The following is a 71,821-nucleotide window of genomic DNA, read 5'->3' as shown; positions in this document are numbered from 1 at the left end:
TGGAAAGGTAAATAGCAAATATAGAAAAAGAATTAGCAATGAAGGAAGACAACTAAAAGAAGAGAATTGGCAGATAAAAAAATAAAATATGAAACACTACAAACATATAAGGTGGAGAAGAACATGATGAAGACAAAACAGAAATATTATGAACTAGGAGAAAAAAACGCACAAAATTCTAGCATGGCAGCTTAAGACAGAACAAACTAAGAGAATGGTATTGGCATTAAGGAAAAAAGACAAGCAAATCACATATAATCCAACGGAGATTAATGAAAACTTCAGAGAATTCTACGAGCAACTATATCAAACTGAAAACGAAGGGAAAGAAGACAAAATAGATGAATTTTTAACTAAAATTGAACTATCGAAATTACAAACAGAGTGTGAGAGATGAGTAAACTTGACATGAAAATATGAAAGATGGGGAAACTAGTACAGACACATGGAGTGATGGATTAAACCAGTATGAACAGGCTAAGCATGGAAATTAGGATGCAGGAAGGAGAGTCAGCCTATGTAAGATAAGAACCTTCTAGTCCTTTCAACAGGATCAATGAGCCCACCGTATGAATAAGATAAGGAGAGGCAAGGAATAATAGAATGTAGGAAGTAGAGGTAGTCTGGGTGAGATAAGGGTCTCCTAGCCTAGCCCTAGACAGAAGTACCAAGTTCTACATATATAATTAGTAAGCCTTACACAGATTTATCAAGTTATGCATATTAAATTAGTAAACCCTAGACAGGATTAGTGAACTCTGCATATGAAGAGACTGTAGCTCTGAGAGTCAGAAAGGTGTGAATGGGGACAAGGGCAAAAAGTTGTGAATAAGGACAATGATGATAATGACATGAGAAGACACCGACAGGATACCCCCTGGTCCTCCAAGTCACAGAAACAGCACGTAGGAAGGAAGGATTGCCTATGCCAAACCCATCCAGGGGGCAGAAGAATGTAAGGGGGAGGGTATTCCTATACTGAAATTCACTGTATAAAAGTTGGGTGAGCCCCAGTGTATGTGTGTATTCCCAGGGTAAGGGGAAGAATCCAACTTTGGATTGTTGTAAAATAAATGTTCTTTGTTCTCAATTTTTGTCTCAAGCAATTTCTTTTAAGGTACTTCTATTTCTAACAAATGGGGGCTCGTCTGGGATCCCACTCCCTCCACTGACAGAGTGCCCGATGACGAGAGTAGCTGCACCCCAACTGATTCAGCTGGAGTCATGGACGATGGGTGGCTGGTCAGTGGAAGAAGCGAGTGATATCCGAGAAGAGGCATTGAGAACAAACGACGGGAGAACGTTAAGGAAGCGCGATAAGAGTAGCTACTGGATCTGGTAAGAGAAATTTTTATACCTGTCAGTATGGGAGGTATGGGCAGTAAGAAAGAGAATCCTAGTGAAGGATTGGATGATCAGATAACCAAAAGAGTCCGTTAGGAGTAATGTTATCTGACTGGGGTTCGGGGAGAACCCGGGGAAAAGACAAACTTATCATGATTAAGTACTGTTGTCTGGAATGGGTTAAAGGCCCTATTAAAGGGAACTCGGTATATTGGCTGAGGCTCGGATCCAAGGATGACTGGATGTGTCAGGAACTGAACATCTGGCTGTATAAGAATCAAAGGGATAACATTGAAAGCAGGGAATATGCAGCCTGCTGGCTCAGAGGATCGGTTGACGAACTGGTCCTGAAAGAAAAGAGAAGTGAGGACAAGAGAGATGAGGAACCTCTTGTACCTGGAACACAAGGATGGGATGTGTTACATTCCCTTCCTCAAGAGAATAGGGGTGGTATGATGACCCGTTCGCAAAGTATTAGATTGCCTCTACGGTCGATGAGAGACAGAGGCAATGGTAGTTTTGAGCAGAGTGAGAACCTCCAGGAAGAAAGGGCAGGACAATGTGAGTCAGTTTCTGAAGAGCAGGATTTCAGAAATAATAAGCTAGAAGTTAGCTGGATGAGACCCCTACGGGGAGGTTCCCGTGGGAGGGAGTCTCGGTTTTGTAAATGTGCCCTTGACCAGTACGGAGGTGCGTAATTTTAAGGGGGAAATGATTTCCCTGATAGAGGATCCCCAGGGATGCGCTGAACAATTGAATCAATTGTTGGGGCCGAATACATATACATGGGATGAATTAACGGCTATATTTAGGACTCTGTTTATCCTGGATGAGCGTGGAATGATTCGCCAGGCAGGGATTAGAGTCTGGCATCGGGATCACCAAGGGGGACCAGATGCGGTACCTGGAGAAGCTAAATTCCCCTTGGCTAGACCTAATTGGGATAAAAATACCAATGATGGTCGGGTATTAATGGAAGAGTATAGGGTTAATCTGATTAAAGGAATCAGGGAATCTGTTCCGAAGGGACAGAACTTTAAAAAGGCATTCGAAGTTCCTCAGGGACCCGAGGAGACCCCCTCGGCATTTTTGAATAGATTGCGTACGGCTATACAGCAATATGGGGGTCTGGATATAGAATCCCCAGCAGGGGAACAATTAGTATTAACGAGTTTCGTTACAAATTCAGCCCCAGACATAAGGAGGAAATTACAGAAAACTGAGAATTGGCATGAGCAGCTTCTACAACTTGCGCAAAAAGCCTTTGTACAGAGATCTGAGGATAAGCAGAAGGGAAAGGCTAAGATTTTAATGCAGGCATTTAAGGGAGCTGTGGAGGGGCAGCAAGGAAAAGGTAGGGACTGTGTGCCAGCTCCTGGACGTTGGGAGAAGTGCCAGGAGTGGGAGAGTAGAGACCAGAGATAATTTCATAAATCACGACTTCTCACTTCAATCATTGACCAATATTGATTAAAATTCATGCTAAAATTTAAATGTCATAAATGATCGTTTCTCAATACTGTAGAATGAGCGAATTTAACTGCCAGTTAATTCCAATTTATGAAATAAATTGTATTCAAATGTGATTTTGCACAGGGAGTACCTGAGAGTTGAGTGATATAACATTTGCAGGGAGAAATGTTTGCTCAAATAGGGTGAGTTCTATACGTCTTAATTTTAAGTGTATGTGAGATAAAGAAAGGATCTGATGTGTAAAGTGGCTGGATCAGCTAGTTGAAGGGGGAGTGTGCATGTCCCTTTAAGCATGTTGTGGCACTAATGAATTGTATGCTGTTCACTTGAAACTGAGGCTCCAGGCTCATCTCTTGCAGTTAGAGGTATGGAGCCCTCTCAATAGATTTAGTACACATTCAGCAGTCAATGTCTGTGAACTTAAAGATTGCCCACCTCTGGAGAATAAAGAAACCTCTGGGGAATCCAATAAGTTAATGATTGATTTCTCTGGTGCATTTTCCTCTGGAGTGAAACTCATGCCTCAGCACAATTTCTCTGTATTGTCGCTGTAATTTAGTTCTGGAATATGATTTAATTAGTGGCATAGTTCAGAACAATTGGGTGCATAGGCATAACAATATCATTAATAGCTCACAGATCTTGTACCAGATGCTATTCAGTACATCTTGACTTAAGGACTGGAGAAATTGGCATGTTAGAATGAGATTGGCACGGCACCAATATTTCTTGATTCAATAATGACCCCACAAGCTCCAGGATTCATGTAGTAGAACTCTAAGTGGAATATAATAGAAACTAGACTGTACTTAAATGATTGTGTGTGCAATCCTCATAAGTACATATTTTGAATGTTTTCGGTGCCGGTTTTTACAGATTGTTTTAAATAAGGTCAGCTCCTGTGGGCTGTGGCGCAATGTTTAAACTACAATAGCGACGTTAAATAATCGTTAAATTTGTTGCCGTCTGCAGTGACAAAGACATGTCTTATTCCCACTTGGCTATTTTTAAAATAAATTCATTTCAGAATACAGTTAATATCGTTATGGCTAATGGTGTAATTTTCAAATACGAAGCGATCTTGATGGATAGGGAGGATCTGACTCTGACTACAAGTAGAGAACATAATCCAGCAGCCTTTTTAGTCTCTCCAAGCTCTGCCAACACCATCAATGAGTTAGAGCATATATGTTTGGAGGTGATAGACCTGCAGACTAAGATTAGAGAGGATTTAAGTGATGAGCCTTTACAGGAGAGAGAACGATGGTTTATTGATGGCTCTTCCCGCTGTATTGATGGCACCCACTATAGCGGATATAGTATAGTGGATGGGAAAGAGGGGGTAGTTATTGAAGCCAGTCGCCTTCCCGGTCACTGGTCAGCCCAGTCTTGCGAATTATATGCCCTCTGTCGAGCTCTCCAAGGTCTGGAAAATAAGGTGGGCACAATCTACACAGATTCAAAATACGCTTTTGGGGTAGTGCACACCTTTGGGAAAATCTGGAAGGAGCGGGGAATGATAACGGGAAAAGGACAGAAATTGATGCATGAGAACCTAATTGTCCAATCCTTGGAGGCTCTGATGTTACCTGAAGAAATAGCAGTGGTTCATGTGCAGGGCCATCAAACTGGTGACAGCCCTGAAGCACAGGGCAACAGACAGGCAGATGCAGCTGCTAAACAGGCTGTGCTCACTGCGAAAGTGGACATGCAGCTGTTACTCCCCATCCCACAGGAGCTTAAAAAGACTCCCATCTTTTCACGAGAAGAGGAGGTTTATATGAGGGATCAGGGGATGCTTCAAACTAGTGATGGGTTGTGGTGGATAGCCGAAGGACGCCAAGTGCTGAACAAAGCACTGGCACAGCAAATTTTTGATCAGCTTCACCAACAGACACACTGGGGAGCCCAGGCACTTGTCGACACTTTTGTATGCTCCTTTCATTGTTCGGGTGTATACACTGTAGCCAAGCAGAGTGCTCAGGGGTATCCAATTTGTCATAAAATTAATGAGAAAGTCATGCACCAGGTAATGCCTAGCGGTCGCGATATCGCTGTACGCCCTTTCCAATGGATACAAGTGGATTTCACAGAGTTACCAAAGATAGGTGTTCACAAGTACCTGTTGGTGATGGTAGATCATTTTACGCGATGGGTTGAGGCTTTCCCGACCCCGAATGATTGTGCTAGCACCATTATCAGAGTACTGCTGGATTCTGTGATTCCACGGTATGGGATGATCCAGACCATTGACTCGGATCGGGGTACACACTTTACTTCTCGGGTATTTCAGGGGGTTTGTAAAAGACTGGGCATAGACTGGCAGCTCAGAAGGGTTTACTAGCTCAAACTCACCCCCTGGAGTATCCTATTCATTCTATTAAATCTGGTGATTGGGTATTTGTTAAAGCTTGGCAAGATAAACAACTAAAAACTGTCTGGGATGGCCCCTACTGTGTACTTTTGATTACAGACACCGCTGTATGAACAAAAGAAAAGGGTTGGAGCCACATCCAATGAATCAAACGAGCTGCTGAACTACAGACTAGAGATCTTGAAAATCCACCCTCCACCTGGCGTGCAGTCCTTCATCCTGACTTGAAAGTTACACTATGCCGGGAAAAAGTCTTGTAATGTTGTTTTTATTATTTATTGTACTGTTTAATTGTTGCCTCCCAAATTCTGGGACATCACTGAAGTATTCAAAATGTATTAAGTCCTCCTGGAATAGGGGCAGCATAGATGGCCAGTATTTTACTTTAGAATGTAGACGGGGCATAGATATAGGGTACGATCATAGTAAGGTAGGGGTTAATATAGATTTCAAATGTGGACCAGGGGAACAGAACACCTCTCAATATGATGATTTTAATGGTATTTTGGACTCTGCAGATATTAACAAGATCAGTTTTAAACATTTAGCACAAAGCAGAAGTGGGCACAAAGGCAGACAGGATAATTGTCAGGATTGTACATGTGGCAGAGAGAGAGTTGATACATATGCTAATGTTCGCAGGCAAGCTACAACTCACAGATTAAGTTACAAGAAACACCCCTCCCCAACCTGTGCTATTGTAGAGCATCCTTTGGGTTACACAGCCATTTCAATTCTTAAATACCACTACTTTAAGGGGAGTCCCAATGGTAAACGAAATAAACAGCTCCAGAATACTAAAGCTGCTGGGCATTTAAATCGTTTGTTCAGACTCCAGGAGGCTTTGGAGATCGTCGCCGAACGGACGGCGATGGCCCTCAATGTAGGGGCTGAAGAAAGACGGCAGCTACTAGCAACGATTCAACAAAACCGCCTGGCTCCCTATTGCTCGTTGGCTGCTGGAGGCAGCGTCTGTGCGAGACTCAGTACTGACAATGCTTACAACAGTCAGGTGGTTAAAGACACTGCTTCAGGACTTCGACAAGAATCTGCCCATGCCCATGTTCAGACTTGGCAACCTTGGATTGATGTGGGATGGACTAGACTTTTTACTGAGAACTGGAGCCTGATACTCACAGCCCTTATAGGAGCACTATTCTGGTCAGTGTGGTGCTCCCTTACCTAAAGGCTGGTATTCATTTCATGATTTTGAGGACCCCTATTTCTATAACCCAAGGGGTGTGTGTTTCACGAATGGATGCTTATGACACTGCAATTCGTTTATTGACCCGCTGGGAGAAAGATCAACTTTGCCAATAGCACAGTTAATTTGACAGATCAGTGACACTGATCTAAAAGAGAAGTGAGGATTGTGAGAGATCATTGACACTGATCTTTTTGAGAGATCAGTATCACTGATCTAAAAGAGAAGTGAGGATTGTGAGAGATGAGTAAACTTGACATGAAAATATGAAAGATGGGGAAACTAGTACAGACACATGGAGTGATGGATTAAACCAGTATGAACAGGTTAAGCATGGAAATTAGGATGCAGGAAGGAGAGTCAGCCTATGTAAGATAAGAACCTTCTAGTCCTTTCGACAGGATCGATGAGCCCACCGTATGAATAAGATAAGGAGAGGCAAGGAATAATAGAGGTAGTCTGGGTGAGATATGTGTCTCCTAGCCCTAGACAGAAGTACCAAGTTCTACATGTATAATTAGTAAGCCTTACACAGATTTATCAAGTTATGCATATTAAATTAGTAAACCCTAGACAGGATTAGCGAACTCTGCATATGAAGGGACTGTAGCTCTGAGAGTTGGAAAGGTGTGAATGGGGACAAGGGCAGGGTTGTGAATAAGGACAATGAGGATAATGACATGAGAAGACACCGACAGGATACCCCCTGGTCCTCCAAGTTCACAGAAACTGCACCTAGGCAGGAAGGATTGCCTATGCCAAACCCATCCAGGGGGCAGAAGAATGTAAGGGGGAGGGTATTCCTATACTGAAATTCACTGTATAAAAGTTGGGTGAGCCCCAGTGTATGTGTGTATTCCCAGGGTAAGGGGAAGCACCCAACTTTGCATTGTTGTAAAATAAATGTTCTTTGTTCTCAATTTTTGTCTCGAGCAATTTCTGTTAAGGTACTTCTATTTCTAACAAGAGGAACAAAATAAATTAACAAAACCATTTGAAATAGAAGAAATACAGGAGATAATAAAAAAACTACCGAACAATAAAACACCAGGAGAGGATGGATTCCCAATAGAATTCTATAAAGCATTTAAAGATTTATTAATTCCTCCCCTTCTGGAAGTAATCAACCAGACTGATAAAACACAAAGCTGACCAGATTCATGCAAAACAGCAATAATTACAGTAATACCAAAGACAGGGGTCTTTGGTCAATCCACTTGCACCAGCGTCATATAAACCAATATCTTTACTTAACACAGATTATAAGATAATAGCTAAACTATTAGCAAACAGATTAGCCGACTATTTACCAAAAATAGTAAATCTAGACCAAACTGGATTTATTAAAAAAAGACGAACAACAGACAATATCTGTAAATTTATTAACTTAATTCATGCAGTAGAAGGAAATAAAACTCCAACAGTAGCGGTTGCTTTAGACACAGAGAAGGCCTTTGACAGAGTAGAATGGAATTATTTATTCAAAGTACTACAAAAATTCAGCTTACCAGCGAAATATATTAATTGGATTAAAGCATTATATAAGGGGCATTGGCGAAAATGACAGTAAATGGATATATATCAAAACAATTTAACTTAAGCAGATCAACAAGGCAGGGATGCCCACTATCTCCCTTATTGTTCGTGTTAGCCATAGAACCACTAGCAGAACTGATAAGAGCAGAAAATAAAATAAAAGGGATAAAAATAAAAGACAAGGAATATAAAATCAGTCTATTTGCAGATGACGTTATAATATACTTAGCAGAACCAGAAATATCAATAAAAGAATTACATAGGAAATTGAAGGAATATGGAGAAGTGTCGGGGTACAAGATTAACGCAAATAAAAGTGAAGCAATGCCAATGAATAATGCGAATTTCTCCAAAATTTAAGAAAGAATCACCATTCAGATGGCAAACCCAAGCAATGCGATATCTAGGTATACAAATAAATAAAAACCTTGGCCATCTATATAAACTCAATTATTATCCACTAATGAAAAAATTACAGGGCGATTTAGAGCATTGTAAAGATTTACCACTAACACTGATAGGAAGGATAAACTGTATTAAAATGAACATTTTCCCAAGGATACAATATCTATTTCAGGCATTGCCAATACACTTGACGGAGAAATTCTTCAAGGAGTTAAAGAAAATAATAAGGAAATTTTTATGGAAAGGGGAGGAAACCAAGGATAGCACTAGATAAATTAACAGAATGGTATAAACAAGGAGGCTTACAACTGCCAAACTTTAAAAATTATTATAGAGCCGCACAATTAAGATACCTATCAGATTTTTATCAAACAAGGGAAAAGCCAGATTGGACTAGACTAGAACTAGATAAAATAGGGGAGAAGATACCTGAACACATATTATATAAATGGGATGAAAAATTGGTACAATGTAGGAATTCTCCAGTATTGCATCATCTGCCCAACATATGGAAGAAGATTCATGTAGAAAGGAATAAAACAAATTGCCAACTACCAAAACTAATACTGACGCAAAATCTTTTACAATAGATAACCTTTCCTTTAGAGAATGGGAGAAAAAAGGGATCAAAAGAATAGAAAATTGTTTTTCAGGAAATAAATTATTATCCTTTGAACAAATGAAGGATAAATATAATATAACTCATGATACAATGTTGGCATACTACCAACTGAAATTCTACTTGAAGGACAAATTGGGAAACAGTCTGAGGTTACCAGAAGGAAGTAATTTTGAATATGTGATTACAGACACAATGATAATCAAAAAATTTGTAACAAAAATGTATATTAAACTACAAGAAAAGGAGAACGAGGAAACAAATGGTAAAACTAAACAAAAATGGGAACAAGATCTAAACATAAAGATAAAGAATGAAACATGGGAGAAGTTATGCTCCGGAACTATGAGAAATACAATAAACACAAGGTTACGCATGATACAATATAACTGGATACACAGGCTATACATTACACCTCAAAAGTTAAATAAATGGGTCCCAACAGTATCTGACAGATGTTTTCGCTGTAAAAAGGAAATGGGAACAACAATTCATGCAATCTGGACATGTGAGAAAGTGAAAAAATGTTGGGAAGATCTAAAGCAGATATTAAATAAAATCACAAAAAGCAATATACCAAAAAACCCAGAGATCTTCCTCCTAACTAACATAAAAAACAAAGAATTTGGGCTCGATTTGGATGGAGCACAAAAAAGATTTGTTATGATAGCCCTAGCTGTAGCTAAAAAATGTATTATGTCAACCTGGAAATTAGAAGATAACTTGAGAATACAACAATGGTATATAGAAATGAATGTATTCCATTGGAAAAAATAACATATAATTTAAGAAATAACATTACAATATTTGAACAAATATGGGAGCCATACATGAAACACAATAGAGAAAACTTACCGCGGGCATCTACCACCTAAAATGACAGAAGGAGAAGATAATGAAAAGAATTGGCGCAGTGGAATTTCTTGTTTATTTTTATTGAGTGACAACATTGTTTGACGGGTTTAATGTATCTCATATTCTGAACTTTAAATAAATGGGAGGGGAGGTGAGGGAGGGAGAGAGGGGGAGGAGGGAAGGGGGGGAGAAAATGACACTGTATATATTTAAGAAGGAAAATGTATGTATCTTGATCAATATGGCTTATAGTGTGAAAAATTAAAAAATTTTAAAAAATTTTTTAGACCCTGTTTGTCGTGGTTGGCCAGAATGTGTGCAAGCCATCACAGCCACTGCTATTTTAGTTGAGGAAGGACGAAAGATTACGTTTGGTGCCCTGATAATAGTTCACACCCCTCACACAGTCCGCAATATTCTCTTACAACATTCTGGAAGGTGGCTTACAGACTCTAGAATTTTAAAATATGAAGCGATCCTAATGAATAGGGATGATTTGACCCTGATTATGAATAAAGAACACAATCCAGCAGCTTTCTTGGTTTCTCCAAATTCTGACAATACCATAAATGATTTAGAGCATGTATGTTTAGAAGTAATAGATTTACAGACCAAAATTAGAGAGGATTTAAGAGATGAGCCTTTACAGGAGGGTGAAAGGTGGTTTATTGATGGATCTTTCCGTTGCACTGATGGCACTCACTATAGCGGGTATAGTGTAGTGGATGGGAAGGAAGGAGTGGTGATTGAAGTCGGTCGCCTCCCCGGTCATTGGTCAGCACAATCTTGTGAATTGTAGGCCCTCTGTAGAGCTCTCCAGGGTCGAGAGAACAAGGTGGGCACTATCTCCACGGACTCAAAGTACGCTTTTGGTGTAGTGCACACCGAAGATCTGGAAAGAGCGGGGAATGATAACTGGAAAAGGACAAAAGTTGATACATGAAAACTTAATTGTCCAATCTCTAGATGCTCTTACATGACCTGAGGAAATAGCTGTAGTTCATGTACGAAGCCATCAAAGTGGTGACAGTCCTGGAGCACAGGGGAACAGACAGGCAGATGTAGCTGCCAAACAGGCTGCGCTCACGGAGAAAATAGACATGCAAAGCTGTTACTGCCCACCCGCACTTGAGGTTAAAAAGACTCCCATCTTTTCACGGGAAGAGGAGGTTTACATGAAAGACCAGGGAATGCGTCAAACCGTTGATGGGCTGTGGTGGACGGCAAAAGGACGTCAAGTGCTGAACAAAGCCTTGGCTCGGCAAATTATTGATCAGCTACACCAGCAGACACACTGGGGAACACAGGCCCTTTTGGATACTTTTGTACGGTCTTTTCATTGCTCGGGCATATACACTATAGCCAAACAAAGTACTTGGGGTTGTCCAATCTGTCAGAGAGTAAATGAGAAAGTTATGCGCCAGGTAATGCCTGGCGGTCGCGATATAGCTGTACGCCCGTTTCAACAGATACAAATTGACTTTACGGAATTACCTAAGATAGGGGTTTACAAATACCTCCTGGTGATGGTAGATCATTTCACACGATGGGTTGAGGCTTTCCCGACCCCAAATGATCGTGCCAGCACTGTTATCAGGATACTACTGGAGTCTGTGATTCCACGATATGGTATGATTCAAACCACTGACTCAGATCGAGGTACACATTTAACCTCTCAGGTACTCCAGGGTGTGTGCAAAATACTGGGAATAGATTGGCAGCTACATACCCCTTGGCACCCCCAGAGCTCAGGCCGTGTTGAACGAATGAATCAAACCTTGAAAAATCATGAGGAAACTGGCATCTCCTGGATTAAATGCTTACCCTTAGCTTTAATTAGGACTCGCACAGCTCCTCGTAAAGACCTTGCTGTCTCACCATATGAAATGATGTTTGGTCTTCCTTACATGGGATTCCACACTGATACCCCTATCCCTGAGGCTAATGACCAGTACATATCTAAATATTTACAGGGACTTTCTACTTCTCTCCATGACTTACAACAGAAGGGTTTATTAGCTCAAACCCCACCCCTAGAGTATCCTATTTATTCTATTAAACCTGGTGATTGGGTATATGTAAAAGCATGGCAAGATCACCAACTAAAACCTGTCTGGGATAGCCCCTATTGTGTACTTTTGATTACAGACACTGCCGTGCGAATGAAAGAAAAGGGATGGAGCCACATCCAACGAATTAAACGAGCTGCTGAACCACAGACTAACGACATTGATAATCTACCCTCCACCTGGCATGCAGTCCTTCATCCTTCTGATCTGAAAGTTACACTACGCCGGGAAAAAGTGCTGTAATGTTGTTTTTACCATTTGCTGTTTTATTTACTTGTTGGTTCCCAATTTTTGGGAAATCACCAAATTCCTCACAATGTATTTAGAATGTAGACAGGGCGCAGGTATAAAGTATAATCATAGTGGGGTATGGGTTAATATATGATCCCAACATGGACCAGGGGAACAGAACGGCTCTAGGGGAGTAGATTTGATTTGTATTTTGGCCTCTACAGGTATTAAAAAGAGGAGTTTTAAATGGATAGCACAAAGAAGATGGTGGGACAATGACAGACAGAATGTTAGTCAGGATTGTACATGTAGCAGAGATAGAGTGAATACATATGCTAATGTTCACAGACAGGCTGCAAGTCACAGGTTCAGTGATAAGAAACACACCTTCCCAACTTGGTCTCCTGTAAAGCATCCTTTGGGTCACACAGACATTCGGAATGTTAAGCACCACCTCGGTAAGGGGAGTTCCAGCTGTAAACGACGTAAGCTGCTCCAGAACACCACAGCTGCTTGGCATTCAAATCGTTTAATCAAACTCCAGGCAGCCTTGGAGATCATCACCAAACAGACAGCAATGGCCCTGAATTTATGGGCTGAAGAAAGACGACAGATACGAGCCACAGTTCAACAAAACCGCCTGGCTCTCGATTACTCGTTGGCTGCTGAAGGCAGCGTTTATGAAAGACTGGTTAATGACAATGCTCACAACGGTCAGGCGGTTAAAGACACTTCGAAAATCTTCCCATGCCCAGGTTCAGACTTGGCAATCTCGATCCGGTGTGGGATGGACTAGACTTTTTATTGGTAACTGGAGTCTGATATCCACAGCTCTTACAGCAGCTGGACTTACTATTCTGGCCATTATGATGCTCCCCTGCCTAAAGACTTGTGTGCAGTATTTAATTCAACAGACCCCTCATTAGATCACTAGAACCCAAAGGATGTATGTTTCCCTAATTCTGTCTGATAATGCTGAGACTGCAGTTCGTTTATTGACCAGCTGGGAAAAAGACCAAGTTTGCAAGTAATACATTACAGTTGAGAAGTCACGAAGTGTAGCTAAAAGAAAAGTGAGGATTGTGAGAGATAAGTAAAACTGATATAAAAATATAAAAGATGAGGAAACTAGTATGGATATATGTGTAATAAATAAAGCCAGTATGAATAGGATAAGGATAGATATTAGAATGTAGGAAGTAGAGTTAGTCTGAATAAGGTAAGGGTCTTCTAGCCTTTTAGACAGAATCAGCAAGTTTGCCAGAATGAATAAGATAAGGATAGATAATAGATAGAATGTCGGATAGGAAGCAAATTAGTTTGAATAAGATAAGGGTCTTCTAGCCTTAGACAGAATTTAGCAAGTTCTGCATATAAGAAGGTTGTAGCCCCTGAGAGTCGGGAAGGTGTGAATTAGAACAAAGGCAGGTTTGTGAATAAGGAAATAAGGACAATGACATGATGGGAACACCAACAGGATACCCCCTGGTCCTCCAAGTTCACAGAAACAGCACATAGGCAGACAGGATTGCCTAATGCCAAACTCATCCAGGAGGCAGAAGAATGTAAGGGGGAGGGTATTTCTATACTGAAATCAACTATATAAAAGTTGGGTGAGCCCCAGTGTATGTGCGTATTCCCAGGGTAAGGGGAAGCACCCAACTTTGCATTGTTGTATAATAAATGTTCTTTGTTCTCAATTTTTGTCTCGAGCAATTTCTGTGAAGGTACTTCTGTTTCTCACAGGGTTTTGTTTTTTTCTTCTTTTTCTTACAATCTGTATTCCTCATATAATCATACTGCTTAATTTCTGTATTGTTGTAAACCTCAATTTAAAAAAAAATCTTTCCAGATCAGTGTGAGGTGATGCATTTGGTTAATGGCAGGATTTTGAACAGTGCGGAAGAACAGAGGGACCTTGGGGTCCAAATCCATACATCACTCAAGGTTTCTGCGCAGTTAAGAAGGATTATGGTGTGTTGGTCTTCATTAGTTGGGAGATTGAGTTCAAGAATCGTGAGGTAATGTTGCAGCTCTATAAAACTCTGGTTAGGCCACAATTGGAATATTGCGTTCAGTTCTCGTCATCTCATAACAAGAAAGATGTGGAAACTCTGGAGAGGGTACAGAGTAGATTTTTCAGGATGTTGCCTGTGTGAGAGATGGGAAAACTGATCTAAAATTATGAACATGGAAGAAACTAAAGTTCATCAGTTAATGGCTGTAACCAGTACAAACAGGATAAGCTTGGGGGTTAGGATGCAGGAAAGCAGAGTCAGCACGATTAACATAAGAATCTTCTAGTCTTTGTGACAAGACCATAAGACTAAGAAAAGGAATGGTAAGGTACAATAGAATGTAGGAAGTTGAGGTAGTCTGGATCAGATAAAGGTCTCCTAGCCCTGGACAGAAGTACCAAGTCCTACATATCTAATTAGCTAACCATACACAGATTTATACATATGAAATTAGCCAACCCTAGATAGAATGAGTCAACTCCGCATACCAAGAGATTGTAGCCCCGAGAATCAGGAAGGTGTGAATAAGGACAATGACATGATGGGGCACCCGCAGGATACCCCCTGGTCCTCCAAGTGTACTGAAACTGCACGTAGGCAGGAAGGATTGCCTATGCCAAACCCATCCAGGGGGCAGAAGAATGTAAGGGGGAGGGCACTCTGATACTGAAATTGACTGTATAAAAGTTGGGTGAGCCCCAGTATGTGTGTGTATTCCCAGGGTAAGGGGAAGCACCCAACTTTGCATTGTTGTAAAATAAATGTTCTTTGTTCTCAATTTTTGTCTCGAGCAATTTCTTTAAAGGTACTTCTATTTCTAACACCTGGATTGGAGAACATGTCTTTAGAGGCAAGGTTGCTAGAGCCAGGGCTTTTGTTTATGGAGCAGAGAGGGATGAGAGGTGACTTAATAGAGGTCTACAAGAATATAAGAGGCAGAGCTGGGGTGGACAGCCAGCACCTTTTCTAGTAAACACCAAAGGACATCTGTACACTGGGGGAGGGGAGGAATATTCAGGGGAGATGTCAGGGGTAAGTTTTTTAAAAAAACAGAGTGGTGGGGGTCTGGAATTCATTGCAAAGGGACAGACAGATGCATGCCAGGAAAATAGAAGGATATTGGTGTGAGGTAGGGAAGGTTTAGTTTGTTCAGTAGGTTTCTATAGGTCAGCACAATATCGAGTGCTGAAGGGCCTGCGGTGGGCTGTGATGTTCTAAGGTGCTGCTTTTTGGTGTCAATCAGGGCACGATTGACACAGTGAATGGTACAGCCCTGTAGAGTGACCCAGGGGACAGGGACTTCCTTGAAAGTGACCACACAGGTGGACAGGTCCGGTATTTTCTCATACTCTGATGAAGCATTCAAGCCTGAAATGTCGCTTATATATTCCCTGTTTGATCTGCTGAGCTTCTCCAGTATTTTGTATTTCTTACTTTAACCCCAGTATCAACAGAATTGTTTGGTTTACTGGTGAACAGGGTGGTGAAGCGGGCTTTTGGAAATGTGGGCCTTCATTGGGCAGGGTGTAGAGTTCAAAAATGGGGCTCCTGATACAGCCACTGGCATGACCACACTTAGGATGTTGTCCACAGTTCCAGTTCCCCAACTTTAGAGAGGACATCAATAAGTTGAAGGTGGTGGGGGGGGGGGGGTGGCAGAGGAGATTCTGGATCTGGAGGGCTCAGGTTGCAGGGATATGTGGGATAGTCTAGACCCCATCTCAGCCTGTGATACTCAATCCAGCAAAGGCCCTGGATGATTTACCCCCCCACACTATGTTCACCACATTCAAAAGTGCACCCATTACACCTGGTGACTGAACAACTTCATGCACTAGTGTAGCTATTTCCATTCACCGACACGGTTCAAGATTAAACTTATTGTCATTGTAAGGCAGACAGATTCGCCCGTCAGCAGAAATTACCTGAAGTGCCTCTTACAGTCAGAGAAGCAAAAAAGAGTGTGACCCCCCCCCCCCACCCCCCAGAGTCACTGAGTGTTCATAGATTTGTCTCTGGCGTTTCCGCAGCCTCTGCAGCCACATGGAGTCCAGTCCAAACCATTGTCAACCCGAGATCCAGATCCAAACATTCAACACAGTCAGAAACCTTTCAGCGCCCTCGTCACCTCTGCACATCCTATTCTGATACTCAGTACCCCCTTCAGACAGCTTTGAGCCAGTCTCCAGCAGTCCGCAGGCTGGCGCGAGTCACCCAGCAGCAGTCTCCAACAGCTCACAGGCCTATAGGTAACTCACCTTGAATCGTCAGCAGCCCACCACGTGTGGGTCTTTCAGCCGCAGAGACTCCTCACTGGTCCGTCACCGTGGTCACCATCCTGTGGGCTGTCAGTTTCTCCGCAGATGGGATGGCCTCCCCGGTTTCTGGTGCCCTGCGCCCTGGAGTCAGAAACCCCTTGTGGTTGCTGCTAACCATAGGTACTGCCATCTTGGGTGCAGACACTGTGGTCGTGGGATTTTAAAACTGCCTTTGGCTCCTTTAACGGGTCGTTCAAAGCCTATGCAGAGATGATGGTAGTTGACTGGGTGGTTAGACCCTGCAGGAGCACTGTATCTCTGATCCTCACTCTCCATGGTCTGCAGTAGCTCTAATGTAACAGTGGCTCTGGCAGCACTACCATTTTCCCCTGTCTTAGCGCAATGCCTCAACAGTGCCAGCAATCAGGACTAGGGTTCCAATCTTGCACTGTCTGTCAGGAGTTCTCCCCGTGTCTGGGTGGATTTCCCTGGGGTCTCCATTCAAAATGTACCAAGGGTGTAAATTAATTGGGTTTAAATTGGGTGGCATGGACTTGGGTGTTACCATCCTGTATGTCTAAAGTTAAATTTAAAACATGTAATAGTCTGCTTAAATTTTGCGATCAGCAGAAATTTCCCAGTTGCCTTTTAGTCAGAGAAAGAGATGCCAAAAGGAATTCCTTCAGAGTCACTATCCGTGGATTCGCCTCCAGCGCTCCCTTAGCCTCTGCATCTGCACAGAGCTCAGTGCAAACCACCAGCAACTTGAGCTCTAGATCCAAACGTATCACATAATTAGGAACCATTCAGCCCCCAAGGTCCCTCAGGAGCCCCTCCTGTTCTCTGTTCTCTCAGAGACTCTGTTAGCTCAAGTTTGTTCCTTGCTGGGGCCTCATTTCTGTGAGGGGTGCTTGTCTTATTTACGGTAAACAAAGTTAAAGAATTTCATGTATGTTATATTTTGAATGTAGTAGTATGTGACAATAATGGAATCTTTACTTTCCCGGTTCCGATACCTGGTACCTCTTCAGCCAGTCTTGAGCATCCCACAGTGTTCATGGGGTTCTTCACTTTGAGTGGCCAACAGCCACACTGCCTATACACTTTTCAGCTTCAGAGCCCTGGCTGGTCTGCTGCTGTGCTCACCATCTCATGGATCCCCTCAAATGGAGGAGGTTCTGCTCATTTTATGGTGCCCTGCACCAGTCCACTGCTTTCCAGAGTCTGCAACCCCTCAAAGCCTCTGCCAGCACAGACACCACCATCTTGGGCCTAGACCCCACGGTCGCAGGATTTTAAAATAAAACGTCGCCGTGTGAGCAAGTTGTGAGCAAGCACAGTGAAGAGACTGAGCCAACAGACTGTGAGCTCTGGTATCACAACTTCTTTAATTTGAATCTCCTGATGATGCAAGTGCGTACGCGACCTTCTGGCCTAGTAAGTAGGTAGTGGGATCCCCGAGAGATAAGCAGAGCTCCAATTATCCCTAGATAGACATGTTGAAACCTTTGGGTTGGGCCGTCGATGTGTTGGAGCTGGTGCTTGGTGGGTCACTGGACAATGGACGTCTGGCAGTCTGTGCAGTTCTTCGCAAACTCAGTGACCTGTTTGCACAGGCCATGCCAAACTAATTTTGTGGATACCAGCTGCACTGCTGTGCAGATGGATGGGTGCAATAAGCCATGGATTGAGTCGAAAGCTGTCTTCCTCCACTGTGTGTGGATGAAAGGGTGGGGCCGGCCAGTAGAAACGTCGCATCAGTGTCCAATGGGAGGTCTTGGAGCTGTATCCCTATGATTGCTGGAGCTGAGTGTCTCAAGGTCATTCTGCTGTGCCTGAGCCAGATCATCATAGTTGATGCCTTGTTACAGGGCGTTGACTGTTGGCCTGGAAAGTGCATCAGCAACATTGTGCTTTTTCAGAGAGGTGTCGGTTAGCAGTGGTGAATTCGGAGATGTAGGACAAGTGTCTCTATTGTTGGGCAGACCACTGGTCAGAGGATTTTGTGAAGGCAAAAGTAAGCGGCTTGTGGTTGGTGTAGATGGTGAATGGGTGCCCTTCCAGGAAATAATGGAAGTGGTGGACAGCCAGGTAGTGGGCGAGTAGTTCCCTGTCAAATGCGCTGTACTTCAATTCAGGTGATTGCAGGTGTCAATTGAAGAATGCGAGGGGTTGTCATGAGTCATCAACGAACTGATCCAGGACAGCGCCCATGGCCGTGTTGGACACATTGACGGTGAGGGCTGTTGGAACATCCATCCGTGGGTGTACCAGCATCATAGTGTGGGCCAGAGCTACTTTAGTACGTTCGAACACACTGTGTTCCTTCTCTGTCCATTGTAGCTCCTTCGACAAGCCCAACATTAAAATGAAGAGAGGGTGCATAATCTTGGTTGTTGCAGGGATTCGCCATGCCCATGAATTCCTGAAGGCCCTTCAGTGTTGTTGCTCTGGTAAACCACCCGATAGCATCAACTTTGGTAATGGGGTGGCACCAGCTGGGGTGATCTCATGGCCCAGAAAGTCTATTTCCATGAGGCCGAACTTGCACTTCTCTGGGTTAATGGTGAGGCGAGTGAACAGCTGATGGAGGTGCATCATGTGTTCTAAAGGCAAACTCTGGGTACCAGGATGTCGTCGAGGTAGATGAAAAGGAAAGGCAAGTCTCTCCTGACTGTGTCCATGAGACGCTGAAAAGTCTGGGCCACATTTTCCAAATGGAACGGCATACATAGGAACTCGAAGAGGCCGAACAGGGTGATGATGGCAGTCTTTTGGATGTTATCAGGGTGTACAGGGATCTGATGGTATCCCCGGATTAAGTTGACTTTGGAGAAAAGCTCTGCTTCGCGAAGATTTGCTGTGAAATCCTTGATGTGAGGAATTGAATAGTGTTCTGGTGTTGTTGTGTCATTTAGATGTCTAATCTTCACAGGGCCTCCAGCTGTCATTGGACTAAGGCACCAAGTGGAGGGGTGAGGCCCATGAAGTTTCGGGATGATGCCCAGCTCCTCCATGTGCCTAAACTCTTCCTTGGTGAGGTTGCAGCGGGCACGTGAATGCAATGGTGGACCAGTGGTAGCAATATGGTGTTGGACGCCATGAACTGGGCACAGAATGGAGGGAAATCTGTAAGGAGTTGGACGTACTGGCCATGTTTGGTCTCCACTGAAGTGAGCTGGGTGGATGGTTTGTTTAATCTGCCAAGGGGTACTGTGTGGAAAGTCTGAGCATGGACTAGTCATTTGCTCTGGAGGTCAACAAGTAGGGAGTGGGAAGGGGTTTGTCCACCAAAGGAAGGGTGAAGGACCATTGGAATGTGTTGTCACCGAAACATACAAGAATCTGTCTTTATCCAAAGATTTGGATGGTGGCGTATTGGCAGCCTGAAGGGAAGGATCGTTGGGCCTCATGCACATCTCAAGTGCCATAGGGGGCATGATGCTCATCTCTTCCCCCGTGTTCACCAGTAACTTGTGGCCTGAGATGCTGTCCCAGACATGGAGAAGGCTATTTGGTCAGCCAGCCGCCGCAGCCACTTATGGTGGTTGGGCACCTTGTTTCCTAGGAATGAACATGGCTGATGGCATCTGCAGGCAGACACCCCCCAAAGTTGGTGATAATAACACCATTCGGGATCAGGCCTCTCCGTTCTCTGACAGGGTGGGGCCTGCTCACATGGGGGACTGGACTTGGGCATCGTCCTCGGAGGTGGCCACGAGACAGTTGACGGAATCTATGGCTTCATATTTTGAACGGTGGAGAACATGCGCCTGCCCTGCAGCATTTCGGGGATCGCTGAAATTGGCATCGGCCAGGAGTAGCCCAATGTCCTCAGCCACCTGCTCGAGGAATACTTACTCAAACATGTGGCAGGCCTTATGCCCTTCTGCCAACATGAGAGCCTGGCTGCTCGCTCACGCCGTGAGAGGCCGTATCTCCTAATGAGGAGGATTTTTAGAGCCATGTATTTACCTTTCTCTGGTGGCAGTTGAATGAGATCATCAACTCATGAGGCGCCTTCCTGATTGAGGGTGCTGGCGACAGAGAAGTTTCTCGTTGAATCGGAGGTTATCTGTTTGATCTGGAACTGGGCCTCCGTTTGGTCTGTTCATCCAGAAAGTCGGCAGCTTTAATGCAACGGCACCTACAGCTGCAGGGTCCATTATTTCGAGTCTTCAGGATATGGTGACTCATTGGGGTCACCAATGTAGCGTGTTATGAGCGAGTGCAATGAAGAGACTGAGCCAATGGGGTGTGAGCTCTGGTATCACAACTGCTTTAATTTGAATCTCACGCTGCAGCCTTTAAGCCTTACTCTGATCCGCCCACAACATCCTTGTGTCCTGATGATACAAGCACATAAGCGACCTTTCAGGCTGGACCGGAAAAGATGGTCCCACAAAGCTATCCTTGCCGTGGCTGCCCCACCGATCACGCATGACAAGCGGGGCCGGTTCGCCGCTACAAGAACATGCGTCGCCATAGCCAGCATCTTTAACTGGCTGTTGAAAGCCTGTACAGTGCTGCCAGTAGTTTGACTGGGCAGTTGGACCCTGCAGAGCAGTGCTGGGTTTCTGCTCCCCACTCCCCATTTTCCCTGATACCACACCAACAGTAGCAGACATTGTGGCAGTGTAGCTTTTTAAAAAAATATTTGCAATTCAGCTCGTCCAAGCGTGAGGAAATGCACTTTGGTCAGTCAAACCATGGTAAATGGTAGAGTATTGTAGAACAGAGACCGAGGGGGGCAGCTACATAGTTTCTTGACAGTGGCAATTCAGGTGGACAAGATGGTGAAGAGGGTCATTTGGCATTTGGGCGTTCATTGAGTGGGGTACAGAATATAAATATTGGGACCTACTAATCAGAATTTATTGTCATGAACAAGTCATGAAATTTGTTATTTTGTGGCAGTCTCACAGGGCAAACATTCATATAAATCACCCGACAACAGTAAATAAAAATAACTAAAGTTCAAAATAAGGCAATGTTTTTGGTTCATTGATCATTCAGGAATCTGATGGCAGCGGGGAAGAAGCTGTCCATGTGCCGTTGAGTGCTCGTCTTTAGGCTCCTGCACCTTATTCCAGTGGTAGCAGAATGAAGAGGGCAGGGTCTGGGTGGTGGTGATCCTTGAGGATAGAAGCTGCTTGCTTAAGACATCGCCTCATGTAGTTGGAGTGGTCTAGTGCCTTGATATCGCAGGCTAAGTTTGGCACCTCTGTACCAGACAGTGATGCAACCAGCCAGAATGTTCTCTTTTTTTTTGCCACTTGTTTTTATTCTGAATGTCCATTGATACATAGGACTGTAACTAATTGAGATGTCCCTGGTGCAAGTTCAAACTCTTTTTTTAAAACTTCATATGACCTTAATTGTTAAATTCAATGCGGTCATGACATTCAGCATCAAATGTTACCACAATTATAGTAAACAGTAACGCAAGACAGTGCTCATAAATACTTGGATAATAAACAGTAATACAAATCAGTGTAAGCTGGTCAAAAAACACTTTTGAACTTCATATGACCTTAAAGGTTAAATTCAATATGGTCATGACATTCAGCATCAAATGTTACCCCTACTGAACCTCCTTAGACATTTCTAGAGTGCTCCATATTGATTTGCATGGAGAACAGACAAACAAACTGATATATATGCACAAATATATATTAGATGATAGCTACTCCTTGTGATTTAGAGTTGAATTTGGAATGGAAAACCTGACTTACCCATGGACCTCATCACCTTAAGTGGCATTTTTTTTATTTTTTTATTTTTTATTTTTCACACCATAAATCACATTAACCATGGTACACACTTTTTCCTTTTCACACATATGCAGTGCCATTTTCTCCCCCACCCCTCCCTCCTCCCATCCCACCCTCCCTACCTCCACCTCCCGTCCATTTAAGGTATACAATCTAGGATACATTAAACCAGTCAGACAATGTTGTCATTCAATAAAAATACACCAGAAATTCTACTGAGTCCATTCTTTTCATTTCCTTTTCCTTCTGTTAACTTAGGTAATGATTGTCCCCGGTAGGTTTTCGCTATTGTATTTAATGTAAGGCTCCCATATTTGTTCGAATATTTCAATATTATTTCTTAAACTATATGTTATTTTTTCTAATGGAATACATTTATTCATTTCTATATACCATTGTTATATTTTCAAATTATCTTCCAATTTCCAGGTTGACATAATACATTTTTTTGCTACGGCTAGAGCTATCTTAACAAATCTTTTTTGTGCATCCTCCAAATCAATTCCAAATTCTTTGTTTTTTATGTTACTTAGGAGGAAGATCTCTGGATTCTTTGGTATATTGTTTTCTGTTATTTTATTTAATATCTGATTTAGATCTTCCCAAAATTTTTTTACTTTCTCACATGTCCAGATTGCATGAATTGTTGTTCCCATTTCTTTTTTACATCGAAAACATCTATCAGATACTGTTGGGTCCCATTTATTTAACTTTTGAGGTGTAATGATTAGCCTGTGTATCCAGTTATATTGTATCATACGTAACCTCGTATTTATTGTATTTCTCATCGTTCCAGAGCATAACTTCTCCGATGTTTCCTTCTTTATCTTTATATTTAAATCTTGTTCCCATTTTTGTTTAGTTTTACCATTTGTTTCCTCAATCTCCTTTTCTTGCAGTTTAATATACATATTTGTTATAAATCTTTTGATTGTCATTGTATCTGTAATCACATATTCAAAGTTACTTCCCTCTGGTAACCTCAGACTACTTCCTAATTTGTCCTTCAAGTAGGATCTCAATTGGTAATATGCCAACACTGTATCTTGAGTTATATTATATTTATCCTTCATTTGTTCAAAGGATAATAATGTATTTCCTGGAAAACAATTTTCTATTACTTTGATCCCTTTTTTCTCCCATTCTCTAAAGGAAAGGTTATCTATTGTAAAAGGGAGTAACTGATTTTGCGTCATTATTAATTTTGGTAATTGGTAATTTGTTTTATTCCTTTCTACATGAATCTTCTTCCAAATATTGAGCAGATGATGTAATACTGGAGAACTCCTACGTTGTACCAATTTTTCATCCCATTTATATAATATGTGTTCAGGTATCTTTTCCTCTATTTTATCTAGTTCTAATCTAATCCAATCTGGCTTTTCCCTTGTTTGATAAAAATCTGATAGGTATCTTAATTGTGCGGCTCTATAATAATTTTTAAAGTTTGGCAGTTGTAAGCCTCCTTGTTTATACCATTCTGTTAATTTATCTAGTGCTATCCTCGGTTTCACCCCTCTCCATAAAAATTTCCTTATTATTTTCTTTAACTCCTAGAAGAATTTCTCTGTCAGTTGTATTGGCAATGCCTGAAATAAGTATAATAGCCTTGGAAAAATGTTCATTTTAATACAGTTTATCCTTCCTATTAGTTAGTGGTAAATCTTTCCAATGCTCTAAATCGTCCTGTAATTTTTTCATTAGTGGATAATAATTGAGTTTATATAGTTGGCCAAGATTTTTGTTTATTTGTACACCTAGGTATCTTATTGCTTGCATTTGCCATCTAAATGGTGATTCCTTCTTAAATTTTGAGAAATCCGCATTATTCATAGGGATTGCTTCACTTTTATTTACGTTTATCTTGTAACCCGACACTTCTCCATATTCCTTCAATTTCTTATATAATTCTTTTATTGATAGTTCTGGTTCTGTTAAGTACACTATAACATCATCCGCAAATAAACTGATTTTATATTCCTTGTCTTTTATTTTTATTCCTTTTATATTATTATCTCTTCTTATCAATTCTGCTAGTGGTTCTATAGCTAACGCAAACAATAAAGGTGATAGTGGGCATCCCTGCCGTGTTGACCTGCTTAAGTTAAATTGCTTTGATACATGTCCATTTACTGTCACTTTCGCTAACGGTCCCTTATATAATGCTTTAATCCAATTAATATACTTCTCCGGTAAACTGAATTCTTGCAATACTTTGAACAAATAATTCCATTCTACTCTGTCAAAGGCTTTCTCTGCGTCTAAAGCAACTGCTACTGGAGGTGCTTTATTCCCTTCTACTGCATGAATTAAGTTAATAAATTTACAAATATTGTCTGTTGTGCATCTTTTTTTGATAAATCCAGTTTGGTCTAAATTTACCATTTTCAGTACATACTCTGCTAATCTGTTTGCTAATAGTTTAGCTATCATCTTATAATCTGTGTTAAGTAAAGATATTGGTCTATATGACGCTGGTGAAAGTGGATCTTTCCCTTGCTTTAGTATTACTGTAATTATGTGCTCCACACCAGGGTCATGCCTAGCGCGGAATGCCACACTGACCACCGGCTGGTTTGCTGCAAGCTCAACCTTCACTTCAAACCAAAGCCCAGGAACAATAAAGCCCCCAGAAAGAGGTTCAATGTTGGAAACCTGCAGTCAGACGAAGCGAGAGGAAACTTCCAGGCAAACCTCAAAGCAAAGCTCGACGATGCAACCCGCCTCACGGATCCGTCCCCTGAAACCCTCTGGGATCAGTTGAAGACTACCATACTGCAATCCACTGAAGAGGTACTGGGCTTCTCCTCCAGGAAAAACAAGGACTGGTTTGACGAAAACAGCCAGGAAATCCAGGAGCTGCTGGCAAAGAAGCGAGCTGCCCACCAGGCTCACCTTACAAAGCCGTCCTGTCCAGAGAAAAAACAAGCCTTCCGTCGCGCATGCAGCCATCTTCAGCGCAAACTCCGGGGGATCCAAAATGAGTGGTGGACTAGCCTCGCCAAACGAACACAGCTCAGCGCGGACATTGGCGACTTCAGGGGTTTCTACGAGGGTCTAAAGGCTGTGTACGGACCCTCACCCCAAGTCCAAAGCCCGCTGCGCAGCTCAGACGGCAAAGTCCTCCTCAGCGACAAGATCTCCATCCTCAACCGATGGTCAGAACACTTCCAATCTCTTTTCAGTGCCAACCGCTCAGTCCAAGATTCCGCCCTGCTCCAGCTCCCTCAACAGCCCCTAAGGCTAGAGCTGGATGAGGTTCCCACCCTGGATGAGACATATAAGGCAATCGAACAACTGAAAAGTGGCAAAGCAGCAGGTATGGATGGAATCCCCCCAGAAGTCTGGAAGGCTGGCGGCAAAGCTCTGCATGCCAAACTGCATGAGTTTTTCAAGCTTTGTTGGGACCAAGGTAAACTGCCTCAGGATCTTCGTGATGCCACCATCATCACCCTGTACAAAAACAAAGGCGAGAAATCAGACTGCTCAAACTACAGGGGAATCACGTTGCTCTCCATTGCAGGCAAAATCTTCGTTAGGATTCTACTAAATAGAATAATACCTAGTGTCGCCGAGAATATTCTCCCAGAATCACAGTGCGGCTTTCGCGCAAACAGAGGAACCACTAACATGGTCTTTGCCCTCAGACAGCTCCAAGAAAAGTGCAGAGAACAAAACAAAGGACTCTACATCACCTTTGTTGACCTCACCAAAGCCTTCGACACCGTGAGCAGGAAAGGGCTTTGGCAAATACTAGAGCGCATCGGATGTCCCCCAAAGTTCCTCAACATGATTATCCAACTGCACGAAAACCAACAAGGTCGGGTCAGATACAGCAATGAGCTCTCTGAACCCTTCTCCATTAACAATGGAGTGAAGCAAGGCTGTGTTCTCGCACCAACCCTCTTTTCAATCTTCTTCAGCATGATGCTGAACCAAGACCCCAACAATGAAGACGCTGTTTACATCCGGTACCGCACGGATGGCAGTCTCTTCAATCTGAGGTGCCTGCAAGCTCACACCAAGACACAAGAGAAACTTGTCCGTGAACTACACTTTGCAGATGATGCCGCTTTAGTTGCCCATTCAGAGCCAGCTCTTCAGCGCTTGACGTCCTGCTTTGCGGAAACTGCCAAAATGTTTGGCCTGGAAGTCAGCCTGAAGAAAACTGAGGTCCTCCATCAGCCAGCTCCCCACCATGACTACCAGCCCCCCCACATCTCCATCGGGCACACAAAACTCAAAACGGTCAACCAGTTTACCTATCTCGGCTGCACCATTTCATCAGATGCAAGGATCGACAATGAGATAGACAACAGACTCGCCAAGGCAAATAGCGCCTTTGGAAGACTACACAAAAGAGTCTGGAAAAACAACCAACTGAAAAACCTCACAAAGATAAGCGTATACAGAGCCGTTGTCATACCCACACTCCTGTTCAGCTCCGAATCATGGGTCCTCTACCGGCACCACCTACGGCTCCTAGAACGCTTCCACCAGCGTTGTCTCCGCTCCATCCTCAACATCCATTGGAGCGCTTACACCCCTAACGTCGAAGTACTCGAGATGGCAGAGGTCGACAGCATCGAGTCCACGCTGCTGAAGATCCAGCTGCGCTGGATGGGTCACGACTCCAGAATGGAGGACCATCGCCTTCCCAAGATCGTGTTATATGGCGAGCTCTCCACTGGCCACCGTGACAGAGGTGCACCAAAGAAAAGGTACAAGGACTGCCTAAAGAAATCTCTTGGTGCCTGCCACATTGACCACCGGCAGTGGGCTGATAACGCCTCAAACCGTGCATCTTGGCGCCTCACAGTTTGGCGGGCAGCAACCTCCTTTGAAGAAGACCGCAGAGCCCACCTCACTGACAAAAGGCAAAGGAGGAAAAACCCAACACCCAACCCCAACCAACAAATTTTCCCTTGCAACCGCTGCAATCGTGTCTGCCTGTCCCACATCGGACTTGTCAGCCACAAACGAGCCTGCAGCTGACGTGGACTTTTTACCCCCTCCATAAATCTTCGTCCGCGAAGCCAAGCCAAAGAATTATTGCTGTTTTACATGAATCTGGTAAGCTTTGTGTTTTATCAATCTGGTTGATTACTTCCAGGAGGGGCGGAATTAATAAGTCTTTAAATGTTTTGTAGAATTCTATTGGGAATCAATCCTCTCCTGGTGTCTTATTATTTGGTAATTTTTTTATTATCTCTTGTATTTCTACTATTCCAAATGGTTTTGTTAATTTATTTTGTTCCTCTATTTGTAGTTTTGGTAGTTCAATTTTAGTCAGAAATTCATCTATTTTCCCTTCTTTCCCTTCGTTTTCAGTTCGGTATAATTGTTCATAGAATTCTCTAAAGTTTTCCTTAATTTCATTTGGATTATATGTAATTTGTTTGTCTTTTTTCCTTGATGCCAATACCATTTTCTTAGCTTGTTCTGTCTTAAGCTGCCATGCTAGGATTTTGTGCGTTTTTTCACCTAGTTCATAATATTTCTGTTTTGTCTTCATTATATTCTTCTCCACCTTATATGTTTGTAGTGTTTCATATTTTATTTTTTTTATCCGCCAATTCTCTTCTTTTAGTTGTATCTTCCTTCATTGCTAATTCTTTTTCTATATTTACTATTTCCCTATCCAACTGCTCATTCAGAGCCAGCTCTTCAGCGCTTGACGTCCTGCTTTGCGGAAAGTGCCAAAATGTTTGGCCTGGAAGTCAGCCTGAAGAAAACTGAGGTCCTCCATCAGCCAGCTCCCCACCATGACTACCAGCCCCCCCACATCTCCATCGGGCACACAAAACTCAAAACGGTCAACCAGTTTACCTATCTCGGCTGCACCATTTCATCAGATGCAAGGATCGACAATGAGATAGACAACAGACTCGCCAAGGCAAATAGCGCCTTTGGAAGACTACACAAAAGAGTCTGGAAAAACAACCAACTGAAAAACCTCACAAAGATAAGCGTATACAGAGCCGTTGTCATACCCACACTCCTGTTCGGCTCCGAATCATGGGTCCTCTACCGGCACCACCTACAGCTCTTAGAACGCTTCCACCAGCGTTGTCTCCGCTCCATCCTCAACATCCATTGGAGCGCTTTCATCCCTAACGTCGAAGTACTCGAGATGGCAGAGGTCGACAGCATCGAGTCCACGCTGCTGAAGATCCAGCTGCGCTGGATGGGTCACGTCTCCAGTATGGAGGACCATCGCCTTCCCAAGATCGTGTTATATGGCGAGCTCTCCACTGGCCACCGTGACAAAGGTGCACCAAAGAAAAGGTACAAGGACTGCCTAAAGAAATCTCTTGGTGCCTGCCACATTGACCACCGCCAGTGGGCTGATAACGCCTCAAACCGTGCATCTTGGCGCCTCACAGTTTGGCGGGCAGCAACCTCCTTTGAAGAAGACGGCAGAGCCCACCTCACTGACAAAAGGCAAAGGAGGAAAAACCCAACACCCAACCCCAACCAACCAATTTTCCCCTGCAACCGCTGCAACCGTGTCTGCCTGTCCCGCATCGGACTTGTCAGCCACAAACGAGCCTGCAGCTGACGTGGACTTTTTACCCCCTCCATAAATCTTCGTCCGCGAAGCCAAGCCAAAGAAGATCCAACTGCTCTGTTTCCTGATTATAGTCCTTCTTCATCTTGGTTACATAACTTATTATTTGCCCTCTAATGAATGCTTTCATTGCATCCCATAGTATAAACTTATCTTCCACTGATTCCATATTTATTTCAAAATACATTTTTATTTGTTTTTCAATAAATTCTCTAAAATCCTGCCTTTTAAGTAACATGGGGTTTAATCTCCATCTATACATTCTTGGAGGGATGTCCTCTAACTTTACTGTCAATATTAAGGGTGAATGGTCCGATAGTATTCTAGCTTTATATTCTGTTTTTCTTACTCTATCTTGCATACGAGCTGATAACAAAAATAGGTCTATTCTTGAGTATGTTTTATGTCTAGCCGAGTAATATGAATATTCCTTTTCCTTTGGGTGTTGTTTCCTCCATATATCCAAAAGTTGCATTTCTTGCATCGATTTAATTATAAATTTGGTTACTTTGTTCTTTCTGTTAATTTTTTTCCCAGTTTTGTCCATATTTGAATCCAAATTCAGGTTGAAATCCCCTCCTATTAATATGTTCCCTTGCGTATCTGCTACCTTCAAAAAGATATCTTGCATAAACTTTTGATCTTCTTCGTTAGGTGAATATACATTGAGTAGATTCCAAAACTCCGAATATATCTGACATTTTATCATTACATATCTCCCTGCTGGATCTATTATTTCCTCTTCTATTTTAAATGGCACATTTTTACTAATTAATATAGCTACTCCTCTTGCTTTTGAATTATATGATGCTGCTGTTATGTGTCCTACCCAATCTCTCTTTAATTTCTTGTGCTCCAATTCAATTAAATGTGTTTCTTGCACAAATGCTATATCAATTTTTTCTTTTTTCAGTAAATTTAGCAGTTTCTTCCTTTTAATTTGGTTATGTATTCCATTAATATTTAAAGTCATATAGTTCAATGTAGCCATTTTATACTTTGTTTATCTTCCCTTTCCGTTTCTCCATCATTACCTTTCCTTCTTATCCATTTCTGTTTTCTTGTTTTAAACCCTTTATAAGACAACATTCCGAAAACATCAAACATTTTCCTTATTCTCCTATTTAAAACTTCTTTAGCCCCAATCTCCCCTTCCCCTCCTGAGTTGTCCTTTATCCCTTGTCGGACAACCACATCTCCCCTCTCCATTTGGATTTGCGAATTCACTCGCAAGCGTCAGCTGATTTTGCAGTGACCACAACTCCTCCCCACCCAGGCCCCCCCAGAAAAGATTTCACTTTTCATATGTAACAAAGGTCACTCTTTTAGTTCCCTCGTTATTCCCTCTATTCCATTTCCTTCCCTTATTAATTCTTGTCTATACGATCTATATTTTCCTTTAAATACGGATACATTCATGTATGCTACTTTGGCTTGGCTTCACGGACGAAGATTTATGGAGGGGGTAAAAAGTCCACGTCAGCTGCAGGCTCGTTTGTGGCTGACAAGTCCGATGCAGGACAGGCAGACACGGTTGCAGCGGTTGCAGGGGAAAATTGGTTGGTTGGGGTTGGGTGTTGGGTTTTTCCTCCTTTGCCTTTTGTCAGTGAGGTGGGCTCTGTGGTCTTCTTCAAAGGAGGTTGCTGCCCGCCAAACTGTGAGGCGCCAAGATGCACGGTTTGAGGCGTTATCAGCCCACTGGCGGTGGTCAATGTGGCAGGCACCAATAGATTTCTTTAGGCAGTCTTTGTACCTTTTCTTTGGTGCACCTCTGTCACGGTGGCCAGTGGAGGGCTCGCCATATAACACGATCTTTGGAAGGCGATGGTCCTCCATTCTGGAGACGTGACCCATCCAGCGCAGCTGGATCTTCAGCAGCGTGGACTCGATGCCGTCGACCTCTGCCATCTCGAGTACTTCGACGTTAGGGATGAAAGCGCTCCAATGGATGTTGAGGATGGAGCGGAGACAACGCTGGTGGAAGCGTTCTAGGAGCCGTAGGTGGTGCCGGTAGAGGACCCATGATTCGGAGCCGAACAGGAGTGTGGGTATGACAATGCTCTGTATACGCTTATCTTTGTGAGGTATGCACATTATACATATACACACATATACCTCTTTACCCAGATACATATAAATCGTGGTCATTTTTACTCTTATTACATATCTTCATCTCTCTGGTTGTTTTGTAGTTGTTCTGCAAATTTCATTGCTTCGTCTGGATCCGAGAATAGTTTTTTTTTCCATAAGATCTTTTTCGATGTATTGAACTCCTTTCTTTTCTTCAGGAGTTCAAAACTTATGTGTCTTTTTAGTTCTCAGTCTTTTGTACTCTCGTTACACGTCTTCATCCCTCAGTCTATTTTGTAATTGTTCTGCAAATTTTCGTGCTTCCTCTGGATCCGAGAATAGTCTGTTTTGTTGTCCTGGAATAAATATTTTCAATACCGCTGGATGCTTTAGTATAAATTTATAGCCTTTCTTCCATAAAATTGCCTTTGCTGTATTGAACTCCTTTCTCTTCTTCAGGAGTTCAAAACTTATATCTGGATAAATGAAGATTTTTTGCCCTTTGTACTCCAGTGGCTTGTTGCCCTCTCTTACTTTTTCCATTGTCTTCTCCAGTACCTTTTCTCTTGTAGTATATCTTAGGAATTTTACTAAAATAGATCTTGGCTTTTGTTGTGGTTGTGGTTTAAAGGCCAATGCTCTATTTCCATTTCTTGCTGTAGTTCTGGACATCCTAGGATCCCGGGGATCCAATCTTTTATAAACTCTCTCATATTCTTGCCTTCTTCATCTTCCTTAAGGCCCACTATCTTTATGTTATTTCTTCTGTTATAATTTTCCATTATATCTATTTTCTGAGCTAACAGTTCTGTGTCTCTTTAACTTTTTTATTAGATTCCTCTAATTTCTTTTTTAAGTCCTCTACCTCCATTTCTACTGCTGCTTCCTGCTCTTCCATCTTGTCCATTCTCTTTCCCATTTCTGTTAAGGTCATATCTATTTTATTCATTTTCTCTTCTGTATTGTTTATTCCTCTTCTTAAATCATTAAATTCTTGCGCTTGCCATTCTTTAAATGACTCCATGTATTCTTTAATAAGAGAAAGTATATCCTTCTTCTTCTATTTCACTGTACTCTTCCTCTTCCTCTTCTTCTTCCTCTGGGTTGGCCATCTGCTGTTTCTTTGTTGCCCTTTTCTTCTCTTCTTTCTTGTTTTCGTTGTCTTCTATGTTCTCCTCTTGCTGCAGGTGTTCTGCAGCTGTCATTGCCGGCTGTGGAGATCGACTCCCCAGCTGGTCACCCCTCCCGTCGGTGTGTTTTTTTGCATGCGCGGTTGCGCACTTTTACTCAACTCAGCGAGCCATTTTTGTAGTCCACTTTCTACCAACCTGAGGGAGCGGGTTTCTCTCTCCACCACGGGCCTCTTCGAACAGGTAAGGCCTTCTCCTTCTTCTTCCGTTGTCTTCTCTTCCTCTCTTCTTACCGTTGATTTCGATTTTTCTTTTTTCGTCGCCATCTTCTTTCCACCTTTATACTCACTTTTCTTTAATTTTTATTTTTGTGCCTTTGTGTTTTCCTTTGTTTTTTCCGACTTTTCTGGAGAGGGCTGGAGTTCACCGTCCGGCCACTACTCCATCACGTGACTCCTGCCAGCCAGAATGTTCTCCATGCTGTACCTATAGAAATATTTAAGAGTCTTCAGTGAGAGTCTCCTCAAACACCTCACTAATTACAGCCGCTGGCGAGCTGCCTTCATGGTTGCATCAACATTGTGGCTCCAGGACGGATCCTCGGAGATGTTCACACCCAGGAATGTGAAGTTCTTGACCTGTCCACTACTGAGCCCTTGATTAGAAGAGTATTGTGTTCTCCTGATTTCATCTTAAAGTCCACAATCTTGGATTTGCTAACATTGAGGACCAGGTCATTGGTGTGCCATGACTCAACGAACTGATCTATCACCTTCCTGTATGCTTCCTCATTGCCATTTGTGATTCTCACAATAACTGTGGTGTCTTTTGCAACCTCACTGACAAAAGGCAAAGGAGGAAAAACCCAACACCCAACCCCAACCAACCAATTTTCCCTTGCAACCGCTGCAATCGTGTCTGCCTGTCCCGCATCGGACTGGTCTGCCACAAACGAGCCTGCAGCTGACGTGGACTTTTTACCCCCTCCATAAATCTTCGTCCGCGAAGCCAAGCCAAAGAAGAAAGAAGATCAGATTAGAATTGTGCCTGGCCACACAGTCATTAGTGCATAGTAAATAGAGCAGTGGGCTAAGCATGCATCCCTGATGATGTCATTGTTGATAGTCAGTAAGGAGACATTGTTTTCAATTTGTACTGACTGTGGTCTTCCAATGAGGAAGTGAAGGATCCAGTTGCAGAGGGGGTTGCTAATGCCCAAGGTTTGGAACAGCTGTTATGTTGTTTTTGAGGTGATCCTGAGCTGTGTTGAGAACCAGTGATATTGCATCTGGTGTGGAGCGATTGTGGCAATAGGCAAATTTCAATGGGCCCATATGTTTCGTTTAGTACATGTTACTTCGCCCATGACCAACCTCTCAAATTTCATCACTGTAGATGTTAGTTTTACTGGGCGATGGTCATTGAGGCCATCACTCTGTTCTTCTTGGGCACTGGAATGATTGATGGCCTTTTGAAGCAGGTGGAAACTTCTGACTGCAGCAATGAAAGGTTGAAAATGTCTATGAACCCTCTGGCTAGTTGGTAACCTGCCAGGTTCACCGTCAGGGCCTAATGCCTGATTCAATTGGGCAAGGCATTGATGCAATCACACTTTGAGTACTGTGTGCAGCAGTTCTGGATGCCCAGTTATCAGAAGAACATCAATATTTTGGAAGAGGTGGAGAGATTCAACAGGATGTTGTTTAAAATGGAGGACTTGAGTTACACAGGGACTGGTTTGATCAGCTGGGTCTTTATTCTTTAGATTAAAGAGGGACCTGGGAGGCAACATTTTCATTCAGAGGGGGGTCAGTAACTGGAGTGAGTTGTGTGAGAAAACAACAATAACAACGTTCAAAAGATATTTGGGCAGATTTCTGGACAGGAAGGATTGAGAAGGATCGAGCCCCAATGCAAAAAATGGGACGAGCTCAGGTTGTCAATCTGTTGAGTCTGCCTGAGTTGGGCCGAAGGGCCTGTTCTATGCTGTGGAACTCTATTGCACGAAGTGTTATTGACTTGCAGTTCGTCACTGGTTCCGTTTAATGAGGAAGATCAGGTTGATGAGCACAGGTGCTGCCGTTAATGTGTTCAACCCTCTTTACTATCTTCTTCAGCATGATGCTGAAACAAGCCATGAAAGACCTCAACAATGAAGACGCTGTTTACATCCGGTACAGCATGGATGGCAGTCTCTTAAATCTGAGGCACCTGCAAGCTCACACCAAGACACAAGAGCAACTTGACCGTGAACTACTCTTTGCAGATGATGCCACTTTATTTGCCCATTCAGAGCCAGCTCTCCAGTGCATGATGTCCTGTTTTGCGGAAACTGCCAAAATATTTGGCCTGGAAGTCAGCCTGAAGAAAACGGAGGTCCTCCACCAGCACCCGCCCCCCCCCCCGCCAACATCTCCATTGGGCACACAGAACTCAAAACAGTCAACCAGTTTACCTATCTCGGCTGCACCATTTCATCTGATGCAAGGATCGACAAAGAGATAGACAATAGACTCACCAAGGCAAATAGCGCCTTTGGAAGACTACACAAAAGAGTCTGGAAAAACAACCACCTGAAGAAACACACAAGATCAGCGTGTACAGAGCCGTTGTCATACCCACGCTCCTGTTCAGCTCCGAATCATGGGTCCTCTACTGACATCACCTATGGCACCTAGCAAACATTCCATATAACCATAAATCTTTGGCTTGGCTTCGCGGACGAAGATTTATGGAGGGGGTAAAAAGTCCACGTCAGCTGCAGGCTCGTTTGTGGCTGACAAGTCCGATGCAGGACAGGCAGACACGGTTGCAGTGGTTGCAGGGGAAAATTGGTTGGTTGGGGTTGGGTGTTGGGTTTTTCCTCCTTTGCCTTTTGTCAGTGAGGTGGGCTCTGCGATCTTCTTCAAAGGAGGTTGCTGCCCGCCAAACTGTGAGGTGCCAAGATGCACGGTTTGAGGCGTTATCAGCCCACTGGCGGTGGTCAATGTGGCAGGCACCAAGAGATTTCTTTAGGCAGTCCTTGTACCTTTTCTTTGGTGCACCTCTGTCACGGTGGCCAGTGGAGAGCTCGCCATATAACACGATCTTGGGAAGGCGATGGTCCTCCATTCTGGAGACGTGACCCATCCAGCGCAGCTGGATCTTCAGCAGCGTGGACTCGATGCTGTCGACCTCTGCCATCTCAAGTACTTTGACGTTAGGGATGAAAGCGCTCCAATGGATGTTGAGGATGGAGCGGAGACAACGCTGGTGGAAGCATTCTAGGAGCCCATATAAAAAATACAGTATGCAAACGGGCCATCTTGGCACCTCTCATCCATACTGATTAGGTGATCTCCTCCAGTCCAACTTGCCTGCACTCTGCTCAGAACCCTCCAAACTCCTCTATGCAGCCATCCAACTTTTCCTGAAATAATAAATAGGCTTTGCATGGACACCTCTTCGGGAAGGTCATTCCACTCACCACCACTCTCTGAGTGAAGAGGTTCCCTCTTATTTACTTCTAAACTATTGCCCTTTAACCCTTACCTCATTACATCTTGTTTCAATCTCACCTACCCCTCACTGCCACATAGAGCAATGGCAGCTTAACGTTCCCAGAATGCTCTCCGCGAAGAAAGCGCTCTATCTATGCTGAAGGGCGAAGAACGCAGGCGCCATAGGGCAAAAGTGACGTCATTAGGTGGGGGCGGGGCGGTAAGTGGAGGCTGCAGTCGCCTTCTAACATCAGCCAGTTCGGGCCCCGCTTCCCCGTGGGAATTGGCAGCTGCGCCAGGAGGTGGGAGACCCAGCCGGGTGAACGGCTCGGCCCTGGTAGGAAGCGCTCGATCGGGCGGAGCCTACTTTGGGCCCGAGAGAGCGGGTTCAGGAACGCGAGGTATTCTGGAACATGGAACAGTACAGGCCTTTCGGCCCTCGGTGTTCTACCGACTGAAATATTAGTCAAAAAGTAATAGACCCTTCCGACACCATAGCACTTGGGAATTCGGATTCGTTCGTGTTCTGATACAGGATTGTATCAAAAAGAGTACTGATACAGGGCTGTGGGGAGAGTGGGATCAGTGTGGAGACTGGTACAGTGCTGTGTGTGGGGGGGGGGGGGGTGTGTGGAAACAATGAGATCAGGATTCTCGGGAGAAAGTAGGGCAATGGGATCAGTGTGGGGACTGGTACAGGGCTGTTTGGAGAGAGTACGCAGTGGGCCCAGTTTGGGGACTGGTACAGTTCTGTGGGTTGCGAGTGGGGTCAGTGTGGGGACTGATACAAGGCTGTTGGGAGAGGGAGGGGCAGTAGGATCAGTGTGGACTGATGCAGGGCTTTGGGCAGAGAGTTGGGCAGTGGGATCAGTTTAGGGTATGGTACAGGGCTGAGGAGGAAGAGAGGGGCAGTAATATGAGAGTGGGGACTGGTACAAGGCTGTGGGGGCAGAGAGGACCAATGGTATCAGTGTGGGAACTGATGCTGGGCTGTGGAGAAAGAATGGGGCAGTGGCATCATTGGGGACTGATACAGGGCTCTGGCTTGAAGGAGGGTCAGTGGGATCAGTGTGGAGACTCATACAGGGCCATGGGGAGACAGTGAGGGGACTGGTACATGGCTGTGGGGAGAGAGTGGGTCAGTGGGATCAGTGTGGGGACTGATACAGTGCTGTGGGGAGAGAATGAGGCAGTGGCATCACTGGGGACTGATACAGGGCTCTGGCTTGAAGGAGGGTCAGTGGGATCAGTGTGGAGACTAAATACAGTGCTGTGGGGAGAGAATGTGGGATCAGTGTGGGAACTGACACAGGGCTGTGGGAAGCGAGTGTGGGGACTGATAAAGGGCTGTGGGGTGATAGTGGGGCAGTGGGATCGGTGTGGGGACTGGTACAGGGCTGTGGGGAGAGAGTGGGGCAGTGGGATCAGTGTGGTAACCGATAAAGGGCCTTTGGGTGGTGGGGTCAGTTTAGGGACTGGTACAGGGCAGTGGGGAGAGAGGATCAGTGTGGAGAAGGAACAGGCCACTGGGGAGAGAGTGTGGGGATTGATACAGGGATGTGAGGAGAGAATGGAGCAGTGGATGTATTGTGGGGAATGATACAGGGCTGTCTGGAAAGAGCAGCAGTGGGGTCAGTGTGGGGACTGGTACAGGGCAGTGGGGAGAGAGTGTGGCAGTGGGATCAGTCTGGGGACTGATACAGGGCTGTGGGGAGAGAGTGGGGCAGTGTGCTCAGTGTGGGGATTGGTACAAGGCTGTGGGGAGAGAGTGGGGCACTGGGATCACTGGCGTCTTCTACAGACCTGTGAGGAGAAATGCGCAGTGGGATCAGTGTGAGGACTGATACAGTGCTGTGGGGAATGTGTGGGGTAATTGGATCAGTGTGGGGACTGATGCTAGGCTGTGGGCAGAGAGTGGGACAGTGGTATGAGTGAGGGGACTGGTACAGGACTGTGGGGAGACTGGGGAAGTTGGTTCAGTGTGGGGACATGCTGGGCTGTGGGGTCATGAGATCACTGGCGTCTGATTCAGGGCTCTGGCTTGAAGGAGGGGCAGCGCGAGGACTGAGACAGAGCTGTAGTGGAATCAGTGTGAGGACTGACACTGCAGTAGGGAAAGAGTGGGGCTGTGGCATCAGTGTGGGGACTGATGCTGAGCTGTGGGGATAGAGTGGGGCAGTGGTATCATTTGGGACTGATAAAGAGCTCTGACGAAGGTGGGGCAGTGGGATCAGTGTTGGGACTGGTACAGGGCTGTTAGGAGAGAGTGTGGCAGTGGGGTCAGTGTGGGGTCTGGTACAGGGCAGTGGGGAGAGAGTGTGGCAGTGGGATCAGTGTGGGGACTGATACAGGTCTGTGGGGAGAGAGTGAGTCCATGGGATCACTGATAAATTATCTGCAGAGAGAGTGGGGCAGTGGGATCATTGTGCGGACTGATACAGGGCTGTGGGGGGGACTGTGGAGTAGTGGGTTCAGTGTGGGGATTGATGCTGGGCTGTGGGGCAGTGAGATCATTGGGGATTGATTAGGGCTCTGCTTGAAGGAGGAGCAGCGCGAGGACTGAGACAGAGCTGTAATGGAATCAGTGTGAGGACTGATGCACTGCAGTAGGGAAAGAGGGGCTGTGGCATCAGTGTGGGGACTGATGCTGAGCTGTGGGGACCGATGCTGAGCTGTGGGGACCGATGCTGAGCTGTGGGGACCGATGCTGAGCTGTGGGGACCGATGCTGAGCTGTGGGGACCGATGCTGAGCTGTGGGGACCGATGCTGAGCTGTGGGGACCGATGCTGAGCTGTGGGGACCGATGCTGAGCTGTGGGGACCGATGCTGAGCTGTGGGGACCGATGCTGAGCTGTGGGGACCGATGCTGAGCTGTGGGGACCGATGCTGAGCTGTGGGGACCGATGCTGAGCTGTGGGGACCGATGCTGAGCTGTGGGGACCGATGCTGAGCTGTGGGGACCGATGCTGAGCTGTGGGGACCGATGCTGAGCTGTGGGGACCGATGCTGAGCTGTGGGGACCGATGCTGAGCTGTGGGGACCGATGCTGAGCTGTGGGGACCGATGCTGAGCTGTGGGGACCGATGCTGAGCTGTGGGGACCGATGCTGAGCTGTGGGGACCGATGCTGAGCTGTGGGGACCGATGCTGAGCTGTGGGGACCGATGCTGAGCTGTGGGGACCGATGCTGAGCTGTGGGGACCGATGCTGAGCTGTGGGGACCGATGCTGAGCTGTGGGGACCGATGCTGAGCTGTGGGGACCGATGCTGAGCTGTGGGGACCGATGCTGAGCTGTGGGGACCGATGCTGAGCTGTGGGGACCGATGCTGAGCTGTGGGGACCGATGCTGAGCTGTGGGGACCGATGCTGAGCTGTGGGGACCGATGCTGAGCTGTGGGGACCGATGCTGAGCTGTGGGGACCGATGCTGAGCTGTGGGGACCGATGCTGAGCTGTGGGGACCGATGCTGAGCTGTGGGGACCGATGCTGAGCTGTGGGGACCGATGCTGAGCTGTGGGGACCGATGCTGAGCTGTGGGGACCGATGCTGAGCTGTGGGGACCGATGCTGAGCTGTGGGGACCGATGCTGAGCTGTGGGGACCGATGCTGAGCTGTGGGGACCGATGCTGAGCTGTGGGGACCGATGCTGAGCTGTGGGGACCGATGCTGAGCTGTGGGGACCGATGCTGAGCTGTGGGGACCGATGCTGAGCTGTGGGGACCGATGCTGAGCTGTGGGGACCGATGCTGAGCTGTGGGGACCGATGCTGAGCTGTGGGGACCGATGCTGAGCTGTGGGGACCGATGCTGAGCTGTGGGGACCGATGCTGAGCTGTGGGGACCGATGCTGAGCTGTGGGGACCGATGCTGAGCTGTGGGGACCGATGCTGAGCTGTGGGGACCGATGCTGAGCTGTGGGGACCGATGCTGAGCTGTGGGGACCGATGCTGAGCTGTGGGGACCGATGCTGAGCTGTGGGGACCGATGCTGAGCTGTGGGGACCGATGCTGAGCTGTGGGGACCGATGCTGAGCTGTGGGGACCGATGCTGAGCTGTGGGGACCGATGCTGAGCTGTGGGGACCGATGCTGAGCTGTGGGGACCGATGCTGAGCTGTGGGGACCGATGCTGAGCTGTGGGGACCGATGCTGAGCTGTGGGGACCGATGCTGAGCTGTGGGGACCGATGCTGAGCTGTGGGGACCGATGCTGAGCTGTGGGGACCGATGCTGAGCTGTGGGGACCGATGCTGAGCTGTGGGGACCGATGCTGAGCTGTGGGGACCGATGCTGAGCTGTGGGGACCGATGCTGAGCTGTGGGGACCGATGCTGAGCTGTGGGGACCGATGCTGAGCTGTGGGGACCGATGCTGAGCTGTGGGGACCGATGCTGAGCTGTGGGGACCGATGCTGAGCTGTGGGGACCGATGCTGAGCTGTGGGGACCGATGCTGAGCTGTGGGGACCGATGCTGAGCTGTGGGGACCGATGCTGAGCTGTGGGGACCGATGCTGAGCTGTGGGGACCGATGCTGAGCTGTGGGGACCGATGCTGAGCTGTGGGGACCGATGCTGAGCTGTGGGGACCGATGCTGAGCTGTGGGGACCGATGCTGAGCTGTGGGGACCGATGCTGAGCTGTGGGGACCGATGCTGAGCTGTGGGGACCGATGCTGAGCTGTGGGGACCGATGCTGAGCTGTGGGGACCGATGCTGAGCTGTGGGGACCGATGCTGAGCTGTGGGGACCGATGCTGAGCTGTGGGGACCGATGCTGAGCTGTGGGGACCGATGCTGAGCTGTGGGGACCGATGCTGAGCTGTGGGGACCGATGCTGAGCTGTGGGGACCGATGCTGAGCTGTGGGGACCGATGCTGAGCTGTGGGGACCGATGCTGAGCTGTGGGGACCGATGCTGAGCTGTGGGGACCGATGCTGAGCTGTGGGGACCGATGCTGAGCTGTGGGGACCGATGCTGAGCTGTGGGGACCGATGCTGAGCTGTGGGGACCGATGCTGAGCTGTGGGGACCGATGCTGAGCTGTGGGGACCGATGCTGAGCTGTGGGGACCGATGCTGAGCTGTGGGGACCGATGCTGAGCTGTGGGGACCGATGCTGAGCTGTGGGGACCGATGCTGAGCTGTGGGGACCGATGCTGAGCTGTGGGGACCGATGCTGAGCTGTGGGGACCGATGCTGAGCTGTGGGGACCGATGCTGAGCTGTGGGGACCGATGCTGAGCTGTGGGGACCGATGCTGAGCTGTGGGGACCGATGCTGAGCTGTGGGGACCGATGCTGAGCTGTGGGGACCGATGCTGAGCTGTGGGGACCGATGCTGAGCTGTGGGGACCGATGCTGAGCTGTGGGGACCGATGCTGAGCTGTGGGGACCGATGCTGAGCTGTGGGGACCGATGCTGAGCTGTGGGGACCGATGCTGAGCTGTGGGGACCGATGCTGAGCTGTGGGGACCGATGCTGAGCTGTGGGGACCGATGCTGAGCTGTGGGGACCGATGCTGAGCTGTGGGGACCGATGCTGAGCTGTGGGGACCGATGCTGAGCTGTGGGGACCGATGCTGAGCTGTGGGGACCGATGCTGAGCTGTGGGGACCGATGCTGAGCTGTGGGGACCGATGCTGAGCTGTGGGGACCGATGCTGAGCTGTGGGGACCGATGCTGAGCTGTGGGGACCGATGCTGAGCTGTGGGGACCGATGCTGAGCTGTGGGGACCGATGCTGAGCTGTGGGGACCGATGCTGAGCTGTGGGGACCGATGCTGAGCTGTGGGGACCGATGCTGAGCTGTGGGGACCGATGCTGAGCTGTGGGGACCGATGCTGAGCTGTGGGGACCGATGCTGAGCTGTGGGGACCGATGCTGAGCTGTGGGGACCGATGCTGAGCTGTGGGGACCGATGCTGAGCTGTGGGGACCGATGCTGAGCTGTGGGGACCGATGCTGAGCTGTGGGGACCGATGCTGAGCTGTGGGGACCGATGCTGAGCTGTGGGGACCGATGCTGAGCTGTGGGGACCGATGCTGAGCTGTGGGGACCGATGCTGAGCTGTGGGGACCGATGCTGAGCTGTGGGGACCGATGCTGAGCTGTGGGGACCGATGCTGAGCTGTGGGGACCGATGCTGAGCTGTGGGGACCGATGCTGAGCTGTGGGGACCGATGCTGAGCTGTGGGGACCGATGCTGAGCTGTGGGGACCGATGCTGAGCTGTGGGGACCGATGCTGAGCTGTGGGGACCGATGCTGAGCTGTGGGGACCGATGCTGAGCTGTGGGGACCGATGCTGAGCTGTGGGGACCGATGCTGAGCTGTGGGGACCGATGCTGAGCTGTGGGGACCGATGCTGAGCTGTGGGGACCGATGCTGAGCTGTGGGGACCGATGCTGAGCTGTGGGGACCGATGCTGAGCTGTGGGGACCGAGTGGGGCAGTCGTATCACTTGTGACTGATAAAGAGCTCTGACAAAGGTAGGGCAATGGGATCAGTGTGGGGATTGATACAGTGCTGTGTGGTGACAGTGGGACCAATGTGAGGGTTAATACAGGGCTCTGGGAAGAGAGTCAGGCAGTAGGATCAGTGTGGTGACTGATTCAGGATTGTCTGGAGAGAGTAGCAGTGGGATAAGTGTGGAGACTGGTACAGGGCAGTGGGGAGTGAGTGTGGCAGTGGGATCAGTGTGGTGACTGATATAGGGCTGTCTGGACACTGGTACAGGGCTCTGGGGAGAGAGTGGGGTAGTGGGATCGTGTGGAGACTGGTACAGGGCTGTGGGGAGAGAGTGGGGCAGTGGGATCACTGTAAGGACTGTAACAGGGCTGTGGGGAGACAGTGAGGCAGTGGGATCTGTGAGGATTAATACAGGGCTCTGGGGAGCGAGTGGGACAGTTGGATCAGTGGGGTGACTGTTATCGGGCTGTGGGAGAGAGTGGGGTGGTGGGATCACTGGGGATTGTTAAAGGGCTCTGGCTTGAAGGAGGGGCAGATGTATCACTGTGAGGATTAATACAGGACCTGGGGAGAAAGTTGTTCAGTGGGATCAGTGTGTGGTGACTGTTATAGGGCTGTGGGGTGAGTGTGGAGTGTTGGGGTCAGTGTGGGGATTAGTATAGGGCTAAGGGAGGTGGGGAGAGGGGCAATGGTATGAATCTGGGACTGTTACAGGGCTTTGGGGAGAAAGTGGGGAAGTAGAGTTAATGTGAGGACTGATACAGTGCAGTGGGGAGAGAGTTGGGCAGTGCGATCAGTGTGAGGATTAATACAGGTGTCTGGGTTGAGAGTTGGGCAGTGAGAACAGAGGTGGTGACTGTTAGAGGGCTGTGGGGAGATAGTGGGATGGTGGTATCAGTGTGGGGTCTGATACAGAATTGTGGGGGAGAGGGGCAGTGGTATCAGAGTGGGTCTGGTTCAGGGCTGTGGGGAGGTAGAGAGAGGGGCAATGGATCACTGTGGAGACTGGTACAGGTGTGGGACGTATGGGGTAGTGGCATCAGTGTGAGTACTGATACAGGCTGTGGGGAGAAGTGGGACAGAGGGATAATTGTGTGGACTGATGCAGGACTTTGGGCAGAGAGTGGGGCAGTGGGATCACATGGGGACTGATACAACAGGGCTCTGGCTTGAAGGAGGGGCAGTGGGGTCAGTGTGAGAATTAATACAGGATTCTGGGGTGAGAGTTGGAGAGTGAGATCAGAGGTGGTGACTGAGGGCTGTGGAGAGAGAGTTGGCAGTGGGCCCAGTTTGGGGACTGGTACAGTTCTGTGGGGAGCCAGTGGGGTGGTGGGGTCAGTGTGGGAACTGATACCAGGCTGTTGGGAGAGGGAGGGGCAGTAGGATCAGTGTGGACTTATGAGAGGCTTTGGGCAGAGAGTTGGGCAGTGGGATAGGTTTGGGGTATGGTCCAGGGCTGAGGAGGGAGAAAGGGGCAGTAATGTGAGAGTGGGGACTGGTACAAGGCTGTGGGGGAAGAGAGGACCAATGGTATCAGTGTGGGAACTGATGCTGGGCTGTGGGGAGAGAGTGGGGCAGTTGCATCATTGGGACTGATACAGGGCTCTGGCTTGAAGGAGGGTCAGTGGGATCACTGTGGGGACTGATACAGGGCTCTGGGGAGAAGGAGGGGCAGTGGGATCAGTGTGGTGTCTGATACAGGGCTGTTGGGAGAGGGAGTGGCAGTAGGATCAGTATGGACTGATGAAGGGCTTTGGGCAGAGAGATCAGTTTGGGGAATGGTACAGGGCTGAGGAGGGAGAGAGGGGCAGTGATATGTGTGGAGACTGGTACAGGGCTGAGGAGGGAACTGATGCTGGGCTGTGGGTGGATATTGGGGCAGTGCGATCAGTGTGAGGATTAATACAGGTGTCTGGGGTGAGAGTTGGGCAGTGAGATCAAAGGTGGTGACTGTTAGAGGGCTGTGGCGAGAGAGTGGGCAGTGGGCCCAGTTTGGGGACTGGTACAGTTCTGTGGGGAGCGAGTGGGGTGGTGGGGTTAGTGTGGGGACGGATACAAGGCTGTTGGGTGAGGGAGGGGTAGTAGGATCAGTGTGGACTTGTGTAGGGCTTTGGACAGAGAGTGTGGCAGTGGAATCAGTGTGGGGACTGATTGAGGGCTGCCTGGATGGAGTAGCAGTGGGATCAGTCTGGAGACTGGTACAGGGATGTGAGGTGGCAGTGGGGTCAGTGTGTGAATTAATACAGGGCTCTGGGGAGAGAGTGTGGTACTGAGATCTGTGTGGGGACTGATAAAGGGCTGTGGGGTGATAGTGGGGTCAGTGTGGGGACTGATACAGGGCTGTGGGGAGAGACTGGGGCATTGGGATCAATGTGAGGATTAATACAGTGCTCTGGGAGAGAGTGGGGCAGTGTGATTAGTGTGGGGACTGATACAGGGCTGTGGGGAGAGAGTGTGGCAGTGGGATCAGTGTGGTAACCGATAAAGGGCCTTTGGGTGGTAGGGTCAGTTTGGGGACTGGTACAGGGCAGTGGGGAGAGAGTGTGGCAGTGGGATCAGTATGGAGATTGGTACAAGGCTGTGGGGAGAGAGTGGGGCAGTGGGATCACTGTGGCGTTGTACAGAGCTGTGAGGAGAATGGCGCAGTGGGATTAGTGTGAGTACTGATACAGGGCTGTGGGGAGAAGTGGGGCAGTGGGATCAGTGTGAGGACTGATGCAGTGCTGTGGGGAACATGTGGGGCAATTGGATCAGTGTGGGGACTGATGCTAGGCTGTGGGCAGAGAGTGGGGCAGTGGTATGAGTGTGGGGACTGGTACAGGGCTGTGGGGAGACTAGGGAAGTTGGTTCAGTGTGGGGACTTATGCTGGGCTGTGGGGTCATGAGATCACTGGGGTCTGATTCAGGGCTCTGGCTTGAAGGAGGAGCAGCGCGAGGACTGAGACAGAGCTGTAGTGGAATCAGTGTGAGGACTGATGCACTGTGGTAGGGAAAGAGGGGCTGTGGCATCAGTGTGGGGACTGATGCTGAGCTGTGGGGATAGAGTGGGGCAGTGGTATCACTTGGGACTGATAAAGAGCTCTGACAAAGGTAGGGCAATGGGATCAGTGTGAGGATTGATACACTGCTGTGTGGAGACAGTGGGATCAATGAGGGTTAATACAGGTCTCTGGGAAGAGAGTGGGGCAGTAGGATCAGTGTGGTGACTGATTCAGGACTGTCTGGAAAGAGTAGCAGTGGGATAAGTGTGGAGACTGGTACAGGGCAGTGGGGAGTGAGTGTGGCAGTGGGATCAGTGTGGGGACTGATATAGGGCTGTCTGGATAGCAGCAGTGGGATCAGTCTGGACACTGGTACAGGGTTCTGGGGAGATAGTGGGCAGTGAAATAACCGTGGGGACTGATACAGGGCTGTGGGGAGAGAGTGTGGCAGTGGGATCGTATGGAGACTGGTACAGGGCTGTGGGGAGAGAGTGGGGCAGTGGGATCGTGTGGAGACTGGTACAGGGCTGTAGGGAGAGAGTGGGGCAGTGGGATCACATAGGGACTGATACATGGCTCTGGCTTGAAGGAGGGGCAGTGGGATCAATGTGAGGACTGTTTCAGAGCTGTGGGGAGACAGTGAGGCAGTGGGATCAGTGTGAGGATTAATACAGGGCTCTGGGGAGCGAGTGGGGCAGTTGGATCAGTGGGGTGTCTGTTATCGGTCTGCGGGGAGAGAGTGGGGTGGTGGGATCACTGGGGATTGTTAAAGGGCTCTGGCTTGAAGGAGGGGAAGATATATCACTGAGGATTAATACAGGACCTGGGGAGAAAGTTGTTCAGTGGGATCAGTGGGGTGAGTGTGGAGTGTTGGGGTTGGTGTGGGGTTTAGTATAGGGCTAAGGGGGGGGAGGGGGGGCAGTGGTATGAATCTGGGACTGTTACGGGGCTTTGGGGAGAAAGCGGGGAAGTGGAGTTAATTTGAGGACTGATGCAGTGAAGTGGGGAGAGAGTGGGGCAGTGGGATCAGTGTGAGGATTCATACAGGGCTCTGGGAGAGAGTGGTGCACTGGGATCAGTGTAGGGACTGGTACAGGGCTGTTGGGAGAGGGAAGGACAGTGGGATCAGTGTAGACTGATATAGTGCTGTGGGCAGAGAGTGAGCAGTGGAATAGTGTGGGGAATGGTACAGGGCTGAGGGGGGAGAGAGGGGCAGTGGTGTGGGGAATGGTACAGGGCTGAGGGGGGAGAGAGGGGCAGTGGTTTCAGTGTGGGGTCTGGTACAGGGCTGTGGGGATGGAGAGAGAGGGGCAGTGTGGAGACTGATGCTGGCCTGTGGGGAGGGAGTGGGTCCGTGGGATCACTGATAAATTATCTGCAGAGAGAGTGGGGCAGTGGGATCATTGTGCGGACTGATACAGGGCTGTGGGGTGACAGTGGAGTAGTGGGTTCAGTGTGGGGATTGATGCTGGGCTGTGGGGCAGTGAGATCATTGGGGATTGATTAGGGCTCTGGCTTGAATGAGGGGCAGTGTAATCAGTGTGAGGACTGATACAGAGCTGTGGGGAGACGGGAAAGTGGGATCAGTGTGGGGACTGATACAGGGCTGTGGCGTGATAGTGTGGCAATCAGATCAGGGTGGGGACTGATACAACAAGGGGGATCGGTGTGGAGATTGATACTATTCTATGGGGAGAGATTCGGGCAGTGGTATCAGTGTGGGGACTGATACAGGTCTGTGGGGAGAGAGTGGGTCCGTGGGATCACTGATAAATTATCTGCAGAGAGAGTGGGGCAGTGGGATCATTGTGCGGACTGATACAGGGCTGTGGGGGGGACTGTGGAGTAGTGGGTTCAGTGTGGGGATTGATGCTGGGCTGTGGAGCAGTGAGATCATTGGGGATTGATTAGGGCTCTGGCTTGAATGAGGGGCAGTGCAATCAGTGTGAGGACTGATACAGAGCTGTGGGGAGACGGGACAGTGGGATCAGTGTGGGGACTGATACAGGGCTGTGGCGTGATAGTGTGGCAATCAGATCAGGGTGGGGACTGATACAGAGCAAGGGGGATCGGTGTGGAGACTGATACTGTTCTGTGGGGAACGAGTGGGGCAGTTAGATCAGTGTGGGGACTGATGCTGGGCTGTGGGGAAAGTGGAGCAGTGGGATCACTGGGGACTGATATAGTGCTGTTGGCAGAGAGTGAGCAGTGGAATAGTGTGGGGAATGGTATAGGGCTGAAGGGGGAGAGAGGGGCAGTGGTTTCAGTGTGTGGTCTGGTACAGGGCTGTGGGGATGGAGAGAGAGGGGCAGTGGGATCAGTCTGGAGACTGGTACAGGGCAGTGGGGAGTGAGTGGGGCAGTGGGATCACTGTAGGGACTGATACCGGGTTCTGGAGAGAAGGATGGGCAGTGGGATCAGTGTGAGGACTGATACAGAGTTCTGGGGAGAAGGAGGGGTTGTGAGATCAGTGTGGTGTCTGATACAGGGCTGTTGGCAGAGGGAGTGGCAGTAGGATCAGTGTGGACTGATGCAGGGCTTTGGGCAGAGAGTGGGGCAGTGGGGAGAGAGTGGGGCAGTGGGGAGAGAGTGGGGCAGTGGGGAGAGAGTGGGGCAGTGGGGAGAGAGTGGGGCAGTGGGGAGAGAGTGGGGCAGTGGGGAGAGAGTGGGGCAGTGGGGAGAGAGTGGGGCAGTGGGGAGAGAGTGGGGCAGTGGGGAGAGAGTGGGGCAGTGGGGAGAGAGTGGGGAGAGAGTGGGGAGAGAGTGGGGAGAGAGTGGGGAGAGAGTGGGGAGAGAGTGGGGAGAGAGTGGGGAGAGAGTGGGGAGAGAGTGGGGAGAGAGTGGGGAGAGAGTGGGGAGAGAGTGGGGAGAGAGTGGGGAGAGAGTGGGGAGAGAGTGGGGAGAGAGTGGGGAGAGAGTGGGGAGAGAGTGGGGAGAGAGTGGGGAGAGAGTGGGGAGAGAGTGGGGAGAGAGTGGGGAGAGAGTGGGGAGAGAGTGGGGAGAGAGTGGGGAGAGAGTGGGGAGAGAGTGGGGAGAGAGTGGGGAGAGAGTGGGGAGAGAGTGGGGAGAGAGTGGGGAGAGAGTGGGGAGAGAGTGGGGAGAGAGTGGGGAGAGAGTGGGGAGAGAGTGGGGAGAGAGTGGGGACTGACACAGGGCTCTCTGGAGAAGGACGGTCAGTGGGATCAGTGTGGTGTCTGATACAGGGCTCTCGGGAGAGGGAGTGGCAGTAGGATCAGTGTGGACTGATGAAGGGCTTTGTGCAGAGAGTGGGGCAGTGGGATCAGTTTGGGGAATGGTACAGGGCTGAGGAGGGAGAGAGGGGCAGTACTATGAGTGTGGAGACTAGTACAGGGCTGAGGAGGTATAGAGGGCCAATGGAATCAGTGTGGGAACTGATGCTGAGCTGTGGGTGTACATGGGGCAGTGCGATCAGTGTGAGGATTAATACAGGTATCTGGGGAGAGTTGGACAGTGAGATCAGAGGTGGTGACTGTTAGAGGTCTGTGGGGAGAGAGTGGGGCAGTGTGATTAGTGTGGGAACTGATACAGGGTCTGGGGAAAGTGTGGGGCAGTGGGATCAGTATGGGAACTGATACAGGCGTGTCTGGAGAGAGCAGCGGTGGGATCAGTGTGGAGACTGGTACAGGGCAGTTGGAAGAAGGTGTGGCAGTGGGATCAGTGTGGGGACTGATACAGGGAGAGAGTGGGGCAGTGTGCTCAGTGTGGGGACTGATACAGGGCCCTCAGGATAAGGAGGGGCAGTGGGATCAGTGTGGGAACTGATACAGGGTTCTGGGGAGAAGGAGGGGCAGTGGGATCAGTGTGGGTTCTGATACAGGGCTTTGGAGAGAAGGAGGGGCAGTGGGAACAGTGTGGAGATTGATACAGGGTTCTGGGGAGAAGGAGGAGCAGTGGGATCAGTGTGGAGACTGATACAGGGTTCTGGGGAGAAGGAGGAGCAGTGGGATCAGTGTAGGGACTGATACAGGGTTCTGGGGAGAAGGAGGTGCAGTGGGATCGGTGTGGGGTCTGATACAGGGCTGTTGGGGGAGGGAGTGGCAGTAGGATCAGTGTGGACTGATGCAGGACTTTGTGCAGAGAGTGGGGCAGTGGGATCAGTTTGAGGAATGGTACAGGGCTGAGGAGGGAGAGAGAGCCAATGGTATCAGTGCGGGAACTGATGCTGGGCTGTGGGTGGACAGTGGGGCAGTCGGATCAGTGTGAGGATTAATACAGGTGTCTGGGGTGAGAGTTGGGCAGTGAGAACAGAGGTGGTGACTGTTAGAGGGCTGTGGGGAGAGAGTGGGGTGATGCTATCAGTGTGGGGTCTGATACAGAATTGTGGGGGAGAGGGGCAGTGGTATCAGAGTGGGTCTGGTTCAGGGCTGTGGGGAGGTGGAGAGAGGGGTAGTGGATCACTATGGAGACTGGTACAGAGGTGTGGGAAGTGTGGGGCAGTGGCATCAGTGTGAGTACAAGCTGTGGGGTGAAGTGGGACAGAGGGATAATTGTGTGGACTGATGAAGGACTTTGGGCAGAGAGTGGGGCAGTGGGATCACATGGGGACTGATATAACAGGGGTCTGGCTTGAAGGAGGGGCAGTGGGGTCAGTGTGAGGATTAATACAGGTTTCTGGGGTGAGAGTTGGGCAGTGAGATCAGAGGTGGTCACTGTTAGAGGGCTGTGTGCAGAGAGTGGGATGGTGGGGTCAGTGTATGGACTGGTATAGGGCTGTGGGGAGAGAGTGGGGCAGTGGTATCAGTGTCGGGTCTGATACGGGGCTGTCTGCAGAGCAGCAGTGGGATCAGTGTGGAGACTGGTACAGGGCTGTGGGCAGAGAGAGGGGCAGTGGGATCCGTGTGGGGACTGGTACTGGGCTGTGGGGAGGGAGAGGGGCTGTGGGGAGGGAGAGGGGCAGTGGTATAAGTGTGGGGATTGGTTCAGGACTGTGGGTAAGGAGAGGGAGGGGCAGTGGGATCAGTTTTAGGACTGATACAGGGCTGTGGGCAGTGAGTGTGGGAGTGGGATCAATGTGGGGAATGGTACAAGGCTGTGTGGTATCAGTGTGGGGACTGATATAGGGCTGTGTGGAGAGAGAGGGGCAGTGGGATCAATGTGGAGGTTGGTACAGTGCTGTGGGGAGTGGTGCAGTGGGTTCAGTGTATGGACTGATACAGGGCTGTGGGGAGACAATGGGGAAGTGGGATCAATCTGAAGAATAATACAGGGCTCTGGGGAGAGAGTGGGGCGGTGGGCTCAGTGTAGGGACTCGTACAGGGCAGTGGGGAGACAGTGGGGAAGTGGGTTCAGTGTGGGGAAGTGCTGGGCTGTGGCGTCGTGAGATCACTGGGGTCTGATTCAGGGCTCTGGCTTGAAGAAGGGGCAGTGCGAGGACTGATACAGACCTGTGGGGGACCGTGGGGCAGTGGAATCAGTGTGAGGAATGATACTGTGCAGTAGGGAAAGGGAGGGGCTGTGGCATTAGTGTGGGGACTGATGCTGAGCTGGGATAGAGTGGGGCAGTGGGATCACTTGGGACTGATACAGAGCTCTGACTTGAAGGAGGGGCAGTGGGATCAGTGTGAGGACTGATACAGGGCTGTGTGGAGACAGGGCAGTGGGATCAATGTGAGGGTTAATATAGGGCTCTGGGAAGAGAGTCGGGCAGTGGGATCAGTCTGGTGACTGATTCAGGGCTGTGGGGAAAGAGAAGGTTGATGGGGACAGTGTGGGGACTGGTAATGGGCTGTGGGGAGAGAGTGGGGCAGTGGGATCAATGTGGCAACTGATACAGGCTAGTCTGGAGAGAGCAGCATTGGGATCAGTGAGGGGACTGATGCAGGGCTGTCTGGAGAGAGTAGCAGTGGGATCAGTGTGGAGACTGGTACGGGGCAGAGGGGAGAGAGTGTGGCAATCGTATCAGTGTGGGGACTGTTTCAGGGCTGTGGGGAGAGAGTGTGGCAGAGGGATCAGTGTGTGGACTGATACAGAGTGTGTGGCAGTGGGATCAGTCTGGAGACTGGTAAAGGGCAGTGGGGAGTGAGTGGGGCAGTGGGATCACTGTAGGGACTGATACTGGGTTCTGGGGAGAAGGAGGGGCAGTGGGATCAGTGTGGGGACATACAGGGCTGTGGGGCGACAGTGGGGCATTGGGATCAGTGTGAGGATTAATACAGTGCTCTGGGGAGAGAGTGGGCAGTGTGATCAGTGTGGGGACTGATACAGGGTTCTGGGGAGAATGAGGGGCAGTGGGATCAGTGTAGGGTCTGATACAAGGCTGTTGGGAGAGGGAGTGGCAGTACGATCAGTGTGGACTGATGCTATGGCTGGACATTAGGGCGGTGGGATCAGTGTGAGGATTAATACAGGTGTCTGGGGTGAGAGTTGGGCAGTGAGAACAGAGGTGGTGACTGTTAGAGGGCTGTGGGGAGAGAGTGGGATGGTGGTATCAGTGTGGGGTCTGATACAGAATTGTGGGGGAGAGGGGCAGTGGTATCAGAGTGGGTCTGGTTTAGGGCTTTGGAGAGGTAGAGAGAGGGGCAATGGATCACTGTGGAGACTGGAACGGGTGTGGGAAGTGTGGGGCAGTGTCATCAGTGTGAGTACTGATACAGGCTGTGGGGAGAAGTGGGACAGAGGGATAATTGTGTGGACTGATGCAGGACTTTGGGCAGAGAGTGGGGCAGTGGGATCACATGGGGACTGATACAACAGGGCTCTGGCTTGAAGGAGGGGCAGTGGGGTCAGTGTAAGGATTAATACAGGTTTCTGGGGTGAGAGTTGGGCAGTGAGATCAGAGGTGGTGACTGTTAGAGGGCTGTGGGGAGAGAATGGGATGGTGGGGTCAGTGTATGGATTGGTATAGGGCTGTGGGGAGAGAGTGGGGCAGTGGTATCAGTGTCGGGTCTGATACAGGGCTGTCTGGAGAGAGCAGCAGTGGGATCAGTGTGGAGACTGGTACAGAGCTGTGGGCAGCAAGAGGGGCAGTGGGATCATTGTGGGGACTGATACAGGGCTGTGGGGGGACAGTGGGGCATTGGGATTAGTGTGGATTAATACAGTGCTCTGCGGAGAGAGTGGGGCAGTGTGATCAGTGTGGGGACTGATACAGGGTTCTGGATTGAAGGAGGGGCAGTGGGATCAGTGTGGGGTCTGATACAGTGGTCTGGGGAGAAGGAGGGGCAATGGGATCAGTGTGGGGACTGATGCTGGGCTGTGGGGGGACAGTGGGGCATTGGGATCCATGTGGGGACTGATACAGGGTTCTGGGGACTGATACAGGGTCCTGGGGACTGATACAGGGTCCTGGGGACTGATACAGGGTCCTGGGGACTGATACAGGGTCCTGGGGACTGATACAGGGTCCTGGGGACTGATACAGGGTCCTGGGGACTGATACAGGGTCCTGGGGACTGATACAGGGTCCTGGGGACTGATACAGGGTCCTGGGGACTGATACAGGGTCCTGGGGACTGATACAGGGTCCTGGGGACTGATACAGGGTCCTGGGGACTGATACAGGGTCCTGGGGACTGATACAGGGTCCTGGGGACTGATACAGGGTCCTGGGGACTGATACAGGGTCCTGGGGACTGATACAGGGTCCTGGGGACTGATACAGGGTCCTGGGGACTGATACAGGGTCCTGGGGACTGATACAGGGTCCTGGGGACTGATACAGGGTCCTGGGGACTGATACAGGGTCCTGGGGACTGATACAGGGTCCTGGGGACTGATACAGGGTCCTGGGGACTGATACAGGGTCCTGGGGACTGATACAGGGTCTTGGGGACTGATACAGGGTCCTGGGGACTGATACAGGGTCCTGGGGACTGATACAGGGTCCTGGGGACTGATACAGGGTCCTGGGGACTGATACAGGGTCCTGGGGACTGATACAGGGTCCTGGGGACTGATACAGGGTCCTGGGGACTGATACAGGGTCCTGGGGACTGATACAGGGTCCTGGGGACTGATACAGGGTCCTGGGGACTGATACAGGGTCCTGGGGACTGATACAGGGTCCTGGGGACTGATACAGGGTCCTGGGGACTGATACAGGGTTCTGGGGACTGATACAGGGTTCTGGGGACTGATACAGGGTTCTGGGGACTGATACAGGGTTCTGGGGACTGATACAGGGTTCTGATACAGGGTTCTGATACAGGGTTCTGATACAGGGTTCTGATACAGGGTTCTGATACAGGGTTCTGATACAGGGTTCTGATACAGGGTTCCGGGGACTGATGCAGGGTTCCGGGGACTGATGCAGGGTTCCGGGGACTGATGCAGGGTTCCGGGGACTGATGCAGGGTTCCGGGGACTGATGCAGGGTTCCGGGGACTGATGCAGGGTTCCGGGGACTGATGCAGGGTTCCGGGGACTGATGCAGGGTTCCGGGGACTGATGCAGGGTTCCGGGGACTGATGCAGGGTTCCGGGGACTGATGCAGGGTTCCGGGGACTGATGCAGGGTTCCGGGGACTGATGCAGGGTTCCGGGGACTGATGCAGGGTTCCGGGGACTGATACAGGGTTCCGGGGACTGATACAGGGTTCCGGGGACTGATACAGGGTTCCGGGGACTGATACAGGGTTCCGGGGACTGATACAGGGTTCCGGGGACTGATACAGGGTTCCGGGGACTGATACAGGGTTCCGGGGACTGATACAGGGTTCCGGGGACTGATACAGGGTTCCGGGGACTGATACAGGGTTCCGGGGACTGATACAGGGTTCCGGGGACTGATACAGGGTTCCGGGGACTGATACAGGGTTCCGGGGACTGATACAGGGTTCCGGGGACTGATACAGGGTTCCGGGGACTGATACAGGGTTCCGGGGACTGATACAGGGTTCCGGGGACTGATACAGGGTTCCGGGGACTGATACAGGGTTCCGGGGACTGATACAGGGTTCCGGGGACTGATACAGGGTTCCGGGGACTGATACAGGGTTCCGGGGACTGATACAGGGTTCCGGGGACTGATACAGGGTTCCGGGGACTGATACAGGGTTCCGGGGACTGATACAGGGTTCCGGGGACTGATACAGGGTTCCGGGGACTGATACAGGGTTCCGGGGACTGATACAGGGTTCCGGGGACTGATACAGGGTTCCGGGGACTGATACAGGGTTCCGGGGACTGATACAGGGTTCCGGGGACTGATACAGGGTTCCGGGGACTGATACAGGGTTCCGGGGACTGATACAGGGTTCTGGGGACTGATACAGGGTTCTGGGGACTGATACAGGGTTCTGGGGACTGATACAGGGTTCTGGGGACTGATACAGGGTTCTGGGGACTGATACAGGGTTCTGGGGACTGATACAGGGTTCTGGGGACTGATACAGGGTTCTGGGGACTGATACAGGGTTCTGGGGACTGATACAGGGTTCTGGGGACTGATACAGGGTTCTGGGGACTGATACAGGGTTCTGGGGACTGATACAGGGTTCTGGGGACTGATACAGGGTTCTGGGGACTGATACAGGGTTCTGGGGACTGATACAGGGTTCTGGGGACTGATACTGGGTTCTGGGGACTGATACAGGGTTCTGGGGACTGATACAGGGTTCTGGGGACTGATACAGGGTTCTGGGGACTGATACAGGGTTCTGGGGACTGATACAGGGTTCTGGGGACTGATACAGGGTTCTGGGGACTGATACAGGGTTCTGGGGACTGATACAGGGTTCTGGGGACTGATACAGGGTTCTGGGGACTGATACAGGGTTCTGGGGAGAAGGAGGGGCAGTGGGACCAGTGTGTGGTCTTATACATACTGTTGGGAGAGGGAGTGGCAGTAGGATCAGTGTGGTCTGATGCAGGGCTTTAGGCAGAGTGTGGGGCAGTGGGATCAGTTTGCGGAATGGTACAGGGCTCAGGAGGGAGAGAGGGCCAATGGTATCAGTGTGGGAACTGATGCTGGGCTGTGGGTGGACATTGGGGCAGTGGGATCAGTGTGGGGACTGGTACAGGGCTGTGGGGTGGGAGAGGGCAGTGGTATAAGTGTGGGGATTGGTTCAGGGATGTGGGGAGGGAGAGGGAGGGGCAGTGGGAACAGTTTGAGGACTGATACAGGGCTTTGGGGAGGGACGGGCTGTGCGATCAGTGTGGGGACAGAATAGGGCTGTTGGGAGAAGGAGGGGCAGTGGGATCAGTGTAGTCTCATACAGGGCTGTGGGCAGTGAGTGTGGGACTGGGATCAATGTGGGGAATGGTATAAGGCTGTGTGGTACCAGTGTGAGGACTGATATAGGGCTGTGTGGAGAGAGAGCGGCAGTGGGATCAATGTGGAGGTTGGTACAGTGCTGTGGGGAGTGGTGTAGTGGGATCAGTGTATTGATTGATACAGGGCTGTGGGGAGACAGTGGGGAAATGGGATCAATCTGAAGATTAATACAGGGTTCTGGGGAGAGAGTGGGGCGGTAGGCTCAGTGTAGGGACTAGTACAGGTCTGTCGGGAGAGGGAGGTGCAATGGGATCATTGTGGATTGATATAGGGCTGTGGGCAGAGACTGTGGGAGTGGGATCAAGGCTGTGGGGGAGAGACGGGCAGTGGTATCAGTGTGGGGACTGATACAGGGCTTTAAGGAGGGAATCAGTGTGTTGACTGATGCAGGACTATGGGGAGAGTGTGGGGCAGTGGGACCAGTGTGGAGGCTGGTACAGTGCTGTGTGGGGAGTGGGGCAGTGGGATCCATGTGAGGACATACAGGTCTGTGGGGAGAAGTGGGGAAATGTTATCAGAGTGGGGACTAAGACAGGGCTGTGGGGAGAGAGTTGGGTGGTGGGATCAATGTGAGGATTGATACAGGGCTGAGGGGAGAGAGTGGGGCATTGGGGTCAGTCTGGGGACTGAGACGGGGCTGTGGGGAGAGAGAGAGTCAGTGGGATCAGTATGGGGACTGATTCAGGGTTGTGGGTTGAGAGAGGGGCAGTGGGATCAGTGTGGGCACAGGTACAGGGCTGTGGGGAGAGAGTGTCGTGGTGGGATCGGTGTGGGGACTCTTTCAGGGCTGTGGAATCATTGTGGGGTCTGGTACCCAGCTATGGGGAGAGAGATGGGGGAGTAGGATCAGTGTGAGTCTTGATACAGGGCTGTGGGGAGAGTGTGGGTTGTGGCATCAGTGTTTGGCCTGGTACAGTGCTGTGGGGAGAGAGTGGGGTGGTGGGATCAGTGTGCGGACTAATGCAGGGCTCTGGGGAGAGAGTCGGGCAGTCTAGAATAAATAACAATAGCACAGTACAGGCTCTTCTGCCCTCGAGGTTGTAACGATTCATATATTCCTTCCTAAAAAAGTCCTAAACCCTCCCTGCTCCATTCTCCTCTATTTTCTTTATGTGTCTGTCTCAGTCTTAAATGATTCAAAGACCATAGCTGCTGCCCAGCTATCTCTTCTCTCACTTCCCACAGTTGCCTGGGGTATATCACGTCCAGCCCCTGGGTCTTATCAATTGTTAGGTTATTAAGAAGATCCTCCACATCCGTGTCCCTAATCTCCAGATTGTCCAGCACACATGCCTGTTCTATTTCAACCTCACCCTGATTCAGGACCTTTTCTCTTGTGAATATTGATGCATTTAGGTCCTCCCCAACCTCCTCCTCCTCCTCCAGACACATGTTGCCTCTCTTATCATTTAGTGGCTCATTTTCATTCTCATCATACTTCTGTTCTTCACATACGCATTGAACACCTTAGGGTTTTCCTTAATTTCGCATGCCAAGCCCTTTTGATTCCCCCAAAGAGATCACCAAAGTCTTAAGCTCCTTCCTGGCTATCATAATGCTTCTCAGGAGCCCTTCCTGCTTCCTCTATCTAATGCAATGGTTCTCAACCTTTTTCTTTCCACTCACATACCACTTTAATTATTCCCTATGCCATTGGGGCTCTGTAAGGGATTGCTTAAGGTGGTATGTGGGTGGAAGTAAAAAGTTTGAAAACCAATGTTTTAATTGTACCCAATTGACTTGTTATATGCACAGTTTCATAACTCCAAAAGAAATGGGCCAATGACAATTTTTCTCAAGCAAAATATTTCAGTAATAATTGGGTCTAGAGCAGTGATTCTCAACTTTCCTATTCCACTCACATCCCACCTTAAGCAATCCTTGGCACTTGAGAGGCAACATACCATCCAGGAGCCTCAACCTCCTGTCTGCTCTCCTAACCAATGAATCCCCAATTACCATAGCTCTCCTCTTCTCCCTCCTTTCCTTCTGAGCCATGGTGGGTGGGGGCAACCTCTGTGCCAGAGATGTGACTAGCACAATCTTTTCCCAGTAGATCATTCCACTCATCAGTATCTAAAACAGTATACTTGTTGAGGGAAACAGCTTCAGCAGTGCTCTGCTCTTTCAGCCTCTTCCCTCTTCCTGAATCCCCTGTCTATCGCTGCCTCTGCCTCTCTTAAGATCCAGAGTTCATCCAGCTCCAGCTGGATTCCCTTACTGGGTTTGTCAGGAGCTGCAGCTGAATGCACCTTTTGTAGGTGTTATCATTAGGAACAAATGTGCTGTCCCTGACTTCCCACATCCTACTGGACTACCCTAACTACTGCATCCATGACCTACTCCTAAGTTAATTAAATTAATTAAAGAAACTTACCAGCCTTGCCTCTCTAGGAGTAACCTCGTCTTCATTCGCTGCTCACCAAAACCGCTCAAGCCAAACCCTCAAATCTCCACTCCTACCTTGAGCCACTCACACACTGGGCCACTGCTCTTTAGCTACCCCTTTTATTTGTCCATGACAATTATCTCAATTACTCACTCCCACAAATTAACACTCTGCTAAACCCTTTGCCATTCACACCTCTCTAAAATTGACCTCTCTGCCAAGACTTTTGTTCCTCCTCCAATGCTCCGAGGATCCAAAAAGGTTAAAGAGGTGGACATTAGTTCCTTTAGCACTGCACAAACCTACTGGAGAAGGAGAGCAACATTTTGGGCTTGGGCTCTTCATCAAGCTAAGATGAAAAGTAGGTGGACCCTGAATAAAAAAGGTTGGGGTGGGGTAGAAGGTGGAGGAGCACAGGGTAACCGGCCACAAGTGGAAAAAACACACAAAAATACTGGAGAATTTAGCCGGTCTTGCGTAGCCAAAGACGTACAGATATATCACCAACATTTTGGGCCCTTAGAAACATAGAAAACATACAGGCCCTTTGGCCCACAAAGTTAAGCCAAACATGTCCTCTCTAGAAATTACGAGGCTTACCCATAGCCCTCTATTTTTCTCAGCTTCATATACCTATCCAGAAGTCTTTGAGAAGACCCTATCGTATCCACCACTATTACCGTTACCGGCAACCCATTGCACACACCCACCACTCTCTGCCTTTAAAATAATGTACCCCTAACATCTCCTCTGTACCTACTCCCCAGCACCTTAAACCTGTGTCCTCTTGTGGGAACCATTTCAGCCCTCGAAAAAAGCCTCTGACCACCCACACGATCAATGTTTCTTGTCATCTTATTCCCTCTTCAAGGGGAATAAGCAAAGAACAGGAAGGTGTCAGAATAAAGGTTGATGAATGGGAGGGGGAGGATTCCATCATCATAAGATATAGATATATCTTATAGATATAGATAAGATAAGAGGAGAGGGGTTAATTGGTTTTGGCTCTGTGGATGGACACGGGGAAAAGGGGAGAGCGAGAGAAAGAGCTGGGGGAGGGCAATGGGGAAGGGGGCTTGGGGGGTTAAATACGTGCGAAAGAATTTGGAGCTGATTGGTTTTCCAGACCTTGCCGACATCCGCATTGTTGAGGAAACAGCTTCAGTTGGGGCTGAGATTAAAAACAGTCGATGAACTAAATTTAATTCCCGGTAAATAAAACCCTCTGTTGAAGAACACAAAAACTGCAGATGCTGGAATTTTGAGTGAACAATGGGAAGCTGCAGGGTCAGTAGTGAGTCAGGTAAAACATCCAAGGCCAACGTTTCAGGTTGGGACCCTTAACAGAACTCTCATTACCTTTCTGATTCAATGAACTTCTGGCTCAATTAACGCCTATAAAGTCCCAAATTCCTGACTGAGGTGGGAATACAGCCGATAGCTGACCACAGAGACCAAAGTGACCTGTTCTACCTTGCCACCTTTCTCTGAATAATGTTGTGGCTACACTTGTTTTGCAGGGTGATAAAAGCAGAGGAGTTGTGGATGGCAATCAAAGGCAATGTTAGCACCAGTCACGTCATTGAAGAGGAGATGCTTGCGTGCTTTATTTCTGAGAAGTGATTACAAGCCACAGTGTGATTCACACACTGAATAAGAGTGTTAAGGACCACTGACTGTAAAGAATTTTGGCCAGTTGCGCAGAGAGAGTCACCGAGGGAAACACAAGCACATCCTCTGAGAGGCTTTGATGAACTAAACAGGGGTGAAGCCTGATAATTTATTTTTCACATCACTGAAGGAGTGAGCAAATATTTGCCTGTTAAAAGTGATTGATCACTGTTGATGTTTGAAAAACAATTTTCTGTCCCACACTGAAATTTGTGCTGGACTTCACCTGGAAGTAGTTGGGGGAACAGCGCTGATGATTTGGGACATTGAAAGCATATCCTAACCGAAGCCTGGTCCCTCAGCTGCTGTGAGTGAAGGGTCCACTCTGCCTTAAGAAATGAGTGCCCACCAGTGGGCCCACACTGGGAAATGTCAGTTCATCTGTTCAGAGTGTGGGAAGGGGTTCACTAAGTCCTCCCACGTAATAACTCACAAGCGTCTCCACACTGGCGAGGGGCCCTTCACCTGCCCTAAGTGCAACAATGGCTTCAGTCAATCGTCAGACTTGCTGACCCACCAGCAGGTTCACACTGGCAATTGGCCCTACACCTGCCCCGAGTGCGGCAAGGGCTTCACCCAGTCCTCTCACCTGAAGTCCCACCGGCGGATCCACACTGGGGAGAGGCCCTTCACTTGTCCTGAATGTGGTAAGAGGTTCACTCAATCCTCTAACCTGTCGACCCACCGCCGAATCCACACCAGGGAGTGGCCTTTCACCTGTCCTGAGTGCGGCAAGGGCTTCACCAACTCCTCCAGCCTTAAGTCCCACCGCCGCATCCACACTGGCGAGTGGCCCTTCACCTGCCCTGAGTGCAGCAAGGGCTTCATCAACTCCTCTAGCCTGAAGACTCACCAGCGGATCCACACTGGGGAGAGGCCCTTCACCTGCCCTGAGTGTGGCAAGGGGTTCACCCAGTCCTCTCACCTGAAGAACCACCGGCGGATCCACACCAGGGAGAGGCCATTCACCTGCCCTGAGTGTGGCAAGGGGTTCAGTCGATCGTCTGATTTACTGACCCACCGGCGAATCCACGCCAGAGAGAGGCCTTTCACTTGCCCTGAGTGTGGCAAGGGGTTCAGTCGATCATGGGACTTGCTGACTCACCGGCAGGTTCACACTGGCGAGTGGCCCTTCACCTGCCCTGAGTGCGGCAAAGGCTTCACCCAGTCCTCTCACCTGAAGTCCCATCAGCGGATCCACACTGGGGAGAAGCCATTCACCTGCCCTGAGTGCAGTAAGGGCTTCACCCAGTCATCTAACCTGAAGACCCACCAGCGGATCCACACCAAGGAGAGGCCCTTCTCCTGCCCTGAGTGTGGCAAGGGCTTCACCCACTCCTCCAGCCTGAAGACCCACCGGCAGATCCACAACAAGTAGATGTCCTTCACCTGTACCGAGTGTGGCAAGGAGTTCAATTGATCATCAGACTTGCTGACCCACCAGCATATTCACACTGGTGAGACACCCTTTGCTTGTGCAGTGTGTGGGAAAGGATTTATTCAGTCATTAAACTTGAGGAACCACCAGTGGTTTCGTGCCAGGGATGTTTAAATCTGTCATATGTTAAGCTTTTAAGTGTATTTACATTTTTAAACAAATTAAATTTAGCGACGAGGGTTTGAATCTGTTGCTGTTTGTAAGGAGTTTGTATGTTCTCCCTGTGACATGTTTGGGTTTCCTCTGGGTGCTCTGGTTTCCTCTCACTCTCCAGTAACGTACATGGATTGCATATGGGTGTATTTGGGCAGCATGGGCTAGTGGGCTGAATGGGCCTGTTACTGTGCTGTATCTCTAAAATTAAAAGAAATGTATTTTAAAAATAGAAACCTCTGGAGTTTCCTGCTCCATAGGACAGATCATTAGGTCTAATTAAGGTGAAGATAAAAATGCATTTACCAGACTGAAGAGTTAAAAGCTGTCACAGAAGAGAATAAGATATCTCAGTTTACAGCAGGATGCAGATCAGTTGGGAAGATGAGCCAAAACTGGCAAATGGAATTTAACACGAGGGTTGGAAGTATTGTGGATAGTGTAGAACAGAGGTGGCAACCTTTTAGTTTTTAATTTTAATTTTAGACATACAACACAGTTACAGGCCATTTTTGGCCCACATGTCTGTGCTGCCCAATGAACCTACACTCCCAATATGTACTCGTGGGGTGTAATGGCCTTTTACTGTGCTGTATGTCCATGAAAGACCTCAACAATGACATCCGGTACCGCATGGATGGCAGTCTCTTCAATCTGAGGCTCCTGCAAGCTCACACCAAGACACAAGAGCAACTTGTCCGTGAACTACTCTTTGCAGACGATGCCGCTTTAGTTGCCCATTCAGAGCCAGCTCTCCAGCGCATGACGTCCTGTTTTGCGGAAACTGCCAAAATGTTTGGCCTGCAAGTCAGCCTGAAGAAAACTGAGGTCCTCCATCAGCCAACTCCCCACCATGACCACCAGCCACCCCCCCCCCCCCCCCCACATCTCCATCAGGCACACAGAACTCAAAACGGTCAACCAGTTTACCTACCTCGGCTGCACCATTTCATCTGATGCAAGGATCAACAAAGAGATAGACAACAGACTTGCCAAGGCAAATAGCGCCTTTGGAAGACTACACAAAAGAGTGGAAAAACAACCACCTGAAGAAACACACAAAGATCAGTGTGTACAGAGCCATTGTCATACCCACGCTCCTGTTCTACCGGCATCACCTACGGCTCCTAGAACGCTTCCATCAGCACTGTCTCCACTCCATCCTCAACATTCATTGGAATGACTTCATCACCAACATCAAAGTACTTGAGCTGGCAGAGTCCGCAAGCATCAAATCCATGCTGCTGAAGACCCAACTGCACTGGATGGGTCATGTCTCCAGAATGGTGGACCATTACCTTCCCAAGATCGTGTTCTATGGTGAGCTCTCCACTGGTCACCGAGACAGAGGTGCACCAAAGAAGAGGTACAAGGACTGCTTAAAGAAATCTCTTGGTGCCTGCCACATTGACCACCGCCAGTGGGCTGATATCGCCTCCAACCGTGCATCTTGGCACCTCACAGTTTGGCGGGCAGCAACCTCCTTTGAAGAAGACCGCAGAGCCCACCTCACTGACAAAAGACAAAGGAGGAAAAACCCAACACCCAACCCCAACCAACCAATTTTCCCTTGCAACTGTGCCTGCCTGTCCCGCATCGGACTTGTCAGCCACCAACGAGCCTGCAGCGGATGTGGACATACCCTTCCATAAATCTTCATCCACGAAGTCAAGCCAAAGAGAAAAAGAGATGTCTAAATAAAAAGGTTAGCCACCCCTGATCATTGTTGTAGCTGCCAACGTCAGCAGAATTGGGTGGAAAAGTGACAGATGGAGTTCAATCCAGATCAGTGTGAGGTAATGATTCGGGAAAATCAAACCAAAAAATCCCCAACCTTGACTCTTCTCGATCTCAGTCTGAAGTGGCCATCCTGTGACCAAGCTCCTTGGTTCTTGACTCTGGCCTTTAATGAGGAGATCAGTCCCACCCCCACCACATGTGCTTTTTTACAATGACCCTTGGACGCATTTCCCTCTGAACAGTGAATGCATCCAGTTTGCCCCATGAAACTTCCTGTTTAAAATTGCAGAATGCAGCGGGTAATTGGAAAGGGCGATGATTCCTCACCCTTAGTGATAAGGAGGCGGGGATAAAAGTAGCAGTCTTAACTGAAACATATCACGTGAGACCACACCTGGAGTAATGAAAATAATACTGCTCCATGGGAACCATGTACACCACAGCACAGAAAAAGGCCATTCGACCCATCTAGACCCTGCCAAGCTATTCCGATTGTCCTATCGACCTGCACCCAGATTCTAGCCCTACATACCCCTCCCTTCCCTCTAGCCATCTAAATTTCTCTTCATTATTCACCACTGCAGCTGCCAGCTCGTTCCACACTCCCACCGCTCTCTGCGTGAAGAAGTTCCTCCTGATTCCTCTTAACCATATCACCCTTAACCCATGTCCATTCATTCTTGTCTCACCTAACCTCTGCTTGCAGTTGTCCCATCATTAATTTTGTGCCAGTAACTCTCTCCTCATTCTCTGATGCTCCAGGGAATAAAGTCCCAACCTCTTCAACCTTTCCCCATAACTCAGCTCTTCAAGACCCAGCAACATCCTTGTAAATTTTCTCTTTCAATTGTATTCACATCTTAATTATATTCATATGTAAGGAAAAGTCTATTCTATCACAGGCTATTCACAGAAGGGTCAGTGGGGTGATTCTGGGTGCAGAAGGTTTGCCCTCAGGGTAAAGGTTAAAGAGTTTGTCATGTCACTTATTGCTTAACACAAGAGCTACAATACAATAAATTTCAGATGCTCACCCCCCCCATAAAAAAAAATCTGGCATTTACCGCTGAGCAGTGAATGCTGTTAAAAGCAAATCACAATATTTAATAAGAAATAATCATTTAAGGTAGTGGCTTTCAAACATTTTCCTTCCATTCACATCCCACCCTGAATAATCCCTATGCCATAAGTGCTCTTTGATTTTATATATACACACACACACACACACACACACACACACACACACACACACACACACACACACAATGACACAGGTAAAGGGCTGTGGGGTGAGGGTGGGGCAGTGGGATCAGTGTGGGGGACTGATATGTAAGGCTGTGGGGACAGAGTTGGGTAGTGGGGATCAGTGTAGGGACTGATACAGGGCTGTGGGGAGAGTGGGGCAGTAGGATCAGTGTGAGGTCATACAGGGCTGTGGGGAGAGAGCCGGGGCAGTGGGATCAGTGTGAGGACTGATACAGAGCTGTGGGGAGGGGGAGGGAGAGAGGGGCAGTGGGATCAGTGTGGGGACTGATATGAGGCAGTGGGATTGATTCACCATCAATTACTCAAAAAAGTAATTGTAGAGAACACCAGCACATCCATATTGTTTGGTTCTCCTGCTGTAGGGGACTGGAACAGTCACAGTTATACAGTGGTGGGATGTGGTACTGCAGGCATTACCTTGCTGGTCTGTGCAGGTTGGCCCACCTTACGTCCCTGTAACTCTTTCCTGTAAGATCCCTGATAAATCCTCCCTCCATACATGCCTTGGATGTGAGCCAGCAGCATGTAAAGGCAGGCCAAGGTTTTCTGGTTAATAAATCCTTTGACTACTTGCTTCATGAGGTGGTCGTTGATCATGCCACAATTTATTAACCAGAATTTTAATTGCCATGGACAAGGCAATTAGACTGGAGAAGCTGGAAATTGATCCAAAGGAACCAGAGGCCTCCATCGGGTTTGACATGTGGCTACGTTGCTTGAAGGCCTACATGAGACACTGCAAGATCACAGTAAATGGTGACTGATCTGATCTTCGCAGCTTGGACCCCCGAACGTACCAGATAATCTGTGACTTTGAAAAGTACGACGAGGCAATGGCCTTACTGCGACAGCAATATGGAGCTCCGATGAATGCTATATGCTCACTACCAGCTGGCCATCCAATGCCAGAGCCCTGGTGAGTCCATCAATGATTTCATAAGGGCCAAGCGAGAGCTGGGGCAAGTCTGTGGGTGCCAGGATGTGAGTGCAGTGACTTACCAGGAGGAGCTCATTCATTACAGGCTAGTCGCAGGCTTCTGCTCCCATCACATAAGGAGACAACTCCTGGAGAAGGGCGATTGGACCCTTCAGGAAGTCGTACAGATGGCCTGATCGATGGAGACAATACAAACAAATGTGGAGGCCTATTCAGCAGGCCGTGCAGCCACCAGGTGGGGAGAACGGGTGGTGCCATCATGGGACTCAGAGTCCTTGACTGCGGCTGCCACTGAGGTGCAACAACTGCAGCCAAAACACACCCATGGATGTACCGTCTGGCCCATAGAGCAACCTGCTCAAACTATCAGTGGAGAGGATGCACCAAGGTGCGTCACTCTAAACCCCACTCTAGTAGTGTCGCATGCGAATCGAGACCTGTGTTACCATCTTGGGCTGACTCACTTCCGGCATAATTTCAGGTAGCCGAGAACCGAACATCTGAAACAGAAGCGCAATGACATCTGGCTTCTCTTCTGGACCCCACCGCGTGCAATCTGTGGGGGTGGCCATCTTGGCAGCTATCCCAATGATACAGCTGCAGCGACTCCAACAACTAGTTGACTCTGCCTCCATCATGCTGGACCAGAAAAGGCTGGTATGATTGATGATGGACATTGAGGTAAATGGCCGCACCACAGGCTGCCTGTTTGACACAGAGAGCACAGAGAGTTTCACACACCTAGGCACAGCCCAATGTTATTTCCTGACAGTGTCCCCGGCAAACTGCAAGGTAGCACTGGCCTCCAAATCCCTCTCCATGGAAATCCACAGGTGTTGCACTGTGACCCTAACCTTGATGGGGACAAAAGTAAAAACTTCAAACTACTGGTGATGGCCCACCCCTGTGCACCTGTCCTACTGGGTCTGGATCTCCAGTGCCAGTCTAAAGGTGTGCTGATGCAGTTTGACGGACCCCATCACCGCCACCCCAACCCTTCATGCTCAGTAATAACCAGTTCCTTTTTTGAAAAAGTTACTTTTCAATTTTTCCAAAACATAGCATCATATCTGAAAACACAACTTTTTAAAACGTATTAACATTTACATAATTCACTTCTCAGATACAAACACTATTCAGCTTACTTACAATTTCCTTCTTCCCTCCAAAACTTTGAAAATTAAACAACTAAAATAATTAAAGTGACTAAAAATGGTGAAAAGAAAAAAGAAGAGAGAATTTCAGCATCCCACCAGTCTCTCGAATCGACTTCCACTCCTTGAGGTGTTTCACTGCTGTCGTCTTTATGTATTTTGTTGACATTTTCAAACTGTGCAACAAAGTGATCGAGATAAGGTTGCCATATTTTGGCAAAAGTATCGTACTTATTTCTTAAATTGCCTGTTATTTTCTCCATGGGCACGCAGTTGTGCATCTCTGTGGTCCAGTGAGCGAAGAGCAGGGGTGAGTCAGACTTCCAGGTGATCCCAATGCATTTTTTTGCTACTGTTAGGGCAATATCTTCAAATTTAATTTGGAATTTAGTTAATGTTCTGCTCACAACCTCTGAGTTTCCCAATAAATACAACTCAAGATCCAGCGGGAAGTCTGTTCCCATAATGCTAGATAATATTAGATAATTCCAACCAAAAGGGTTTGCACAGGTCCATGTGGAATGTATAAAGGTATCAATTTCTAGCCCACACCTGAGCACATTTCCAATATCTCTGATTTAGAATGCCTATGGAGACTTCATAAGTAGCTGTTAATTGGACTGATGTGGAATAAATGGACTATTGTCTTTAAAGCAACAGAGGAGACATAGTGGCTCCTCACACCATTTTGCAGGAGCTTTGAAGAGTGCTCAGAGAAGTCACTGATGGATTCTTGTTTACCGAAAACCAACAGATGAATGAGAAGGCTGGCTCCTATTGTTTGCTGGAGGAGGTCGTGTGGTTTTGCAAGCAGAGAGAGTCAAACAGGCTGTCTCAATCTGTGTGTGTGTGTGTGTGTGTGTGTGTGTGTGTGTGTGAGAGAGAGAGAGAGAGAGCAGTGTCAGCAAATTGAAATAGGAAAGGCTGGCAAGAAGCTCCAGTTTGGAAGACAGCCAGTCAGCTCTTGTGGTTCATGCAAGAGGAGAGGATGGCTGTCTAATGTTTCACTTGGAATAAGTGGAACGGAAAAGAACTCTGTGGTGACCTGAAGGAAAGAGGTTATCATCTGGAGAACCCTGATGGGGCAGATTTCATCAGCAAGACACTGAGGTGACTAATGGAAGTACATCAGTTGTTGGATATCCTGGAACAACACATCTCTCTGAAAACCTACAAGAACCTTCCATTTACCTTTCAAGCACCAAAGCCTGGTGAACTTTTACCATGCTAAATTCTGTGCACAGTATAAGAATTGCCTGCAATCAGTGAACTTGGAGGAATGAGAAGATTGGACTGTGAACCAAATAACTTTCCTGAACTTACACACACGTGCGCTTAGAATTAGAAGGGGGTTAAGTTAGGTAAAGTAAGTTAATAGTGATAGGTTAAAGTGTAATGTTTAAAGATAATTAAAATCAACTGAGAATAGACAGCTCATGTCCTTCCAACAACTGAAGGATAAATATGATTCGCATAATGGAACCTTTCATTAATTACTCCAGTAAAGATCCTTCATGAGGGAAAAATGAGGCCCGACCATGACCCCACCTGAAGGTAACGAGGTGGAAGGGCTACTTTGACCAGGAGACGCTACCAGAATGAACTTTGTACTTCACAGTGTTACAAGCCCAAAGAACCCCAAAACCCAGCAGCAATAGATATTCACCAAGACAAATGGTTACTGAAACAAAAGTTGGAGTCTCCAGGTGGCGCTCATGGAGTGAACACGTTTTGGTTTTTGCTCCATAAAATATACTATTTTTAACCTGTATCCACCTTTGAACTAACTTCACAGAAGTCAGAAAGATCTTTATTATTTCTCTAATTATACTTGAGTCTGAAAATTTTGAAGAAATGACTGAAGGAAAAGCAACACGAGCTAAAACCCGGGCAGAAGAAGGTAACGGCCGAGAGAAGAAACAACCAGACATTAAACTAAGTGAGATGACCTTCACTGACTTTTTAAAATTCTTTCGTGATGAATTCAAAGATGTTTGTCGCAAAAAAGACCTAGCTGAACTTCGTACAGCTTTAATTGCCTCAGAAGCTGAAACCAAAAAACAACATACCTTAATTGCAGCTCTTCAAACTGAAGTTCAACAAAAAGAGATTAGACTGACTGAGGTCGAACAGAAACTTTCCAAAGCAATTAAACAACTAGAAGCACTCCAGCTGAAAAGCATTGATTCAGAGAACCGTTCCAGAAGACAAAATATTCGTTTGGTTGGAATTCCTGAAGGCATTGAGAAAGGAGATCTCCTGACGTTTTTTGCCAAGCTTTTAAAAGAAGCATACCCATCCGAATTCCCTGCTGATCCACCGCTACTTGATAGAGTACATCGTATCTGGAACCGAAATGCTGAAGCTTCCAAACCCAGAGTGGTGATGGTCCGTATGCATTACGTGAGTACAAAGGATAGATTGATTCATACAGCCAGAAGACTTGGAAATGTGACTGTTCGTGGCTTTAGTCGAAGAGCCTATGAAGATTTTAGTCCGGAGGTAGTACGCGCTCGAAGACTGTTTAAAGATCTGATGTCCGAATGTTTTGAGAAGAAACTGAAACCTGCGCTCCTGTATCCTGCGAGGCTCAGGATTTCTCCGGAGAACCAAGCTCGTCAAATATTCGACTCCGTGTCTGCAGCACGGAACTACCTGTCGGCTAATTTCCCGTCTAGCGCGACCTCTCAGCCCGAGTGACCAATTAAAAAATGCGGTAGATATTGGTCTTTTTCAGGTTAATAGTCAGATTCTGATTTCTGACCATTCGAAAAGTAATAGATCATTATAGCTCTAATTATCCTGTTCATCTTTAACACATTTTTATATATTTTCTTTCTCCTCTGTGAGAAATTTTTTTTAAATATATAAGTGTATGTTTAATTTTATATTAATCTATATTAATAATATGATTATATTCTTTACTATTTTATTTCTGAATTACTGAAAATGGCGATTTTTTATCTTTTGTTTATTAAAACTTTTCATGGTTTTTTTTACATTCGCCATTTTCTCTTTGTCTCTTAGTTTCTTCATAAACTAATGTTAAAATGATTTAACTCTTTATGACTTTGTTTTATCAGTAGGTACTACACAATTACGATTTTTCTTTTATTTCTTTTTAAATATTTTTCTTTCAATATTTAGTATTTGATTTTAGCTTGAGTTTTTATAAGTTTAGGTGGTGGATCTTATCTTAATATTAGGAGCTGCCATCTGAAGACATGGGGGTAGGTTTAGTATTATCTCTTTTTTCTCTGATCAGATGGGGGGCTTTGTGGGTGGGGGGTGGGTTTTGTTTTTCCTTCAGGGGTTCTTATGTTCTTATGTTTCATTTTCTTTTGTTTTTTCTTGATTTTTCTTTTAGAACTACAGATATGGCTGACACGTCGTCATTTCCGGTCCTTCCTTATATCTTAATTCTTCTTCCGGGCGCATGGGTCCCTGCTTTGGTTAACCCTTTATATACTGGAGGGTTGACTTAAGTAATGGATCAAAACATTAATTTTGTCTCTTGGAATGCTAATGGTCTAAACAACATGTTTAAAAGGAGGAAGGTCTTTAAAGTATTCCAGAGACTGAAAGCACAGATTATTTTTTTACAGGAGACTCATGTGAGGAAGGAGGATAATCTGCGTTTTTTAAAATCTTGGAAAGGCCCACAATTTCATGCCAACTCATGCTCTAAGACTCGAGGTGTATCTATTTTTATTGATCCCTCTATTACATTTGTTCAACATGACATCACTGTAGACCCTAACGGCAGATTTTTATTGGTTACTGGGTTATTATTCAATATTAAGGTTGCCATGGTTAATGTTTATGCCCCGAATGTACATCACCCTGAGTTTTTTAGATCTTTGTTTACTATTTTACCCAATCTAAATGAATATCATTTAATAATGTGTGGGGATTCTAACTGTTGTCTGAATCCCCTGCTAGATAGGTCGAAACCTTCACAGCTCCTACCGAATAAATCGGCTACATATATTAACTCTTTCCTTACAAACTCTGGAGCTGTTGATATTTGGAGATTTCTTCACCCGACAGATAAAGAGTTTTCCTTTTTTTCTCATGTATACCATTCATACTCAAGAATTGATCACTTTTTTATTGATTCACGTTTTATTCCACTTGTAACTGCTTGTAAGTATGACATTATAGCCATTTCGGATCACTCTCCATTACAACTCTCTCTTAAATTCAAAGACTCTGTTTCTACTATTAAGCACTGGCGTTTTGATGTTACATTATTGCAAGATTTAGACTTTGTTAAATTTATGAAAGAACAAATTAACTTTTTCTTTTCAACAAATTACACTACGGAAATTTCTTATGGAATATTGTGGGATACATTCAAGGCTTATATTTGTGGTCAAATTATTTCTTACTCAGTAGCTTTGAAGAAATGCATCAAAAACAAGATTCATCTATTGGTTGAGAAGATTAAAGACATTGATAAGAAATATGTGACTGATCCTACTGAAGAACTTTACAAACAAAGAATTGAACTGCAGATGGAATATAATTTGTTACTTACATCTTCGATTGAAAACCAGCTAATTAGATCTAAATCTGATTTTTATGTGCATAGTGAGAAATCGGGTAAACTGTTGGCTAATCATCTGAAGAATATTTCAGCTAGACGCCAAATTGTGGAGATTCACAAACAGAATGGAGAACTGACTGTTAACCAGGAAGAGATAAATCAATCTTTCCAAAATTTTTATACATCTTTATATAGTACAGAATCCCCTCAAGACCTTAGTAATATGTTTAATTTTTTAGAACATTTGAAATTCCCAAAAGTATTACCTCAAGATAACTTAGAATTAAGTAAATCCATTACAGATTCGGAGATCAATAATACTATTTTCTCACTGAACTCCGGGAAAGCACCAGGTCCCGATAGATATTCTGTGGAATTTTATAAAGCTTTTTCTTCTACTCTCTCTCCCTGGCTGATTAAGATGTTTGATGAATCTATCACATTGGGTAAACTACCACAATCATTTTACAGAGCTACGATTTCTCTAATCTTGAAAAAAAATAAAGACCCGACCGAATGTTCTTCTTATAGACCTATTTCTTTGTTGAATGTTGATTCTAAGATCTTCTCTAAAATTCTAGCGACAAGGCTAGAGAAGATATTACCATATATTATCTCTGAAGACCAGACTGGATTCATTAAAAATCATTATTCCTCCTTTAATATTAGAAGATTGATGAATATTATTTACACTCCTTCACATAAGTCTTCAGAATGTGTTATTTCACTTGATGCTGAGAAGGCCTTCGATAGAGTAGAATGGCCTTATTTATTTACAGTTCTTGAAAAATTTAATTTTAGTCCGATATTTATATCTTGGATTAAACTTCTTTATAATTCCCCAGTTGACTCGGTTTTTACTAATACCCAAAGATCGCCATATTTTCGATTATTTCGGGTCACCAGGCAAGGGTGCCCCCTTAGCCCTTTATTTAACTTAGCTTTAGAACCTTTGGCAATTGCTATCAGAGAAGCACCCAATATTACTGGTATTATTCGTTGCAGGGATATTCATAAAGTATCACTATATGCAGATGATTTATTGTTATATATTTCCAATCCTGAAAATTCTATTCCTGCAGTTTTATCTTTATTAGCCCAATTTAGTAATTTTTCGGGATATAAACTGAATTTAAATAAAAGTGAATTATTCCCTTTTAATGGATGGGTCCCTATTTATGATAGTTTACCTTTTAAAATAGCTAGAGACCATTTTATATATTTAGGGATTAAGATTACTAAAAAACATAAAGATTTGTTTAGGACTAATTTTTTCCCTCTATTGGACCTGATCGGCAGTTTACTTACCAATTGGTCACCATTATCCCTATCCATGATAGGCCGAATTAATGCTATTAAGATGATGATCTTACCTAAATTTTTATATATATTCCAAGCTATACCTATTTTTGTTCCTAAATCTTTTTTTGATAAGGTCGATTCTAAATT

General features: G+C 47.5%; 2 protein-coding genes across 2 annotated transcripts; one reads left to right on the top strand and one right to left on the bottom strand.

The window, feature by feature from the left end:
• Positions 1-35,628: 35,628 nt before the first annotated feature.
• LOC138755031 (zinc finger protein 235-like) lies at positions 35,629-60,759 on the top strand. Its single transcript, XM_069920200.1, has 2 exons — positions 35,629-35,811; positions 58,985-60,759. Exon 2 carries the CDS (start codon positions 59,473-59,475, stop codon positions 60,511-60,513), a length of 1,041 nt encoding a protein of 346 aa, XP_069776301.1. The 5' UTR covers positions 35,629-35,811; positions 58,985-59,472; the 3' UTR covers positions 60,514-60,759.
• LOC138753081 (mucin-2-like) lies at positions 36,180-57,073 on the bottom strand. The gene is made up of 23 exons (XM_069915671.1): positions 56,980-57,073; positions 56,252-56,520; positions 54,627-54,773; positions 52,922-53,425; positions 51,756-51,857; positions 50,967-51,119; positions 50,375-50,441; positions 49,620-49,788; positions 48,879-48,980; positions 48,334-48,529; positions 48,044-48,145; positions 47,229-47,332; positions 47,014-47,128; positions 45,888-45,940; positions 45,366-45,468; positions 45,025-45,224; positions 44,248-44,378; positions 43,561-44,159; positions 42,055-42,327; positions 37,214-37,311; positions 36,626-36,680; positions 36,445-36,531; positions 36,180-36,350 (listed from the first exon to the last, which is right to left on the bottom strand). The coding sequence occupies exons 1-23, from the start codon at positions 57,071-57,073 to the stop codon at positions 36,180-36,182; spliced, it is 3,894 nt and encodes a 1,297-aa protein (XP_069771772.1).
• Positions 60,760-71,821: the final 11,062 nt, after the last annotated feature.

This window comes from Narcine bancroftii, chromosome 2 (assembly GCF_036971445.1).
Source record: "Narcine bancroftii isolate sNarBan1 chromosome 2, sNarBan1.hap1, whole genome shotgun sequence".
Taxonomy (NCBI): Eukaryota; Metazoa; Chordata; class Chondrichthyes; order Torpediniformes; family Narcinidae; genus Narcine; species Narcine bancroftii.
The sequence above is the reverse complement of the archived record's forward strand: the minus strand, read 5'-3'. Positions and strand labels throughout refer to the sequence as shown.

What these genes read in the sequence shown, in the direction of transcription:
- LOC138753081 (XM_069915671.1), bottom strand. Translation starts at nt 57,073, where the DNA reads ATGGCTCAGAAGGAAAGGAGGGAGAAGAGGAGAGCTATGGTAATTGGG. An exon ending in ACCCCAGGCAACTGTGGGAA is followed by an intron (nt 54,774 to 56,251) that starts GTGAGAGAAGAG and finishes GTCCACCCACAG; the next exon opens with CCCAGCATCAGTTCCCACAC. An exon ending in CACTGTCGCCCCACAGCCCT is followed by an intron (nt 50,442 to 50,966) that starts GTATGTCCCCAC and finishes GTCTCCACACAG; the next exon opens with CCCTGTATCAGTCCTCACAC.
- LOC138755031 (XM_069920200.1), top strand. Translation starts at nt 59,473, where the DNA reads ATGAGTGCCCACCAGTGGGCCCACACTGGGAAATGTCAGTTCATCTGT.